This window comes from Syngnathus acus, chromosome 21, assembly GCF_901709675.1.
Source record: "Syngnathus acus chromosome 21, fSynAcu1.2, whole genome shotgun sequence".
NCBI lineage: Eukaryota > Metazoa > Chordata > Actinopteri > Syngnathiformes > Syngnathidae > Syngnathus > Syngnathus acus.
In genome coordinates this window covers 12375834-12447922 of record NC_051105.1, presented here as the reverse complement: position 1 = coordinate 12447922, position 72089 = coordinate 12375834, and the positions used below count along the sequence as shown (strand labels likewise).

Sequence of the window (72089 nt, the reverse complement as noted above, 5' to 3'; positions counted from 1 at the left end):
TCGCTGGGGATTTTAATCATGCAGACCTAAAGTCTGTTTTTCCAAAGCTACACCAGCATGTTGATTTTCCAACACGTGGTAACAGCTTCCTGGACCTGGTCTACACTACACATAAAGTAGCTTTCAAAGCCACCCCCCTCCCCCACATTGGACTTTCTGACCATATCACTGTTATGCTAATGCCAGCATACAGACAGAGTGAAAGCATCCAGGCCGGTTCGCAAGCGGGTAAGAGTGTGGCCTGAGGGAGCCTCTGATGCTCTTCGAGACTGCTTTGACACAACAGACTGGGAAATGTTTAAGCAGGCAGCCACTTACAACAATCAGACAGACATAGAGGAGTATACAGACTCTGTAACCTCTTACATCACGAAGTGCATTGATGATGTGACCCACACAAAATACATCATCACTCGGGCTAACTGGAAGCCATGGCTGACAGGGGCTGTCCTCAGGCTGCTGAGGGCCAGAGACTAAGCATGCAGAGCTGGGGATGAAGCTGGCATGAGAACAGCGAGGGCCAACCTGTCCCGTAGCATCAAGGATGCGAAAAAGGCATTCACTTGCAAGATTACCGCCCACTTCAAAGACAGCAGAAACGCACGAAGCCTATGGCAAGGCATTCAGACCATCACGGACTACAAGCCCGCGCCGCAGAGCTGAACCACTTCTTTGCTCGCTTTGACGCTCAGAACAGCACTTGCCTGCTGAAGACCCCTCCCCCTCCACACGAGCAGCCCCTGTGCCTCCCTGCCGATAGCGTGAGGAGGACACTTGCTGCATTCAACACCATTGTACCACAGCGACTTGTTAGGTTCGTTCCCAGTTCTTTATCTTTAATGCTCGATATGCTAACAGTAATTACCAAGAGGCAGCCTTCACAGTTTAACTATTTAATGTATGCCAGAATGGTCGATGCACAGCTGTGGAGCCCTTTCTGCGAGATGTGGAAGAAGGTCTAACTCCCAGCGCCAAGGTTCCTGCTCTTATACTACTTTGGGCTGCCTTCCTGCAAGGAGGCAACTCTGCCTAGCTTGTGTGATAATGTGTGACCTTGTAGTCTTAACTGAGAGCGACTTCTACATATGTGCAAAGAGTGTCATAGAGAAGAGAAAGCTAATAAAGCAAGAGAAGGGTTACAGCGGTATAACGGCATAGCTCAAGCTACCTAGCTAATCATATGTGCCAAAGAGGCCTATTCTAACAGACTCATCTGCAAACTCCATGAACTGGGACTCAGTACCTACCTCTGCAACTGGCTACTGGACTTCCTCTGTCAGAGGCCTCAAGTAGTACGTGTTGGCGACAATATCTCAAGCAGCATCACGCTGAGCACGGGGGCCCCCCAAAGCTGCGTGCTCAGTCCGCTGCTCTTCACCCTGCTGACGCATGACTGTACTGCAACCTACAGCAACAACCGCATAGTGAAATTGCTGACGACACGACTCTGGTGGGTCTCATCACCAAGGGCGACAAGACGATACAGGTCGGAGGTCGACCTTCTGACCACATGGTGCAGGGACAACAACCTCCTGCTGAGGAGATTGTTGTTGACTTCCGGAAGGGTCACACCCAACACCTGCCGCTGACCATCGACGGTGCTGTGGTGGAGAGAGTGAGCAGCACCAGGTTCTTGGGGGTGCACATCAGAGAGGATCTCTCCTGGTCCACCAACACCGCATCACTGGCGAAGAAAGCTCAGCGCCGCCTGTACTTCCTGCGGAAACTCAGGCGAGCATGTGCTCCTCCGGCCGTCATGACCACATTCTACCGTGGCACCATAGAGAGCGTCCTCTCCAGTTGTATCGCTGTTTGGGGTGGTAGCTGCACTGAATACAACATGAAGGCCCTGCAGCGCATAGTGAACACGGCTGGTAAGATTATTGGTGCTTCACTCCCCTCCCTGAAGGACATTTACACCTCCCATCTCAACCGCAAGGCGACCACGATTGTGAGTGATTTGAGTCACCCCGCTCACTCTTTGTTTGATCTTCTGCCCTCTGGGAAGAGGTACAGGAGCCTGCGCTCCCGCACCACCAGACTCACCAACAGCTTCATACTCCAGGCTGTTAGGATCCTGAACTCTCTCCCCCCTTCTGCGTAGCGTCCTGTACTTTTGTGCTATATTCTGACTGTCTGCTGTATGCACACTTGCTCCATTTTTGCTCCTCTTATTGATTGTTATTTGTTTATTTATTATTTATTCATCACTCTTACTTATTCAGTGTTTGTGCCTTCTTGTTTCTATTTTTGTGTGTTGTTTACTTGTATGTATATCGTGTACTGTCTTGTCACCGTGGGATAGTGGGAACGTAATTTCGATTTCTTTGTGTGTCTTGGCATGTGAAGAAATTGACAATAAAGCAGACTTTGACTTTGACTTTGACTTTGAAATTGACAATAAAGCAGACTTTGACCTTTGACTTTTGACTTTGACTACTGCACAGACGCATCACATGCCCTGTGTGCTGATGGAAAACACACACACACTCATATATATATATATATATATGAGTGATGACTTGCACTTTTCCAGTAGCCCATTTCTCACCAGTATGTAGATTCACCTATTTGCGGTTTCATTTTATTATTTTGGAAGGAACTAACATCTATTTTTGTGGAAAATGCTTATTGATAGCATATCCCTGCTTACTATGGGTTTAGAAATAAGTGCCATTCTAATGGCTGTCAATTATTTGAAGAATTATAGTTGGTCAGTTATCGATTTGTCAAGCTGGCAGCCGGGATATGGGCTCTTTGCTGGCACACTCAATTAGCTCCTAACTCACAACTTTATTACCTCTGACAACAGTGTCATATATTGAAATGATAACTTCCCTGAAAGATGCAGGTGGCAGACAGTTGTGCTGCTGTGCTCAAAGACAAGTATCCGGCCCACACAACTGCAGGGCACAAAACTGACCTTGCTGAGATGTTTAATGTGCGAGGAAAATACAGACTTTTCGGTCCATGTTTGCCAGACATTATCAACTGCGAGCTGACATGCCTTTCTAAGACGGATGTCAGTGCAATGCTATCAGTATGTACTGTCAGGAACCTAAAATGTTGATCTTGGCTCATTTTCATCCTTTTTTTCCAGCAAAAAAATAATGAGTTGGCCAAACCATGTTGTTATGAGGGAATTTTTATTAAAATGTATGAGCAAGTTAAGTACATGCAGCTGTCCAGAATCAAGTGAATGTGACAGGTACAACACTTTTGTCATAGAGCTTCTCTATACAGGACTGTCTCAGAAAATAAGAATATTGTGATAAAGTTCTTTAATTTCTGTAATGCAATTAAAAAAACAAAAATGTCATACATTCTGGATTCATTACAAATCAACTGAAATATTGCATGCCTTTTATTATTTTAATATTGGTGATTACAGCATACAGTTTAAGACAACTCAAATATCCTATCTCAAAATATTAGAATATAAGGAAAAAGTATACTAGTAGGGTATTCAACAAATCACTTGAATCGTCTAATTCAAGAAACACCTGCAAGGGTTTCCTGAGCCTTGAAAAACACTCAGCTTGGTTCAGTAAACTAAATGACAAGTATGGGGAAGACTGCTGATCTGACTGCTGTCCAGAGGACCATCTTTGACACCCTCCATTAGGAGGGTAAGACGCAAAAAGACATTTCTCAAAGAGCAAGCTGTTCACAGAGTGCAGTTTCAAAGCACATCCACAAAAAGTCTGTTAGAAGGGGGAAATGTGGCAGGAAACGCTGCACAACCAAGAGAGATGACTGCAGCCTTAACAGCATTGTGAAGAAGAGTCACGTTCAGAATTTGGGGGAGCTTCAAAGACAGTGGACTGAAGCTGGAGTCCAGGTATCAAAAGCCACTGTTCACAGACATGTCTGGTAAATGGGCTACAATAGCCGTATTCCCATGGTCAAGCCACTTCTGAACTCAAGACAACGGAAGAAGCGCCTGACTTGGGCTATGGAACAGAAGCACTGGACAGTTGCTGAGTCGTCCAAAGTCCTCTTTTCAGACGAAAGCAAGTTTTTTATTACATTTGGAAAACAAGGCGCCAGAATCTGGAGAAAGGCTGGAGAGGAGCAAAATCCAAGTTGCTTGAAATCCAGTGAGAAGTTCCCACAGTCAGGGATGGTTTGGGAAGCCATGTCAGCTGCTGGTGTTAGTTCACTGTGTCTCATCAAGTCCAGAGTAAATGCAGATTTTAGAGCACTACATGCTTCCGTCTGCTGAAGAGCTCTATGAAGATGATGATTTTCATTTTCCAGCATGATCTGGCACCTGCCCACAGTGCCAAAACCACCAGTAAATGGTGTTGGAAGAGGGAAATATGGCAAGAAACGCTGCACAATCAAGAGAGATGACCGCAGCCTTAACAGCATTGTGAAGAAGAGTCGCTTCCAGAATTTGGGGGAGCTTCAAAGACAGTGGACTGAAGCTGGAGTTTTTCTCAAATTTCTCAAAGAGCAAGCTGTTCACAGAGTGCAGTTTCAAAGCACATCCACAAAAAGTCTGTTGGAATGTCATGCTGTCGGGTTTTGTAGATTGTTTTGTTTTGTCCTGTCCGTCATGTTCTAACTTCCTGTTTTATTTTGTACATCACGTTCCAGATCACTGGTCCTTCCGCTGCACAGTCACCCACTTGACCTCCCCGTTGGTTAACCACGTACACCTGTGTCGTCCGCCCTGATTGTCTGCACCTGTGTCCTTTCCCTTCGGTGGGTGTATTTAGCCTGCGTCTTCCCCTTGTCCTGTGCCAGTGCGTCTTGCGAGCCATGACCACCAGCGATTCCATAGACCCAGCTAGTTCCCGTGCTTTGCCCGTGCGATCTTGCCGTTGTTTTTCCCTCCGTGAGAGGCGCTTTTTGTTTGCTGTTCTCAGCCCTTTTTTCCTCGTGTTGAGGCACTTTTTGTTTGTCTCCTTTTTTCCTCGTTGTGATGCGCCCTTTGTTTTTGGAGCGGTCATCCGCAGAAGAAATAAAACTCCTTGCACTGTCGAACTCTGCATTCGAGTCCTCTCCCTGCCTGAGCCTGACAGTACGCACTGGCCAGACATGGACTCGGCAGAGTCAGAACAGCTGGCCGCCGCAGTGCGCTCCCAGGCATCGACGCTAGCCCAACACCAGCAGCAGGTCAATGCCCTGGGAGTGGATGTCCACGAGATCCGGGCAACCCAAGAAGAATTCAGAGCGGCGGTGGCCGCCCAGGTGGGATCACTGAGCCGACAGATGCAGGACATTGTCACGCTGCTGACCGCTGGACCAACAGCGACCCCCAGTCCACCAGTGCCCTCCCCGATCGATCGGCAGATTCCCGCGCCCATGACAATGGGAGTCAGGCTGGCTCCCCCGGAACGATACGCTGGGGAACCCAGGGGCAGCAAAGCATTCGTCACCGGGTGTGAGATGCAATTCGAGCGGTCTCCAGGCGATTTCCCCACCGAACGCTCCCGGGTGGCCTACATGCTCTCGTACCTGACAGGAAGAGCCCGGGCGTGGGCAATGGCAGAATGGGCCCGGGATTCCGTCACCTGCCGCTCTCTCTCCGCGTTCGTCGAAGCCCTGCGCATGGTGTTCGATCCTGTCTCCTCGGACCGTGAAAAAGCGCGCGAGCTGTGCCAGCTGTCCCAGGGGCGAGAGCCAGTCAGCGACTACGCGATCCGCTTCCGCACTCTGGCCACAGAATGCGGGTGGAACCAGACGGCCCTGTACGATGTCTTCCTCAAGGGCCTTTCTGGAACCATCCAGGACCAGCTCGTTCCCCTCGATCTCCCCGCTGACCTCGACGCTCTCAGCGCGCTGGCTGTCCGCACCGACAATCGCCTGCAGGAAAGGAAGAAGCAGCGCGCAAGCCGGAGCGCGTCCGTCTTCCCCCCCGCGGCCGGGTTGGCATCGCCGCACCTCGAGACACACCGGCAACCATCGAACACGGCACTGTTACCGCCCAGGGCGGAACCCATGCAACTCGGCAGAGCCAAGTTGAGCGCCGAGGAGAAGCAGCGCCGACGCCAGGAAGGTCGATGCTATTACTGCGGCGCTCTGGGACATATCGTCGGCTCCTGCCCCGAGAAACGGACAATGAAGGTAAGCGCCTTCTCCGGTAGCCAGCAGAAGGGTTGGAGCCTACCCATCGGTACGCTTACCCGTTTCGGGAAAAGCACCCAACTAGAGGTGTTAATTGACTCCGGGGCCGACGAGAGCTTGATCGACTGGGCTTTTGCCCGGAAATTGGGAAGAAAGACCGAACCACTAGCCAAGACCGTGAATGCCAAGGCACTCAATGGGCAGGCACTCTTCGATATAACTCAAGTCACTGAACCCCTCTCACTGTCATTCGGGAACCATCATGAGGAAATCAGACTACATGTGGTCACCTCTCCCTTGAACCTGATTATCCTCGGGCGCCCGTGGCTATCGCGCCACAACCCCGCCGTGGACTGGGAGTCGGGCGAGATAAAGGGATGGGGACCCCGTTGCCAAGGGTCGTGTCTCACCTCTAACTCCCCGATCAACCTTATCCGCGACTCTAGTTCAGACCCCGAAACCCCGGTCCTGACAGGGGTACCGGCATGTTACCACCTACTCGCGGAGGTCTTTAGCAAAGCTAAGGCTAGCTCACTACCGCCCCACCGTCCACACGATTGCGCTATAGAGCTTCTGCCTGGGGCTACTATACCCAAGGGGAGGCTTTATTCCCTTTCAGAACCCGAAAAACAAGCTCTGAACGAGTACATAGACGCGTCGCTCAGACCCTCGTCCTCCCCTGCAGGGGCCGGGTTTTTCTTTGTGGGCAAAAAGGACGGTACCCTACGCCCCTGCATAGACTATAGCCCCCTCAACCAGATCACTATTAAAAATCGATACCCTCTTCCGCTCATGGCGACGGTCTTCGAACAGTTGCAGCAAGCTCGGGTCTTTACCAAACTGGATTTGCGTAATGCTTACCACCTTGTGCGCATCCGGGAGGGAGACGAATGGAAGACGGGATTCAACACCCCTCGAGGACACTTTGAGTACCTGGTGATGCCATTTGGTCTCACCAATGCCCCCGCAGTGTTTCAAGCAATGATTAACGATGTTCTGGGAGACTTTATAGATCGTTTTGTTTATGTCTATTTGGATGACATTCTTATCTATTCGCCTGATACGGAGACCCATGAGAACCATGTTAGATCGGTCCTGCAACGTCTCCTGGAACATCACCTTTACGTGAAGGCGGAGAAGAGCAAGTTCCACGTCGACACTATTTCCTTCCTTGGCTTCATCATAAACCCCGGTAAGGTACAAATGGACCCAGCAAAAGTAAGCGCCGTGACCCAATGGCCCAGACCCGATAACCGCAAAAAGGTGCAGCAATTTCTAGGCTTTGCTAATTTCTACAGACGTTTCATCCGAGGCTTCAGTGCCACAGCGGCCCCACTGCATGCTCTGACTTCTCCAGCAGCCCCCTTCTGTTGGACGGCGGAAGCAGAGGCTGCCTTCCAGGAACTAAAGAGGCGATTCAGCACCGCCCCGATCCTCACACTACCCGACCCCTCTCGTCAGTTCGTGGTGGAGGTTGACGCCTCCAGTCGGGGAATCGGCGCCGTCCTGTCCCAAAGGTCACCAGAGGACAACAAGCTTCATCCGTGCGCTTACCTGTCCCGGCGGATGACCCCCGCCGAACAGAACTACGACGTAGGTGATCGAGAGTTGTTGGCGGTGAAGCAGGCGCTCGAGGAGTGGAGACACTGGCTGGAGGGAGCCCAACAACCCTTCTTAGTATGGACGGATCATAAAAACCTGCAGTACCTCAAGAACGCAAAACGGCTGAACTCACGCCAGGCTCGTTGGTCGCTCTTTTTTAACCGTTTCAATTTCACCCTGTCCTACAGACCGGGAGCCAAGAACGTCAAACCTGATGCGCTGTCCCGCGTCTACAGTCCAGATCCGGAGGCCAAGGAGCCCGAACCCATTCTTCGTCCTCACTGTGTGGTGGGGGCCGTAACCTGGCCCATAGAAGACCAAGTGAAGCAGGCCAACGGCGACGCACCACCCCCTGGTAACTGCCCGACGAATCGACTGTTTGTGCCACCCAAGCTGCGTTCCCGAGTCGTCCACTGGGGACACACCTCCCGGCTCGCCTGTCATCCCGGCGTTCGACGAACCCTGTACGTCGTGCAGCAGCGATTCTGGTGGCCCTCCATGGAGGCCGACGTCAGGGAGTACGTGGCAGCCTGCTCCGTCTGTGCGCGCAACAAGAACACCCCCGGCGCCCGGGTGGGGTTGCTGCAACCTCTCCCCATTCCCTCCCATCCCTGGGCCAACCTCTCTGTAGACTTTGTCACGGGGCTTCCCGTATCCAAGGGGAAGACCACGATACTCACTGTGGTGGACCGGTTCTCCAAAATGGCCCATTTCATTGCCCTGCCCAAATTACCCTCAGCAAAGCGAACGGCCGAAGTCCTCATGGACCATGTTTTTAGAGTACACGGATTCCCGCGGAATGTCACGTCGGATAGGGGGCCCCAATTCGTGTCTCGCTTCTGGAAGGAGTTCTGCAGACACATAGGGGCCACCGTGAGCCTCACTTCGGGCTATCACCCGGAGGCAAACGGCCAGGCGGAGCGCGTCAATCAACAGCTGGAAACAGGCCTCCGCTGCCTGGTGGCCCAGAACCCCTCCACATGGAGTAAGAACCTGATATGGGTGGAATACGCCCATAACTCCCTCCCTACCACAGCTACTGGGATGTCCCCTTTCATGTGCGTCTTTGGCTATCAGCCCCCGGTCTTCCCTGACAATGAGCCAGAGGTGTCGGTAACCTCGGCGCGCGCCGTGGTAAGACGATGCCATCGCATCTGGGCGGCGGTGTGTGCCACGCTGGTCCGCCAGGGGGACCGAGTGAAGAGGATGGCCGACCGGAGACGAAGGCCGGCGCCCGCCTACCAGCGGGGCCAACGGGTCTGGCTGTCCGCTCGGGATCTTCCGCTCCAAGTGGACTCCAGAAAGCTGGCCCCCCGTTTTGTGGGGCCTTTCCCCATCTCCAAGGTCGTGAATCCAGCCGCTGTACGGCTTCGCCTGCCCGGTCCCTCGCTGTGCATCCCACCTTCCACGTCGGGAAGATCAAGCCGATCAGGGAGAGTGAGATGGTGCCGGCTCCCGAGCCGCCTCCGTCTCCGCGGACTGTGGGGGGTGGGCCTGCGTACACAGTCAAGGAACTACTGGACGTGCGCAGGAAGGGAAGGGGCTGGCAGTTCCTGGTCGACTGGGAGGGTTATGGGCCAGAGGAGCGGCAATGGGTGCCGCGCAGTTTCATCTTAGATCCCAGTCTGCTGGACGACTTCTACGCTGCTCACCCAGATGCTCCTGGTCCGTCTGGGATCCGGCCCTAGAGGGGGGGGGTTATGTCATGCTGTCGGGTTTTGTAGATTGTTTTGTTTTGTCCTGTCCGTCATGTTCTAACTTCCTGTTTTATTTTGTACATCACGTTCCAGATCACTGGTCCTTCCGCTGCACAGTCACCCACTTGACCTCCCCGTTGGTTAACCACATACACCTGTGTCCTTTCCCTTCGGTGGGTGTATTTAGCCTGCGTCTTCCCCTTGTCCTGTGCCAGTGCGTCTTGCGAGCCATGACCACCAGCGATTCCATAGCCCCAGCTAGTTCCCGTGCTTTGCCCGTGCGATCTTGCCGTTGTTTTTCCCTCCGTGAGAGGCGCTTTTTGTTTGCTGTTCTCAGCCCTTTTTTCCTCGTGTTGAGGCACTTTTTGTCTCCTTTTTTCCTCGTTGTGAGGCGCCCTTTGTTTTTGGAGCGGTCATCCGCAGAAGAAATAAAACTCCTTGCACTATCGAACTCTGCATTCGAGTCCTCTCCCTGCCTGAGCCTGACATGGAAGGGTGAAATGTGGCTGGAAACGCTTCACAACCAAAAGAGATGACCGCACCCTTAACAGCATTGTGAAGAAGAGTCGCTTCCAGAATTTCCAGAAAAAAGCAATGCCACAGGCAGATTGCCTCCATGCCACGCTGCATTGATGCAGTAATCCGTGCAAAAGGATTCCCAACCAAGTACTGAGTGCATTAATGGACATTTTCAAATGTTTGATTTTGTTTTGCTGTTATAAATCTTTTTTTTCTACTTGGTCTGAGGAAATATTCTAATATATTGAGATCGGATTTTTGAGTTTTCTTAAGCTGTAAGCCATAATCAGCAATATTAAAATAATAAAAGGCTTGCAATATTTCAGTTGACTTGTAATGAATCCAGAATGTATGACGTTTTTGTTTTTTTAATTGCATTACAAAAAATAAAGAACTTTATCACAATATTCTAATTTTCTGAGACAGTCCTGTATGTTCATTGTGTTGCAGGAAGACAGAATATTTACCCTGAGGTTAAAATATTGGCACCATGTCAATGGGAAGTAAGGAGAAGAAAAGGCTGTTGAATTATTGAAGGCACAGGGAACAACAATAAAGAGGCAAGTATAAAAGAGCGGCATAGATAAGTGCCACCTTGACCTCACTCCCTTGCGATTTATGTCAGTCATCTCTCTCTCCTGCAATCATCTGGATGTGCAAGCCATAATCAGAAGAGATGATCAAATATGTGAAAACATCATCATCATCGTTTTAAAGTCCGCTTTCCAGGCGCCGCTGGGTTGGACTGGGTTCTCGATATGGCCGTCTTCCACCGGGAACGGTCCATGGCCATCTCGTGGTTGATGCCGAGTGCCTTCATGTCGGCTGCCACGGTCATCTGCCAGGTCTTTTTAGGTCGGCCACTGGGTCTTGTTCCCTCTACGTTATACGACATAACTTTCTTCACCCAGTCGTTCTCGTCCTTCCTCACTACATGTCCGTACCATCGCAGTCTGCCTCTCCTCACCACATCCACTATGGACTCCACTCCGATCTTCTGTCTCAGCTCTGCACTGGTCTTTTCCTCCCTCATTGACACACCACACATCCATCTGATCATCCTCATTTCTGCTCTGTTTAGTTTGTCTTCATGTTCTGTTTTCAGGGCACATGCCTCACTTCCGTACGTCATACTACTTCTGACACAGGCTGAGTACACTTGGCCTCTCATCTTCAGGGATGGGGCCTTAGATGTTAAGAAGGGCATGAGGTCCCTGAATTTCTTCCACCCGCTTCTCACCCTTGTGGTCACTGCTAGGTCCACCCCCCCATCAGCGTTAAGCATGTCTCCAAGGTAGCAGAAGCTGTCCACCACCTCGTACATCTCCCCATCTACCACGAGCCCCTCTTGCTCAGCTGGGTCTGCTTGGGCGACTTCTCCCCTACACCGCTTGCATTGGAAGGTCTCACTTGCAGCTAGTAGGCTGCCTTTTACTCCGCTGCATCTTCGGTGCACCCATCTCTGGCAACCCTTGCACCGGATAGAGTTAGCTTGCACTCCCTTCCCGCAAACTCCACATGGCCATGCTCCTGACTGCGATATCACTCCCAGGCCAGCACCACCGACCATGACCTTTGATTTTGCCGATTATTGTGAAAACAATAATAATAATAAATAAATAATCAAATAAATAAGGTTCAATCCATAAATGTCAGCAATCTTCGAATATTACACATTTCCCTGTGTGATCGTGATATTTTATTTAACTTTAATGATATTATTAATTAATTATACTTTAGAAATCCAAACCTGAACACCTAGTGAAAAAAATTAAATTGATTGGAAAGTTCAAACTAATGTGACTTAGCTCCTTGATAGAAGATGAATGTGTCTTTCCATTCAATTTACATTGAAACAGATGATGCATGTGAAGAGCGATAGAATTTTCAAGCCTGCAGCAATTTTTAACTTTGCATACCTTCTGGATATTTAATGACTTCAATCACTGAAAAATATTATTCTGTGCAGTGCTCTGCAAGAAAAGGACTACGGACTTTCATTTGTTGTTCTATATATGCCCCACCTACTATTATGTCTTGCTTTGGCAAATCTTCACAAGCTATGATGGTGTTGGGGACCAGGTGGAGGTTTTGGTGGAGACCACAGGACCCTGTGGCCTGATTTTGCCTCCCGCAGTTTTTCTTTGCCCTTTCTTGAGGAAGGGATTCCCCCTCACTTCCTGTCTCCTCCCAGTGAGTATCCTGTGCTTAATTGTACCCAGGTGTTTCACTGGAGATAAATAGGGCCGTGGGGACAACCGTTTTGTAATTTTGGAGTGATGGTAAAATGGAGACAATTGTGACAATTGGTAGCAGGCTACATAAACTAGCATTCTTTGGCTTTAGGGAACATTCCATTTTAAATAGCTGCAAAGTCTACTTGGCATTAGGGTCTCTGAGATAAATTGTATGAGTTATGAGAAATTAAATATGTGACGCAAAATAGATAAGAGTATCAGAGGATTTATGCTTGGGCTGCAATTTTGCTTCAATACAAAAATTGTGTTCGATAGATCAGTAATTGTAATAAAATGAGTAGTAAATAACTGTTGTTTTCACAGGCAGGTTTATTATGCTCAATTTGAGCTAGGTCACAAGAACATAACGTGGATATAACAAAAGTTTATATATACACATACTATATATATATATATATACAGTATATATATATATATATATATATATATATATATATATATATACTCAGTAATCCCTCGTTCATCGCGGATAATTGGTTCCAAAAACCACCCGCGATAAGTGAAATCCGCGAAGTGCGGTCACCCTCTCATCTGTACATTTTGTGTGTCAATAAATGTATATGAAACCATTTAAGTACATATTTTATTATTAGAACATTACATAATTGTTTCAAACATGTAAATAATACATTAATAGTATATATAACGCAGAAAATTGTGTATAAATATTGAAAATAGTATTATACGTGTGTGCGTTAAGAAGTACTGGGCAGGCTAACGAGTTAGCGGAAAGACGCTAATTCGCGATCTTGTTAAAGTTAAAGTTAAAGTCCCAATGATCGTCACACACATCTGGGTGTGGTGAAATTTGTCCTCTGCATTTAACCCATCCCCATGTGATTTTAATCCATCCCCTGGGGGAGAGGGGAGCAGTGAGCAGCAGCGGTGCCGCGCTCGGGAATCAGTTGGTGATCTAACCCCCCAATTCCAACCCTTAATGCTGAGTGCCAAGCAGGGAGCCAATGGGTCCCATTAACATGCAAAAATGGACCTCTACAGGAATGTAAACGAACATTTGGAGCAATACTACATTGTCCTAAAGGATAGACACATGTGATCGTTCATTTTTCTTGTTAGGAGACCCACTTACATCGTCGATGACTCCTGTACCACTGTAACCGACATATGTACACGAACGTAAAACAGGAAGTGGTATCGTAAGCAAGCCATACGCAGAAAAGAGATGATCAAATATGTGAAAATAATAATAATAATAATAAATAATCAAATAAATAAGGTTAAATAAATAATCAAATAGATAAGGTTCAATCCATAAATGTTAGCAACCTCCGAATATTACACATTTCCCTGTGTGATATTTTATTTAACTTTAGTGATATTAATTAATTATACTTTAGAAATCCAAACCTGAAGACTTAGTGAAAACAATTAAATTGCCTGGAAAGTTTAAACTAATGTGACTTAGATCCTTGATAGAAGATGTGTCAGGCTTCGGGGTGGAGGAATGGAGCGAGGCGACCAAGTGCAGCTTGGACCAGGGTTTATTGAGGCAAACTCAAAAGACTCGGCAAACTGACGTGACTAAACAACATAACTAACAGGACTGACCGACCAAAACGTGAAACAAAAGACAGGAACCAAACAAACCGCGTGACAGTGAGACATGCATTGTCCATATCTCATGCAATGCTCCGACGGTGAGTGACACACAAACAGAACTTAAATACAACACAGGTAACGAGAGGCAGGTGAGTGTGATTACACTGATCATGGGTACACAGGAAGGGAGGGGCGAGCACACAGACACACTGACAAACTATGGACATGATCAGGGACACACAGCAAAAAGGGGGGACGAGACATGACAGAACCCGAACAGAAACCATGGCAACCTGAACACCTAACAAAACTGGGGACGAGACATGACAACAAATTTTCTATAACAAGGTACAACACTGTAAATATGTTTTTTGAACTATTATTATTATAAAAAAATTTTATAAAAAGGTACAAAAGTAGGCACTGCAATTGTGTGGGCACTTCTTGCCTTCTGCTGGCGTGTGAGCAAGTTTCGTGCCACAATTCTTCAATTTAAAAGTTTTATTTTGACTTTTACATTTTTTTTTAATTTGGAAAAAAAATCCGCGATGTAGTGAAACCGCAATAAACGAACCGCGATGTAGCGAAGGATTACTCAATATTATATACAGTGGAGCCTCGGTTTTCGAACACAATCCGTCCCAGAAGCTGTTCGAGAAGTGAATCGTTCGAATTCCGAATCATATTTTCCCATTACAAATAATTGGAAAAACATTAATCCATTTCAAGCCCAAAAAAACCCCCGCCTTTTTTAAGCATTTTTTCATTTGCACATTTTTGTCCAATCGCGCAACTGCAGCGCACCGCCGAACGCTCAACCGTAGCGCGTCGCCGACCGCGCAACTGCACCGCGCTGGTCGCATTATTGTGACAGAGCCGTCGCTGAAATTTAGAAAATATTTTTAAAGTCCTGCTGTACTTTCCAAAATTTAAGTGGACATCAGTGCGCAGGGAGCTTAATTTTGTCCGATCGCGCAACTGCAGCGCACTGCTGAACGCGCAACCGTTGCGCGCAGCCGACCGCGCAACTGCACCACGCTTGTGGCATTATTGTGACAGAGCAGTCGCTAAAATTTAGAAAATATTTTTAAAGTCCTAATGTACTTTCCAAAATTTAAGTTGACCTCAGTGCGCAGGGAGCTTAATTTGGTCTGATCACGCAACCGCAGCGCGCCGGGCGCTCAGTTTCGCATTGCTTTAGGAGCGTCTTTGTGTTTTAGGAGCTTTACTGCTCCAACTTGCTTCCTTTCGAGGCATGATTAGAGTTGATGCAATCCTCAGAGTAACAAAAACGTAATAACGAACGGAGTCAGTTGGCATGCGGGTCTTCTCGGCTCATCTCGCGAGGTTCGACAACCAAATTTCGTCCGACATCCGAAGCAAAAAAATCTCGTTTTTTTTGTTTGAATACCGATTTGTTCGAGAACCGGGACTTTCGAAAACCGAGGCTCCACTGTATATATATACAGGACTGTCTCAGAAAATTAGAATATTGTGATGAAGTTCTTTTTTTTCTGTAATGCAATTAAAAAAACAAAAATGTCATACATTCTGGATTCATTACAAATCAACTGAAATATTGCAAGCCTTTTATTATTTTAATATTGCTGATTATGGCTTACACCATAAGAAAACTAAAAAATCCAATCTAAAAAAATTTGAATATTTCCTCAGACCAAGTAAAAAAAAAAGATTTATAACAGCAAAACAAAATCAAACTTTTGAAAATTTCCATTAATGCACTCAGTACTTGGATGGGAATCCTTTTGCACGGATTACTGCATCAATGCAGCGTGGCATGGAGGCAATCAGCCTGTGGCATTGCTGAGGTGTTATGGATGCCCAGCATGCTTCAATAGCGGCCTTTAGCTGATTTGCATAGTTGGGTCTGGTGTCTTTAAGCTTTTTCTTCACAATACCCCATAAATTCTCTATAAGCTTCAGGTCAGGGGAATTGGCAGGCCAATCGAGGACAGTAATGCCATGGTCAGTACACCACTTACTGGTGGTTTTGGAACTGTGGGCAGGTGCCAGATCATGCTGGAAAATGAAATCATCATCTCCATAGAGCTTTTCAGCAGACGGAAGCATGTAGTGCTCTAAAATCTCTTGGTACACAGCTGCATTTACTCTGGACTTGATGAAACACAGTGGGCCAACACCAGCAGCTGACATGGCTCCCCAAACCATCGCTGACTGTGGGAACTTCACACTAGATTTCAAGCAAGTTGGATTTTGCTCCTCTCCAGCCTTTCTCCACACTCTGGCGCCTTCTTCCAAATGAAATACAAAACTTGCTTTCGTCTGAAAAGAGGACTTTGGACCACTCTGCAACTGTCCAGTGCTTCTTTTCCATAGCCCAAGTCAGACGCTTCAGAAGTGGCTTGACCATGGGACTACGGCTATTGTAGGCCATTTCCCGGACACGTCTGTGAACATTGGCTTTTGATACCTGGACTCCAGCTTCAGTCCACTGTCTTTGAAGCTCCCCCAAATTCTGGAAGCGACTTTTCTTCACAATGCTGTTAAGGCTGCGGTCATCTCTCTTGATTGTGCAGCGTTTCTTGCCATATTTCCCCCTTCCAACACCATTTACTGGTGGTTTTGGCACTGTGGGCAGGTGCCAGATCATGCTGGAAAATGAAAATAATCATCTTCATAGAGCTCTTCAGCAGACGGAAGCATGTAGTGCTCTAAAATCTGCATTTACTCTGGACTTGATGAGACACAGTGGACTAACACCAGCAGCTGACATGGCTTCCCAAACCATCCCTGACTGTGGGAACTTCTCACTGGATTTCAAGCAACTTGGATTTTGCTCCTCTCCAGCCTTTCTCCAGATTCTGGCGCCTTGTTTTCCAAATGTAATAAAAAACTTGCTTTCGTCTGAAAAGAGGACTTTGGACCACTCAGCAACTGTCCAGTGCTTCTTTTCCATAGCCAAGTCAGGCGCTTCTTCCGTTGTCTTGAGTTCAGAAGTGGCTTGACCATGGGAATACGGCTATTGTAGCCCATTTACCAGACATGTCTGTGAACAGTGGCTTTTGATACCTGGACTCCAGCTTCAGTCCACTGTCTTTGAAGCTCCCCCAAATTCTGAACGTGACTCTTTTGACCCCCACCAGTTTGCCTACAGGGCAAATAGATCCACAGAGGACGCAGTAGCTACAGCCCTCCACGCTGCACTGTCCCACCTGGAGCAGCCGGGGAGCTATGTGCGGATGCTCTTCGTGGACTTTAGCTCTGCTTTTAACACCATCCTCCCCCACAGACTGGTGGACATACTGGAGGGCCTGGGACTTCCACATAATACTTGCAGGTGGATTAAGAGCTTCCTGACGGGTCGCAGCCAGAGGGTGAAAGTGGGCCGTCATACATCCACACCTCTCAGTCTTGGTACCGGCTCCCCACAGGGCTGCGTACTGAGCCCACTGCTTTACACGCTCTACACACATGCATGCACCCCCGCCCACCGCAGCAACACCATCGTGAAATTTGCGGATGACACAACCGTGGTGGGGCTCATCTCAAAGGGGGATGAGTCTGCCTACAGGGACGAAGTGGTCCAGCTATCGGAGTGGTGCGGAGAGAACAATCTGCTCCTAAACACGGCTAAAACCCAAGAACTGGTCATTGATTTTAGGAGGAAAATTAAAATGGACATTCCACCACTTATCATCGACGGGGTCTGTGTGAAGAGGGTGTCCTCCTTCCGCTACCTGGGAGTCCACATCGAGGAGGACTTCACCTGGGGCGTGAACACCTCTGAGCTGCTTAAAAAGGCCCAGCAGAGACTCTACCTTTTAAGGGTGCTGAGGAGGCACAGCATTACACAGAGACTGCTGGTGTCCTTCTATCGCTGCTCCATAGAAAGCGCTTTAACGTACTGTATATGTGTTTGGTACTCCAGCTGCACTGCTGCTCAGAGGAAAAAGCTCCAAGGGGTCATCAACACAGCACAGATGATCATTGGCTGCCCTCTCCCCACACTGGAAGACCTACACAGAACCCGCTGTCTCAAAAAAACACAGAACATTCTGAAGGACACTTCCCACCCTGGCCACTCCCTTTTCGAACTGTTGCCATCAGGCAGACGCTACAGATTAATTAGGTCGAGGACTAGCAGATTCGCCAACAGTTTTTACCCTACAGCGGTAGTCACATTGAATGCAGCTAAACGTAAATGATTATGTCTGTGTATGTTCTTCTGTGGGTTTTTAGCTTGTTTTTTGTTATCTTTTTATTCTATTTATTCTATTTATTTTTTATCGCATGCGCGGCTCGGTTGGCACTTTTTAAATTTCGTTGTACATGTGACAATGACAAATAAAGATCTATTCTATTCTATTCTTCTTCATAATGCTGCAGTCATCTCTTGGTTGTGCAGCATTTCCTGCCACATTTCCCCCTTCCAACAGACTTTTTGTGGATGTGCTTTGAAACTGCACTCTGTGAACAGCTTGCTCTTTGAGAAATTTCTTTTGTGGTCTTACCCTCCTAATGGAGGGTGTCAAAGATGATCCTCTGGACAGCAGTCAGATCAGCAGTCTTCCCCATACTTGTCATTTAGTTTACTGAACCAAGCTGAGTGTTTTTCAAGGCTCAGGAAACCCTTGCAGGTGTTTCGAGTTAATTAGACTATTCAAGTGATTAGTTGAATACCCTACTACAGGAGTGGGCAATTCCGGTCCTCGAGGGCCGGTGTCCTGCATGTTTTATAGGTCTCCCTGCTGCAACACACCTGATTCAAATGATCAGGATTGTTATCCAGCTTCTGCAGACCTTGCCAATTATCTGACCATTCAAATCAGGTGTGTTGCAACAGGGTGACATAGAAAACATGCAGGACACCGGCCCTCGAGGACCAGAATTGCCCACCCCTGCCCTACTCGTATACTTTTTCACGATATTCTAATATTTTGAGATAGGATATTTGAGTTTTCTTAAGCTGTACGCCATAATCAGCAATATTAAAATAAGAAAAGGCTTGCAATATTCCAGTTGATTTGTAATGAATCCAGAATGTATGACATTTTTGTTTATTTAATTGCATTACAGAAAATAAAGAGCTTTATCACAATACTTAATTTTCTGAGACGGTCCTGTATATATATATACATATATATATACCGTATTTTTCGGACTAAAAGTCGCTCCGGAATATATGTCACTTTAGCCATAAAATAATAATAATAATAATAATAATAAACTTTATTTGTATAGCCCCTTTCATACAAGAAATGCAGCTCAAAGCGCTTTACAACAATGAAAGAAAAACATGAATACATAAAAACAAAACATTAATGTATGCATACACAATTAATAAGTGAGTTTAAAATAGGAGCACGCTTTAATAAAATAAAGAATATATCTTTAAGAAAAGGTAAAAAATAAAATAAAGATAAAGATAAAATTAGGCTTAAAATGAAATTTATAAAACGTAATTAGTTAAATGCTCGGGTAAAGAAATGAGTTTTAAGTTTTGTTTTGAAAATATCTAGCGACCTGGCCTCCCTGATACCTATTGGCAGTGTGTTCCATAGTTTGGGGGCGTAATTAACAAAGGCTGCATCACCGATCTTCTTTCTGCTGTTGCTGGGAGCCTCCAATAAACCAGCAGCAGATGATCGCAGGGTTCTTGGAGGTATATAGCTAACAAGAGAATTTGCAATGTAGCTTGGTCCCTGCCCATTGAGGGCTTTGTATAGAAGGAGAAGGATTTTAAAATCAATTCTAAATGTTGCAGGAAGCCAGTGCAGAGCAGCTAGAACTGGTCTAATGTGCTCTCTCTTCTTGGTCCTGGTTAATAGGCGAGCTGCAGCGTTTTGGATGAGCTGAAGTCTATCAGTGGTTTTTTTCGGGAGACCAGTAAAGAGTGCATTACAGTAGTCAAGCCGGCTTGAAATAAAGGCATGAATCAGTTTCTCAGCATCATTTTGATTTATGAACGCTCTTACTTTGGCTATATTTCTAAGGTAGTGCCAAAATGCACAATAACGCGAAAAAAAACATATATAAGTCGCTCCGGAGTATAAGTCGCATTTTGGGGGAAATTTATTAGACAAAATCCAACACCAAGAACAGACATGAACGAGCAACAACAGGCTAAACGATAGGTATGCTAACATGACATAAACAGAAATAAAGAGCTGAGAACGGGCCTGACGTAACGTTCAGAGTTATTCAAAAAACGATTACATAAATAACACGTTTATAAAACCATCTGTGTCACTCCAATTCATTAAATCCATCGATCGTCCTTTATGTCAACAAACCACTGACGGCGCTTGCACTTCAAAATATTCCACAGGCCCATATAACGATATATAAATTATATATCAAATAACTATTATATAAGCAATATTATCAAACCATCTGTGTCACTCCAAATCATTAAATCCATCGATCAAATTCCTCGTCCTTTGTCAACAACGCCGCGCGTGCGCCCTGACGTCAGCCTCGTCGTTATTACACAGATCTAGTATATAACTATATTGTAGCGTTAACAAAGTACAAGGACCGGCATCGACTTCCATCCCCGGAGGTGGCACTTCCAGCCACGGAGGTGGAAGAGAGCTCCATAGAATAGGACCGAGCGTGCGTAAAAGCCATGTCCGAGCCCCATCCACCGTCCCCGGACAGCCACCCGGCCGAGCATCGGCCCCCGACTTCCATCCACGGAGGTGAAGGAGAGCTCCGTAGAATAAGACCGGGCGTGCGTAAAAGCCATGTCCGAGCCCCATCCACCGTCCCCGGACAGCCACCCGGCCGAGCACCGGCCCCTGACTTCCAGCCACGGAGGTGAAAGAGAGCTCTGTAGAGTAGGACCGGGCGTGCGTAAAAGCCATGTCCGAGCCCCATCCACCGTCCCCGGGTAGCCACCCGGCCGAGCGCCGGCCCCCGACTTCCATCCACGGAGATGAAAGAGAGCTCCGTAGAGTAGGACCGAGCGTGCGTAAAAGCCATAATAGTTTTTCAAACCTTCTGTGTCACTCCAAATCATTAAATCCTTCAAACTCTTCGTCCTCCGTGTCACTTACAAACAAAGCCGCTAATGATGCCGGTAGTACGTGGGGCCCTTCGTCATCTTCGTCATCCCGTGATCGAATCTTTGTCCTTTATGTAAATAACCGCCGCAGCGCAGCGCAGCTGCTGACGTCACTTGAAATTCAAATTACAGTAATCCCTTGCTACATCGCGGTTTGTTTATATTAATTTTTGAAAATTTATGAAAAAATTCACATATAAGTCGCTCCTCAGTATAAGTCGCCCCCCCCCCCCACCTAAACTATGAAAAAAAAACGCGACTTATAGTCCGAAAAATACGGTATATATATATTCATATATATATATATATATATATATATACGTATATATATACGTATATATGTATATAATGTAAGCCATGGAGCATAAGTGACTTCTCAGTTTCATGGTATTAAATAATAAATTAAAAGATAAAGTTAAAAAGATTAAAAATAAATTAAAAGATAATATGCAGGGAAATTTAGCAATATTTATATTAATTTATATATACGTATATGTAATTGTACATATTTTTTTGCAAATTTAGCAATAAACCCATATCGCTTCTCAATTAAAGTAACTCAATGAGCTTATATGACTTTTTTAAGTATAATATAATATTATAATACTTGTATCATACCACATTCAGTTCAATGCTTATTTTCTCTGAATATAAATTTGCTCTTTTGTCTAAAACCACTGAGAAGCCCTTGGGGCATGAAGGGAGGTTGAAAAAATTGCCTCACTGCTCCACTACTCACAGCCTATTCCCACACAATACTGTAAGGCTTTTCCAGAGACTCTCGTACTGTTATAATTCATCACAGCTTTCTTCTGTGTCACAGAGATGTTTTTTTTCCTGTGAAACAATGAAAATTTGCCTTGCCAAAAGAGCAGTTACCTGGTCTAACAAATATTCTGTTGACTGAAAACATCGGTCAACAACAAAATATCAAAACATGTTGAAACACTGTCCATCCGTCCGTCCGTCCGTTCGTTCATTCATTCATTCATTCATTCATTCATTCATTCATTCATTCATTCATTCATTCATTCATCCATTCATTCATTCATTCATTCATTCTCTATTCTTCTTGATATACAGTACATATATATTTGTCTGGTCATTTCTGTCTAATGGATGTTTACTGTTTAATTATTTGGGGAGTTCAGAAGGAAGCCTGAGCAGCCATAATTCAAATCCAAAGCACAGAAACTGTGAGGCAGGCATGCTAACCAGTTGCTTCCAAACAGAAAGAAGAAGCAGGTAAACCAGGGGTCCCCAAACTTTTTCCTGTGAGGGCCACATAACTTTTCCCTTCTCTGATGGGGGGCCGGTGTCAGTTTGTAACAGAAAAAGTGTGACGATCGTAGGGGAGCTTAAAAAATTAATTGTTTTCCAGAAAGCCACACATAACCAAATAACGGTTATTTAATAACCCTTTCCAGGTTCTTTACAGAAAAAAAGTCAGGAAACAAATAATAACACTATTAATGAAATAAATAATAACTAAATAACCCTCTCTGAGGCCTTCACAGAAAAAACAGGAAATAAATAATAACTAAATAACTCTCTCTGGGTTCTTCATAGAAAAAAAAGCCATGGAACATTAACTTTCTGTTGTGCCATGCACAATCTTAACAGATAAAAGTTCAGCTCAGTTGTCAGAGCAGAATCTCTCTGACACATATGAGCAGTCTCTTAAAGTTCTTGTGTGCCTTCCTTATAATCCTTTTGTAGAATAGAATAGAATAGAATAGAACAGAATATATCTTTATTTGTCATTGTCACATGTACAACGGATTTTAAATCCAGTAGGCTTGTAGACACCGCTGTTTGCAGCTCTCTCTCATCAACTTCCCTGTGAAAACCACAAAGGAAGCAGGTTGAGAAACTGAACTAAGTGATACAGCACCTACACAGCACAATACATTTCACTACCAGTATGGTTGTAAAGATGGATTTTATCCCAGTAGATTTTATTATGATTATATTTGTTTATGCTCAGAATGACTCATTCAAGTCAGAAAAGTGAGCTTACCTATGTATGTTCATCAGTGTGAACTGTGGGCCTGCATCTGGCTGGTGAGAAGTTGAATATCAGGTTCCATTCTAGTTACAGCCAGTCTCAAGCACTGATGCAAATGTTCATCTGTCAATCTTGATCTCATCGGAGTTTTCAGCAGTTTCATGCGAGAAAAGGTTTTCTCGCAGATATACGTGCTGCCAAAAACTGTGGACATTTTCATTGCGTGTTTTTTGATGTTTGGGTATGTGTCGTTTGGGAGGGCGGCATAGAAGTCAATGAGACTGTTGGGCTTGAATGCGTCTTTCAGAACATCACAGTTCTGTAACTCAGCCAACTCAAACTGATATGAAGGCTGGGCTTCATAAATGTCGGCAACAAAGGGGTTCTGAAAAAGACGGATTTCTTTTGCATGAACATGTAGTTCACTGAATCGCACACCGAACTCCGCCTTCAGCATTTCCAGTGCTTCCACGCACTTTTCAGCTGGGAACGGGACCGCTGGGTTCTCTGTCGACAGGTTTTGGGTAGCAGGAAGATGGACGAAGTTGCGCTTTTTCACTTGTTCCAAAAGCAGCGCTAATTTCACCTCAAATGCTTTTATGTGTGTATACATGTCGCAAATGAGTTTCCCCTCGCCTTGTAGCTGCAAGTTAAGGCTGTTAAGTATTTCTGTCACGTCTGTTAGAAATGCGAGGTGCCATTTCCATTCTGGGTCGATCAGCTCTGGGACCGTTTTGTCTTTTAAATGAAGAAATGTGTTAATTTCGGGTAGCAGCTCGTAAAAACGCCTCAAAACTCTGCCCCGGCTCAGCCATCGGACCTCTGTGTAGTACAGCACATCTCCGTGCGCAGACTCCAGTTCAGACAGGAATTCTTGGAACTGCCTGTGTTTAAGTCCCTTTGCTCTGATGAAGTTTATGCACGACACCACAACCTTCATTACAGAATCCCACGTCAACACTTTTTCAGCACAGTGCTTGCTGGTGAATTAGGCAGTGGACTCGTAGCGGGGCGGTGAGACCCCTTTTTTCCAACTCCCGGTTCATGCGTCCTATTAGACCGCGAGTTTCGCCCACCATGCTAGGAGCCCCGTCAGTCGTGATGCTAGCTAGCTTTGACCAGTCCAGGTCCAACTTCTCCATGGTTTGGCACACTTTGTCAAAAATATCCTCTCCCGTTGTAGTCCCTTTGAGACTTTGGAGGGCTGCCAGCTCCTCGCATATCTCAAAGTTTGCGCGAACTCCACGAATAAAAATGAGCAGTTGCGCTGTGTCTTGCACGTCCGTGCTCTCATCCAGTGCTAATGAAAAAAAGTCAAATTCTTTCGTCTTCTGCTGCAGCTGGGCATATACATTACTCCCGATTTCTTCAACGCGTCTGGTGATTGTACTCGCCGACAGACTTACGGCATTAAATGCATCTTTCTTCTCGGGACACACCTCCTCCACGACAGCATCCATACATTTCTTAACAAAATCTCCGTCAGTGAAAGGCTTACCGCTGCTTGCTATCAGTTTAGCAACCCGAAAGCTGGCCCGAACGGATGCCTGGTTCAGCTGAGCTTGGCGCACAAATGTATTCTGCTGAGATAGTAGTCCACTTTTTAGCTTTGAGAGTTTGTCTGCTCGTATTTGGCCTTGCAAGCTACCGTACTTGTCTTTGTGACGAGATTCATAGTGTCGGCGAAGATTGTATTCTTTGAATACCGCCACCGCCTCTTGACAGATGAGACAAACAGCTTTTTCTTTGCATTGAACAAAAAAATAATCGTTTGTCCACTGCAGGTTAAATACCCTGCATTCTGAATAAATTTTTCTTTTACCTAACCTTTTCGCCATTATTCCGTCTGGTATTGTTCAGAGGGCCGGGCCAAATGTGATGACGGGCCGTATCCGGCCCGCGGGCCGTAGTTTGGGGACCCCTGCTCTACACTAACGATTGCTCCTCAGGTGACTCTTCTGTGAAGCTCCTGAAGTATGCGGACGACACCACTCTCATCGGACTGAACCGGGACGGTGACGAGACTGCGTACAGACAGGAGGTGGAGCGGCTGGTCCACTGGTGCAGCCAAAACCACCTGGAGCTGAATCCGCTTCAGACCGTGGAGATGACAGTGGACTTCAGGCGAGACCCTTCACCACTTTCACCCCTCACTATCCTCAGTAATACTATTCTCTCCACAGACATCTTCAAGTTCCTGGGATCCACAATCTCTCGGTACCTGAAATGGACCAGCCACATAGACTCTGTCCGGAAGAATGCCCAGCAGAGGCTGTACTTTCTGAGACAGCTCAGGAAGTTCAACCTATCACACGAGCTGCTGAAGACCTTCTATACTGCCATCATCCAGTCTATCCTCTGCACCTCCATTACTGTCTGGTTTAGATCGGCCACCAAACAAGACAAGCACAGACTACAACGGACAATCGACAGCAGAAAAGATATATCGGAACCAACCTGCCATCTATCCAGGACTTGTACCTGTCCAGGACCAGGAAATGCGCAAGTAACATCTCTACAGACCCTTCTCACTCAGGTTGCAGTCTGTTCGAACTACTCCCCTCCGGACGGCATTACAGAGCACTGTACGCCAAAACCAGCAGACACAGAGACAGCTTCTTCCCCCAGGCTGTCGCTCTGATGAACTCACACCACTCTTAGAGTCTCAGAGACATTGCTGTGCAATAACATCCTGCTCTCGACGCTTTATCTTTGAATTGTCTATATTATGTGTACTATGTGTCCGCTCTGCATCCATTGCAGCCTCTTCATCCTGGAAGAGGGATCCTCCCATCTGTGGTCTCTTCTCAAGGTTTCTCATTTCCCCTAGAAGGAGTTTTGAGTTTTCCCTTTCCCTCCTGGGAGTTTGAGATCAGGGTATGTTAGAGAATATTTGTCAATTTTCGCACATGTCCTGAGTGTTGTTAGTCACCTAAATTTTGAACAGAGGCTGAGATGTTTGGCATGCTCAAACATGGCCAATAAAATTCTTGAAAATTCTTGAATCTTGAATCAGAGCTGCTACCTCGGTGGACGCATTCAAGACACGATTAAAGACACATTTCTATGCTCTTGCCTTTAATTAAACTACGCTGGCCAATTTGGCTGCAGTTTCTACTCTCCTGCCCCCTCCTCCCCATCTTAAGGAGGAGGCTAGGTGACACACAAGCTGAAAGTTGCTGTCTGGATTCTACACCAACTAACCAGGACAAGAACTGGGTTGCATCATCTCCTCGCAGGTGCTCCCACGATGACTGAACGCGTCTTCCTAGAGCTCTTTGACTATGGACATTTAGAATACCTTATTTCATAGTTTCATATTATGTGTTAAATGTTGCCCACTCTGTATTCATAGCAGCCTGGTCGTCCTGGAAGGGGGATCCTCCCATCTGCGGTCCCTTCTCAAGGTGTCTAATTTTTCTCCAGTTGGGGTTTTGTGAGTTTTTTCTTTGCCCTCCTGGGGTTAAGATCAAGGGAGGTCAAGAATAATTGTTAACTGTGGGCATGTGAAGTCCTTTGAGACATTCTGTGATTAAGGGCTATATAAATAAACTTGACTTGATGTACGTATTTTTTGATGAGCTTCCGTGTTCATTGGGTTATTTTGAGGAAAAAAGCTGGCTCTTTTTTCTTGTGGACATGGCCAAGCAACTGACAAGGCAATGAGAAACACATGGACAAGACAAAAGAAGCTGAGGAAACTGACTGAAAGACACAAGGAACTAGGATGACAAGCACAGGTGGACACAATAACCTAACGAGACCGGCATACATGGATACAAGGAAAACAAAAGTAAAATCTAACCAAAACTAAATCAACAAAAGACAAATCATGACATGAGTACAAATACAGAGCATGCACAATTTTCTTTTCATTCCAGGTGCAGATTAGCTCGCTATATGGTTTATGGTTATCTTAACCCTTATGCATTGCTGCATCCCCATTCACGCTTGCTAAATTAAGGATGAGCAGTCAGTGAGCATACCCATTCATATTTGGATTTAGCCCTATCTTTTCGATCTTTCATTACATATGTATGAGGGTAGGCGTTTCCACTCACGTCAGTGTGCCTTTTGAATTACTTTGCTGTTATCGCTATGGATTACAACACTGCTCATGCTGTGCTACAAAATGGATTAAATGCTCCTGTGCTCAATGTATTATCTACCTATTACAAACAGATGTGAGTATGCCGGGGGGTTCCAAGAGGCTTGGTCTTCAAAAATAAATAGAGACAGACATTTGCTTACAGTCTCTACACATAAAGCCTTAAGGTAAGATCCTGAACAATTACTGAATATATGTACAAGTATAATGTAAGCAATTAAAACTGTCATGCCTCGTCCCCAGTTTTGCTGTGTATAGGTTGTCATCGTTTCTGTGTGTCTGTGTGCTCGCCCCTCCCCTCCTGTGTGCCCATGATCAGTGTGATCATACTCACCTGCCTCTTGTTAACTGTGCTGCATTTAAGTTCTGTTTGTGTGCCACTCGATGTCGGAGCATTGTGGACAATGCATGTGTCACTGCCACGAGGTTGTTTGGTTCCTGTCTTTTGAGGTTGCTGCAATAAACCCTGGTCCAAGCTGCATTTGGTCGTCCTGCTCCATTTCTACACTCCGTTCGTGACAAAAACATGTATTTTGTCACTGTCAGATGGATTCGTCGCGCTTCCCAAATGACAACTTTTCAGGAAAGTCTCAAAGACCACTTTGTTCAGTTTGGTATTATTCCTTATATTGTTATCATACAGAAATACCACCCCAAAATCATGGTCAATCACAAATCTAACATGCAAAAAAAAAAAAAGGCCACAACATTATTGTGTTATTGATTAAAATGGGAGAATAGGTCACCGGGTGCCAGGTGTCCTCATCAGAATCTGCGCTCATGACTTGCCCCCGATGATACAAAACTATGTCAATATAACTTTGGTCCAAAGATGGCAGCAATTTGAAATTAGAGATTACATGAGATTTCTTTCATCCTGTTGCAAATAATACAAGTGTAGTTCATTGATAAGGTTATAAATACACATATGCAGTATGAGGTGTTTGTTTGTTTTCTTTCTTTTATACAGCATGCTTATTTGAGTTTTTGGAGCCACACTGAGACTTGTGGTAAGAGGAGTTTGGAGGAGTCATTTAGTGTGTTTTTACTTTTGGATCCCTTTCAGTTCATGAATAATTTAATAGTGTAACAAATTGATATTCGTAATACACATACAAAAAAAGGGGTAGGACTAGATACAGTATGTTTTGTACTTCTTCCTACTTCCTTTGACTAGTTCAACAAGCCATAGCTGTAATAACACCTATTGATGATTTTTCCATCCATCCATCCATCCATTTTCTATACCGCTTGTCCCCAAGGGGGTCGCGGGCGTGCTGGAGCCTATCCCAGCATTCATTGGGCAGTAGGCGGGGGACACCCTGAACTGGTTGCCAGCCAATTGCAGGGCACACAGAGACGAACAACCATCTCATACCTAGGGACAATTTGGAGTGCACAATCGGCCTACCATGCATGTTTTTGGGATGTGGGAAGAAACTGGGGAGAACATGCAAACTCCACACAGGGCGGGCCGGAGTTGGAATTGAACCCACACCCTCCTAACTGTGAGGCGGACATGCTAACCAGTGGGCCACAGAGCCTGATGGTTTTTCTATTTTATATAATTTTAATTTAATCTTGTAATGTGTTTTTCAGTTTAATCAAAAGTGTGTGTGTGTGTGTGTGTGTGTGTGTGTGTGTGTGTGTGTGTGTGTGTGTGTGTGTGTGTGTGTGTGTGTGTGCTTGTACCTGCATTGTGAGGACCGGCATGAGTAAATAGACCAACACTGTGAGGACATTTTAGCAAAGTGAGGACATTGTGGCCGGTCCTCACTTTGTCATGCTCTAAATTAACTCCAAAAGGTATAGAAAAGCTCTCTACTGCTGTCATGTTCGAGATCCGGTACTGCACCTATTTATATTTTTACTTTTCGCTCTCTTGCTCCACCTCTGGTCAAAGTCGGTACTGCACCAGATTATTCCAAAATGGTTAGGCATAGGGCTAATCCCCTCTTGCTGGACTGAAAGCCATTATTGAAAAATACTATTTATATTAATTTACGTACACAATTAATTTTTTAAATAAAATAATAATAATAATAAATTCAAATATTATTGATATATCATTGATTTGGTTCAAAATACAATGGAGCCTCGGTTTTCGAACGACCCGGTTCTCGAACAAATCGGTATTCGAACAAAAAATTTGAGATTTTTTTGCTCCGGATGTCGGACGAAATTCGGTTGTCAAACCTCGCGAGATGAGCCGAGAGGACCCGCATGCCAACTGACTCCGTTCGTTATTACGTTCTCGATACTCTGAGGATTGTATCAACTCTCATCATGCCTCCAAAGGAAGCAAGTGGGAGCAGTTAAGCCATCCTAAAAAACAAAGACGCTCCTAAAGCAATGCGACACTGAGGGCCCGGCGCGCTCCGGTTGCGCGATCGGACCAAATTAAGCTCCCTGCGCACTGAGGTCCACTTAAATTTTGGAAAGTACATCAGGACTTTAAAAATATTTTCTAAATTTTAGTGACCGCTCTGTCACAATAATGCGACCAGCACGGTGCAGTTGCGCGTTCGGCGGCGCGCAACGGTTGCGCGTTCGGCGGTGCGCTGCAGTTGCGCGATCGGACAAAATTAAGCTCCCTGCGCACTGATGTCCACTTAAATTTTGAAATGTACATCAGGACTTTAAAATATTTTTTAAATTTCAGCGACGGCTCTGTCACAATAATGCAACCAGTGCGGTGCAGTTGCGCGGTCGGCGACGCGCTACGGTTGCGCGTTCGGCGGTGCGCTGCAGTTGCGCGATTGGACAAAAATTCGCAAATGAAAAAATGCTTAAAAAAGGCGGGGTTTTTTTGGCTTGGAAGGGATTAATTTTTTTTCCATTATTTGTAATGGGAAAATATGATTCGGACTTCGAACGATTCACTTCTCGAACAGCCTTCTGGAACGGATTGTGTTCGAAAACCGAGGCTCAACTGTACAAGGTTTTGGTGGTTATTTTAATACGTTTCACCACCCTTACTACTATGTCTTAGGCTACAAAGTATTTACTGTTCTAAATCAAAGTCAAAGTCTGCTTTATTGTCAATTTCTTCACATGTCAAGACACACAAAGAGATCAAAATTACAATTTTGCAATTGGAGGCTCTGGGTCTTGGAGTCCAAGGGCTCACAAAGAGCCAGGAAGAATTCCGAGGGGTGGTGGCCGCCCAGGTGGGACTGCTGAGCAAGCAGATGCAGGAAGTTCTCTCACTTCTGACCGCGGGATCAGCGGCGACGCCCAGTCCACCAGCTGCCTCCCCTGTGGCCCGTCCTGCTGTGCTCCCATTGCCGTGGGCGCCCCAACTGCTGTGGGCGCCAGACTGGCTCCTCCGGAATGCTACTCCGGAGAACCCGGGCTTAGTAGAGCCTTCATCACCGAGTGTGAAATGCAGTTTGAGCGGTCCCCAGGCGAATTCCCCACGGAACGCTCCCGGGTGGCCTTTATGGTCTCTTACCTAACGGGAAGGGCCCGGGCGTGGGCGACCGCCGAATGGGCTAGGGATTCTGCCACTTGTCATTCCCTCCCCACCTTCATCGAGGCCCTCCGTATGGTGTTCGACCCAATCTCCTCAGCCCGAAAGAAGGCTCGGGAGCTATGCCGGCTGACCCAGCGTCGGGAGACTGTCGGGGACTACGCGATCCGCTTCCGCACTCTGGCCGCGGAATGCGGGTGGAACTCGACGGCCCTGTATGAGGTCTTTCTCAGGGGCCTTTCAGGACCCATACAGGACCAGCTCATCCCCCTCGACCTCCCCACAGACCTCGACGCTCTCATCGTGCTGGCTATTCGCACGGACAATCGACTGCAGAAATGGAAGAGGCAGCGCGCATGCAGGAACACATCCGCCTTCTCCCCCACATCAGTGGCCGGGTCTTCGCCCCTCAAGGCACACCGCCTCACGCCGAACATGGCTCCGCTGCCTCCTGGGATCGAACCCATGCAGTTGGGCAGAGCTACGTTGACCGAGGAGGAAAGGCAGCGCCGACGCCAGGAGGGTAGATGCTATTATTGCGGTGCGCAAGGACATATCCTCCCCTCCTGTCCGGTGAGGAAAGGCCTGATGGTGAGTACCTTTTCTGTTGCCCATCAGAAGGTTCGGCCTACCCATCGGCACAATTACCTCTTTAGGAAAAGACACTAAACTTGGGGTGCTAATAGACTCCGGGGCCGATGAGAGTTTGGTCGACTGGGCGTTTGCTCGAAGATTAGGGGTCAAGACTGAACTGCTAGACACGACAGTGAAAGCCAAGGCGCTCAATGGAAAAGCGCTTTTTGATATTACTCACGTAACCGAACCCGTCTCTCTGTCTTTTGGCAACCATCATGAGAAAGTAAGATCGCATGTCGTAACCTCCCCCATGAAGACCTCTTATCCTCGGGTATCCATGGCTAAAACGCCACAACCCAACCATAGACTGGGAATCCGGGGAGATAAGGGGATGGGGACCCCATTGCCAAGTTTCATGCCTCGAATCTAACCCCCAGATTGACCCTAAACGTGGTTCTGACCCTGTCTCTGTTTCTCCTGCCCTAGACCCAGAAACCCCAGGTCTGACCGGGGTTCCCGTGTGCTATCACCAACTCGCAGAGGTATTCAGTAAAGTAAAGGCTACCTCTCTACCGCCCCACCGTCCGTATGATTGCGCCATTGAGCTCCTGCCCGGCTCTACCATACCCAAGGGGAGGCTTTATTCCCTTTCGGCACCCAAAAAGCAGGCCCTGACTGATTATATTGACGCGTCTCTTAAAGCGGGTTTGATTAGACCGTCATCGTCTCCTGCGGGGGCCGGATTCTTTTTCGTGGGCAAGACGCCCCTGCATAGACTACAGTCCCCTCAATCAGATCACGATTAAGAACCGGTATCCCCTTCCACTCATGTCAACCGTATTTGATCAACTGCAACAAGCTCGGGTGTTCACCAAGCTAGATCTGCGCAACGCGTACCACCTAGTGCGCATCCGGGAGGGGGATGAATGGAAAACGGGATTTAACACTCCCAGAGGACACTTCGAATACTTAGTAATGCCGTTTGGCCTCACCAATGCACCCGCTGTATTCCAGGCCATGATTAATGATATACTGAGAGACTTTTTGGATTGTTTTGTTTATGTATATTTGGATGACATTCTGATCTATTCACCGGATTTGGAGACCCATGAGTCTCATGTTAAGACAGTATATTGCAACGCCTCCTTGATCACCAACTTTATGTCAAAGCCGAAAAGAGCGAGTTCCACGCCAATACTGTATCTTTCCTTGGCTTCATCATAGCCCCTGGCAAAGTGCAGATGGACCCGGGAAAAGTAAGCGCGGTGACTAAATGGCCTACACCTGATAGCCGCAAAAAAGTGCAGCAATTCCTCGGCTTTGCTAACTTTTATAGGCGGTTCATCAGAGGCTTCAGCGCCACAGCGGCTCCACTGCATGCTCTAACATCCCCTAAGGTTCCGTTCTGTTGGACGGCGAAGGCGGAGGCGGCCTTCCAGGAGCTGAAGAGGCCTGCCCCGATCCTCACGCTGCCCGACCCATCCCGCCAGTTCGTGGTGGAGGTTGACGCCTCCAACCGGGGAATCTGTCTTTTTGTCCATTCGGAAACAGATACTAGTGGAAATTTTGAGACAACTAACTAAGCAACAATTTTTCCACATCATTTGGAAAGTTTCAACAACTGCAGAGAAGTGGAAAGTTTTGAGTCAAGGTAAGGTGGAAGGTTTTAACAAAGTTAATGATTCTAGCCAAAATTCCAACATAATCATACGATCAAAATAAGTTGTCAACCCTAACAACATTCATCTTAGAAAACAAACCTCAAGTCTATCTTACATATAGCCTTCAGTTTAGCAAGATCACTTGATCCATTTATAGCACACTTGTGATGAAACGACAAAGAAAAAGTACCCTTGTAGGAAGTCTATAGGCGAAATGTAATTGCTGCTTTGAAGTGCTGAAAATACTATTCAAATGTCATGCTGCACACAATGATTGTCTTCCCTCCCCTCCTACCATTTGCCCTCTTTCAGTGCTTTCCCCGTCATTCAAAACACAAGGAGGCCTTTTTAGAAGCTTGGAATAGTTTGTATGGCAGAATAGCAAGCTAATTAGAGCTCCTCAAGTGATAGATGACAGTGAGGGTACGAAATGTGAGCATAAGGCCAATATGACACACCAATCGCATCACAACCATCTGCCGAACCAAGATGGCTGAATTGAAAGAGCGATGGGGATGATTTGGGATTCAGCCTAATGACCCAGTGTAGATGGGCTAATTTCATTTTGTTCAGAATTGCAGACCATGAATCCGACCCAACCTTTGTTTTAGTCCTCTGGGTGTGATTGGATTGTTGAGGTCAACAGGGGTCAATTGTTTGCCAAAGGCAATCACCTTGGTGTCTGTCTTAAAAGCAGGGTAAGGTGAGTTTCAAGTTGTCACTGAATTCACACTTTAAAACTCAAATACCAAGTTAATCAGTTGATGTCCTTGAGTAAATGCAATCTTATTTTTCTTTCCTTTACAGAGGATCGTGAATAAAAAACAAAAATTAAATAACTATAGTGCCTTATACTGGAAAATCAACGTAAATATGGCTCAAATTCTACCATAGACTGTTTAAATGCAGTCAATAACGCGTTTTTAAAAAATTGGTAATCTTCTGTTTTTCAAAGTCCATGTAAACGCGCTCATGAACGCAAAATATGCTCTTAATCAGGTTCTTTAAATTCTAAATAAGACCCCTGGGTTTTTCATATTATTTTCTATCACTACAGCAAAGATGTGTATAGACAGCATATACGTATGTGCGTACATCTGGTGCAGAAACTCAAACGCGCAGATGTAAACAATCATGAGACCCAGCAGAAAAGCACACTTTTGGAGTGAGGGGGAAAAGACTGCTTTATTCCTGTGGTGAGTGATATGAAAATAATGTGCGGAAATAACTCATATTTGCACCATTAATTCGATCTGCATTGCCATTTTAGTTGGGATATTTAAACACACAAGTTGCTCTGTCCAGTGAAGGTTATTCTGATTGTTTCAGATCCCAAATTCAAACCTTAATCTCAATATTGACTATATGTACCGTATTTTCCGCACTATTAGGCGCACTTAAAAACTTAAATTTTATTCCAAAACCCACAGTGCACCTTATAATGCAGAGCGCCTTATATATGGATCAATTGATGAATTTGTTGATCCATACTGGTTGTACACAGCGCTCTGCCAAAATGTTTCAGTACGTTTTAGTACGACTAGTAAATTACAAGGTTGCATCGCTTCCCAGCATTACGTCAACCGTGGTCAGGGGGTGTCACTGAATAGCTATTGTACCCGCGAGTCTATTTCATTTCATAATAGGCTGTTCCGTTAATGCTTTCGAGTCTGCAAGCTGAGGCTCATGGGAGTTTGCGGGTGGCTAATGCTATAATGATAGCTGCTATGCGCACGAGGCTATTTGATTTCAAAGCAGGCTGCTCCGTTAATGTTTCGAGTAAATTTACGGATTGATATGGAAGGGAAACATAGATAAGCAGTACCAATGTGTTAGATCGACCTTTAGTCAGTTCCGATCATTTTATAGGAGATAGTTTGAGAAAGGCGATTGTTTACAGGGGGCTGCCATGACACTTTGCTGAGGCTCATGGGAGTCTGCGAGCTGAGGCTCATGGGAGTTTACGGGTGGCTAATGCTATAATGATAGCTGCTATACACACGAGGCTATTTCATTTAAAAATAGGCTGCTCTGTTACTGTTGCGATTAAATTTACGGATCGATATGGAAGGGAAACATAGGTAAGCAGTACCAATGTGTTAGATCGAACTTTAGTCAGTTCCGATCATTTTATAGGATATAGTTTGAGAAACGCGATTGTTTACAGAGGGCTCATTGGTTATTGGCTAGTGGATGCGTACCGCAACCTTAGTCAACCTCAGTTTGTTGCAGTATAGCTTCTATTTTATGCGCCTTTTAATCCGGTGCGCCCTATATATGAAATCATTTCTAAAATAAAAAAATCAATGAGGGAGCACTTTATAATCCAGTGCGCCTTTTGGTGCGAAAAATACGGTAAACATAGTCATAGACTGATAAATATGTAACCTATTGAATTCTGTAATATATATATTATATATACATATGTACATTATACATGATTATTCTCTTCATGAAATTTGCTGTAGTAGATGATGTTTCAGGAGCATTGTGATAGACACATCCATCTACCTACATTTATTAATTTTTTTAAGAAATGCCAAAATAAACCTGAAATAAAATGCTACAAAATAAAAAAGGCCTAACGCTTGAAGGGGTTGGATTTCAAAGCGAAAAAAAGAAAATGCGTATTTTGGCCATGGAAACAGATTTGGGGAATAAATTTGGTTTTGCAAATAAATGATAAGACTGGATACCACGTCTGTTTTGCATAAATATTGCGCCACACGAACATATTGCAGTCACAAAAATGGAAGCTGACGAGAAATAAGGTATTTTTGAGGGGATGAATAAATTGAAATATCTCTAAAGTCAAAACGTCTGTGGTTGTGCGCAGTTGGGAGGCAGTGAGGAGACAAATTTAAAAATAAACTATTGCGTACCAAAGAGTACGTTGATGCCTTGGTTTGCTTTTTTTTTTTTAAGCTTTTCTCGGCAGCGCGTGCTAATGTGGCGGCTGTCTTGACTTGAAGTTCGAGCTAGTTTATATCGTCGCCATCGATCATCACAACGCCATCCCCAAATCATGTTCATTGCTAAATAACAATGCCAAAATAATAATTTATAAAAAAACAACAACAACAAATTAGGCTGACAGGCAGCTGACAGTTTTGTGGCAGAGAGATGCTGTCGTATGATGTCATCTCATGGCGCTGTCTCCTCTCCTCCCAACATTTGTAAAATAATTACGTACGGAAATGGGGATGTTTTGCATATTTTCAACGTTTCTCTGTGTCACGCTCACGCCTGCCCGTCAATCAGCCGGTAACTTCCACCTGTCACGCACGAATGTAAAACATAACAAATGGACGACTGCTCCTCAGTTGTTCACTGTTAATTTGAACCGGAGCTCTCTTATTCTACAGGTAGGCGCATGAAGCATCCCGGGATCACTAGATATTATATACACCAGCTTAACTACGGAAATTAATTAATTTAGCTACAGTGTTTGAACACTTAAACAGCGACATAAAGACAGGGCGTGGTTCAGACTAACTGCATAGCCTGTCAACATAGGCAGCCGTGTGATTACGCAATCCTCAGCGGAGGCTAGACAGGATGTTGGCTCCTCCGAGCGAATCGTCTTCGGTTTTAAAATAACTATAAAAATTCTGCGATTTTGGTTCAAAATGATACAAAATTGAGATTAAAAGGAAAATGATTTTATAAAATAAAAAAAAAAGAATTTGTTTTTCCCCTTTTCATGATGGCAGGGGAAGCGTAGCCTCCCTTGCTTCCTCTGACCGCACGTCCCTGGGCTTCACTGCAAGAGAGGTCTTGTATATACCGTATTTTTCGAACTAAAAGTCGCTCCGGAATATAGGTCGCATTAGCCATCAAATGCACAATAATGTGAAAAAAACATATATAAGTTCCTCCGGAGTATAAGTCGCATTTTGGGGGAAATTTATTTGACAAAATCCAACACCAAGAACAGACATGAACGAGCAACAACAGGCTAAACGATAGGTATGCTAACGTGACATAAACAGAAACGAAGAGCTGAGAACGGGCCTGACGTAACATTCAGAGTTATTCAAATAACTATTACATAGATATCACGTTTATAAAACCATCTGTGTCACTCCAATTCATTAAATCCATCGATCGTCCTTTATTCAACAATGGGTGCGCGCCGCTGACGGCGCTTGCACTTCAAAATATTCCACAGGCCCATATAACGATATATAAATTATATATCAAATAACTATTATATAAGCAATAATATTATCAAACCATCCGTGTCACTCCTAATCATTAAATCCATCGATCAAATTCCTCGTCCTTTGTCAACAATGCCGCGCGTGCGCCCTGACGTCAGCCTCGTCGTTATTCCACAGATCTAGTATATAACTATATTGTAGCGTTAACAAAGTACAAGGAAAGACGTGGGTTTGGTAAACGGCTCTTTATTTAACAAAACAAGAGTTCAATGAGCCAACAACTACTGAACCGTAACGATAAAAACATATACAAGTTGCTACACGAAATAAAATATATCAAATAACTATAACATAAATAGTTTACCGCCACATGGCCCCAAGCACCGGCGTCGACTTCCAGGCGTGTGGCAGCGTGGACTTGCATCCCCCGGAGGTGGCACTTCCAGCCACGGAGGTGGAAGAGAACTCCATAGAATAGGACCGGGCGTGCGGATAAGCCATGTCCGAGCCCCATCCATCGTCCCCGGACAGCCACCCGGCCGAGCACCGGCTCCCGACTTCCATCCACGAAGGTGAAAGAGAGCTCCGTAGAGTAGGACCGGGCGTGCGTAAAAGGCATGTCCGAGCCCCATCCACCGTCCCCGGACAGCCACCCGGCCGAGTGCCGGCCCCCGACTTCCATCCACGGAGGTGAAAGAGAGCTCCGTAGAGTAGGACCGGGCGTGCGTAAAAGGCATGTCCGAGCCCCATCCACCGTCCCCGGACAGCCACCCGGCCGAGTGCCGGCCCCCGACTTCCATCCACGGAGGTGAAAGAGAGCTCCGTAGAGTAGGACCGGGCGTGCGTAAAAGGCATGTCCGAGCCCCATCCACCGTCCCCGGACAGCCACCCGGCCGAGTGCCGGCCCCCGACTTCCATCCACGGAGGTGAAAGAGAGCTCCGTAGAGTAGGACCGGGCGTGCGTAAAAGGCATGTCTGAGCCCCATCCACCGTCCCCGGACAGCCACCCGGCCGAGTGCCGGCCCCCGACTTCCATCCACGGAGGTGAAAGAGAGCTCCGTAGAGTAGGACCGGGCGTGCGTAAAAGCCATAATAGTTTTTCAAACCTTCTGTGTCACTCCAAATCATTAAATCCTTCAAACTCTTCGTCCTCCGTGTCACTTACAAACAAAGCCGCTAATAATGCCGGTAGTGCGTGGGGCCCTTCGTCAACTTCGTCATCCCGTTGTCGTGTCTCGTCCCCAGTTTTGTGATGTGTATAGGTTGTCATCGTTTCTGTGTGTCTGTGTGCTCGCCCCTCCCTTCCTGTGTGCCCTTGATTAGTGTAATCACACCCACCTGCCTCTTGTTGCCTGTGTTGTATTTGAGTTCTGTTTGTGTGCCACTCGATGTCGGAGCATTGTGGACAATGCATGTGTCACTGCCACGAGGTTGTTTGGTTCCTGTCTTTTGTTCCACGTTTTTGTCGGTCAGTCCGGTTAGTTTTGATGTTAAGTCACGTCGGTTTGCCGGGTCTGTCTTTTGAGTTTGCTGCAATAAACCCTGGTCCAAGCTGCACTTGGTCGCCTTGCTCCATTTCCACACTCCGTTCGTGACACCCGTGATCAAATCTTTGTCCTTTATGTAAACAACCGCCGCGCCGCTGACGTCACTTGAAATTCAAATTACAGTAATCCCTTGCCACATCGCGGTTCGTTTATCGTGGTTTCACTTTTTTTTTTTTTGGAAAATTTATGAAAAAATCACATAAGTCGCTCCTCAGTATAAGTCGCCCCCCCACCCAAACTATGAAATAACTGCAACTTATAGTCCGAAAAATACGGTAAAAGATATTCATCATTGTGATTTGGGAGCCAACAGAGGATTTGGCCTCTAAAAATAATTCATCATGCTCTGATGGATTAAGAGCAGATATATCCATCCATCCATCCATCCATCCATCCATCCATCCATTTTCTGACCTGCTTATCCTCACAAGGGTCACGGGTGTGCTGCAGCAGCAGTCTCTGGGCAGTAGGCGGGGAACACAGCTGCCAGCCAATTGCATGGCCCATTTAGACAAACAACCATTAACACTCAAAAATACACCTAAGGAAAAATTAGAGCGCTCAATTCACCTACCATGCATGACTTTTGGAATGTGGGAAAAAAACGGAGTACCTGGAGAAAAAACACGCAACAAGCAATGTTTCTGAAAACCTTGTAAAGCTTTTATAAGCAGTCTTAGCTAATAACATTATCAGAGTCAGAGTCAGCTTTATTCTCAATTCCTTCATGCTAAGACACACAAAGAAACCGAAATTTCGTTTCCCCTATCCCACGGTGACGAGACACAGTACACGATTAACATACAAGTAAAGCAACTTGGGAGAGAGTTCAGGACCCCAACAGCCTGGAGATCACAAACTTCGCCAGTGGCGAGCAGTGCTAGCATCCCACAACAGAGTCCCGGCACCATTCGTCACGGATGTAGACGCACAGCCCACCTCCTCGCGATGTTCCCCCTCGTACAATGGCCCGGTCCGCCCGATAGCACGCCATCCGCTCCAGATGCACAGCAGTTACGCACTGTCCGGTCCGTAGAACTCAGCAGGCATGTTGATGTCCAGCGATCGAACGTTCGTTTTATGTTAATATATGCGTTACTGACTGATTTCGTCACCTTTAAGTAAGGTAGTGCAATCAATAGGATTGATATGAATTAACTATTAATAAATCAAAAATTACAAGGGATTCTTTCAGGATTGCGAAAAGTCAGAAGAAAAAGAAACGAGGGCTGCCCAAGCCAAAAGGCCATTTCTTCAATCTGAGAGACAATGTCTCATCTCAACTGGAGCAGTATTCTTGTAGAGGCTGGTCTTCATTAGTGCATGTTTGGCTTCAGGTAAACGTCAGACCCATAACCATTGTTTCAGGGTATCATATGGCCTGTGTAAATAACTTTAATTAAAGTATGTCTGTTCAGCACTGCTTGCAAACGCAAAGTGGCATCCAAGGTCTGTTTTATAGTAACCACTGGCCCACCATAACATTCCCTTAATGTAGCCGTCATATGCACTTGACTCAAGATCTAACATTAAACCAATCCAAAGCAGGATCATGAAAAGGCAACTGTATATCGTAATGCATAAGGTTGTTCATTACGCTGAGGTTAGATGGAACAATGTCAGCCACCCACTGATGACAGGTTGCCTTTGAATAGATATGCAGACATCCAACAGAAAAGAGATTTTTTTTTTTTTGGTCAAATGACAATGCAACCTTTCTATGTGACACTACATGGACTGCAAACAAAGAAAAAAGCAAAGTGCTTGTTGCAGGGGGTGAAATGAACTGCAGATGATTGGAATAGATTAGAGCCAGAAAACAGTTATTTCGACTGCGCTGTCGTAATTTGGGTTGATAAGTGGACAGAGGGTTTTAGTTTTTGTTGTGACCCAGTGTCTGAAATGGTAAAATTTGCCACCAATATTCATATGCACATTCCTACTTTTCAACTCACATTCAACCTGTGAAAATATGTAGGAATGATGTCTGCTGGTCAGTTGGTCGGATGGTTTCTTATTGGTTGAGCAGGATGGATGGACGGATGGATGGATACTTTATTGATCCCGGGGGGAAATTCAGAAGCCAGCAGTTAGATACAAAACACACAGATAAACAGACAATATTAACATTGATAATACAAGATAGCTTAATATTAATAAATGATAAATAGATCAAATAAATAAAATAACTTTAAATTAAACCATGATTATCGGTGCGGGGTGGATACAAAAAAGATAACAATAAATAATATGTGATAAATCTGATGTATATTACAGAATAAATACAACAGTCTAAAACTCATAGACAAAATTACACACTGATGAGCCTGTGGAACCCGGTAACGACGCTGAGTAATGCAGCTAAATATGCGCTACAAGTCAATTGGCCCGTGTGTGTCGTCACATCAGCAGAACCCGGTAACAACGCTGAGCAACACATCTAAATCCCACTTGTCTGATTTAGCTCCTTCAACCTTGCAACCACAATTCATTGTTTGGTCGAATTGGTCAAAGGAGCTTGCAGAACAACATTTGTTTTTGACGAATACAGCCCAAAATATACAAAAAAACAGATTAGCAGAAGAATTTCAGCCTTTTGCCAATTGGACATGGGGCTCTGTTTTGCAGACAGTTGCCAGTCGGCCACGCGGCGAGGAGGGTCTCTGCTCGCTGCGGACTGCGTCAGCCGGCCAGACCTGCAGCGAGGAGGTTCTCGGGTAAATAATTCTGAGACAACCCTGGGAGGTTGGCTTGGTTGTTGATTGGGATCGCCAGACTTCCAGCGAGGAGGCTGACCCTTCAGCTGAGTTGCTCCCTCAAGTATGTAACTCCTACCAAAACATCAAGGGAGGGAAGGGCATAGCCATATTCCTCATTAAGTTAGTGCAAAATGCTGCTGCTTTCCTCCTAACTAGAGCTCATAAAAGGGAGCACATAATCCCAATTCTGGCCTCTCTTCAATGGCTCCCAGTACATTTTGTGTGCATTTTAAGATACTTATATTTGGTTTTGTCAAATCCCTTACCTCTCTGAGATCCTATGCACCTGCCTGGTGCCTCAGGTCTGCAGAGCAGACGCTATTGGAAGTGCTGAGGACTAAGAGGAGTCTCAGAGGTGATCAAGCATTTTCTGTTGCTGGTCCTTCACTCTGGAAGCGGCCGAAATGCGTTTCCTCCGCAGGGTGTCCGGGTCTCCCTTAGAGATAGGGTGAGAAGCTCGGTCATCCGGGAGAGACTCTGAGTAGAGCCGCTGCTCCTCCATGTTGAGATGAGCCAGATGAGGTGGCTCGGGCATCTCACTAGGATGCCTCCTGGACGCCTACGTGGGGAGGTGTTCCGGGCATGTCCCACCGGCAGGAGACCCGTGGACGACCCAGGATGCGCTGGAGAGACAATTTCTCTCAGCTAGCCTGGGAACGCCTTGGGATCCCCCGGGATGAGCTGGACGAAATGGCTGAGGAGAGGGAAGTCTGGGAGTCCCTCCTAAAGCTGCTGCCCCCGTGACCCGACCCCGGATAAGCGGAAGAAGATGGATGGATGGATGGATGGATGTTTAAATTCTCGCGTTATCACTTGTTCTGCTCCAGAAGATTTGCATCTTACAAAATAATGCAAATAGAACTGCCAAGAAGGACAAAGAGAATATCGATGTCTATTATATAATCTCAATTTTCAGAATATTTTGGTTTTACAAAGAATTTCCCCAAGAGAATTCTTCATTATTAATTTGCGTCATAACTGGTCATTTTAGGTTGTATTTAAGGCCCGTGGAAAATCAACTTTCAAGCCGCAAAATTGCTCTCTGGATTGTTTTCCGCGGAATGAACACTTTTTCTCTTGCGGGGACTACATAGTGCCCCTACATGGTGTTTTACAATAGGTCATTTTAAGGTTGTCTTAATTTTAAAGAGGTGAATTTGTCTTCCAAACAGTGTCACCAATATTCACAGATCACATCCATCCATCCATCCATCCATCCATCCATCCATCCATTTTCTGTACCACTTGTCATCGGGCAGTCGCCAGGGGACACCCTAAACCGGTTGCCAGCCAATCGCAGGGCACACAGAGACGAACAACCATCTGCACTCACATCTATGGGCAATTTGGCGTGCTCAATCAGCCTACCACGCATGTTTTGGGGAAGTGGGAGGAAACCGGATTTCTCGGAGAAAACCCACGCAGGCACGGGGAGAACATCCAAACTCCACACAAGGAGGGCCGGAGGTGGAATCTAACCCGGACCCTCTCAACTGTGAGGCAGACGTGCTAACCAGTATGCCACCGTGCTGCGACTGCTCATATATCAATAGTAATTAGTTTCCACATCGATGGTAAGAAAACCATGTTTGAACAAGAAACTTTTATTCGTTTATTTGTCATGGCGACGACGGCGGCGCGGAAAACGAGCCGGAGCACTCGTAATGCTGAGGCAGAGAGGGTTCCGTTCTGCCCTACCGGCAATTCATCTGGCGAATGTCCGCTCCCTGGCGAACAAGATGGACGAACTGCTGCTCCTCACTCAGTGGCCTACTGGTAGAGTGTCCGCCCTGAGACTGGAAGGTTGTGGGTTCAAACCCCGGCCGGGTCATACCAAAGACTATAAAAATGGGACCCATTGCCTCCCTGCTTGGCACTCAGCATTAAGGGTTGGAATTGGGGGGTTAGATCACCAACTGATTCCCGAGCGCGGCACCGCTGCTGCTCACTGCTCCCCTCTCCCCCAGGGGATGGATTAAAATCACACGGGGATGGGTTAAATGCAGAGGACAAATTTCACCACACCCAGGTGTGTGTGTGACGATCATTGGGACTTTAATCTTTAATCTTTAATCACTTCAAGGAACACGGACTTCAGCAGATCCGCCGCGCTGTGCTTTGTTGAAACGTGGCTCAGCGAACAAACCCCCCACCACGCCGTGGAGCTAGCGGGGTTTCAGCTAACTCGTGCAGATCGCAGCGCGGAGCTCTCCGGAAAATCAAAGGGAGGTGGTCTCTGTTTCTACATTAATGACCGTTGGTGTACTGATGTCACGGTGTTGAAAGAGTTTTGCAGCCCTCTCCTAGAAACACTTTTCATGAACTGCCGGCCGTTCTATTCACCAAGGGAGTTCTCCTCAATCGTCATGGCGGCTGTTTACATTCCACCACACGCACGTGCGAGTGAAGCCACGCAGATGCTGGCTGACCAGGTAACAGACATGGAGAAACTTCTACCAAATTCACTAATCATTGTTCTGGGTGATCTTAACAGGGCGAACCTCGCACACGAACTCCCCAGATACAGACAGCACGTAACGTGTCCCACCAGAGGGGCACAGACTCTGGACCACTGCTACACCGTGATCAAGGATGCATACCACTCTGCGACTGGTGCAGCTTTAGGACTCTCGGACCACTGTCTAGTTCATCTGATCCCGGCCTACAGGCAGAAACTAAAAACTTCTAAGCCTGTGGTGAGGACTGTGAGGAAGTGGACAGTGGAGTCAAGGCAGGACCTCCAAGCCTGCTTTGACTGCACCGATTGGGGAGTTTTCGAAGCTGCAACTTCAGACTTGCATGAACTCACTGACACTGTCACATCATACATCAGTTTTTGTGAGGATCTGTGTGTGCAGACTAAGACCTTCTGCACGTACAACAACGACAAACCTTGGTTTACACCGAACCTCAGGAGGCTGCGCAAAGTCAAGGAGGAGGCCTACAGGAGCGGCGACCGCGACCTGTTCAAGCAGACCAGAAACACACTGAACCGAGAGGTCAGGAAAGCCAGGAGGTGTTACGGGGAGAACTGAAGAGACACCTCTCTGCCAATCCTGATCCCTCGACAGTGTGGAAAGGTCTGCAGAGCATCACGGGCTACAAGAAACGAACGTCCTGTGGAGAGCCCAAGGCTTGCTAACCAGCTAAACAGGTTCTACTGCAGGTTTGATCAGTCCTCCCACACAACGGGACTTCCTGCAGCACAATCTACATACTCACCTCTCCCCACAACTGCTCTGTCCACACCTCTATCATCGTTGTCACCCACGCTCTCTCTTGCAGAGGCCGCGCCCGCACTCCAGATCCGCGAGGAGGAAGTGCGCCAGATGTTCCGGAGACAAAAGACCAGGAAGGCACCGGGCCCAGACGACGTGTCACCTTCCTGCTTGAAAGTCTGCGCTGAGCAGCTGGCGCCCACCTTTGCACGGATCTTCAACCGTTCTCTGGAGCTGTGTGAGGTGCCCTCGTGCTTCAAGAGCTCCACCATCGTTCCAGTGGCCAAGAAGCCCGCCATCACAGGTTTGAATGACTATAGACCTGTCGCACTGACATCTGTGGTCATGAAATCTTTCGAGAGGTTAGTGCTGAACCACCTGAAGGATGTCACGGGCCCCCTGCTTGACCCCCTCCAGTTTGCCTACCGGGCAAACAGGTCAGTGGATGATGCGGTCAACATGGGACTGCACTACATCCTGCACCACCTGGACACCCCAGGAACGTACGCCAGGATCCTGTTCGTGGACTTCAGCTCGGCATTCAACACCATCGCTCCTGACACCCTCCAACAGAAGCTCATCCAGCTTGCGGGGCCTGCCTCCACCTGTCAGTGGATCACCAGCTTCCTGACCAACAGGAGACAGCGTGTGAGGCTGGGGGGCATCACATCTGACACCCGGACCACCAATACTGGAGCCCCTCAGGGGTGCGTCCTCTCCCCACTGCTCTTCTCTCTCTACACCAATGATTTCTCCTCAGGTGACTCTCCTGTGGAGCTCCTGAAGTATGCAGACGACACCACTCTCATCGGACTGATCCAGGACGGTGATGAGACTGCGTACAGACAGGAGGTGGAGCGGCTGGTCCACTGGTGCAGCCAAAACCACCTGGAGCTGAACCCGCTCAAGACCGTGGGGATGACAGTGGACTTCAGGTGTGACCCTTCACCACTTTTACCCCTCACTATCCGCAGTAATACTATTCTCTCCACAGACACCTTCAAGTTCCTGGGAACCACAATCTCTCGGGACCTGAAATGGACCGGCCACATAGACTCTGTCCGGAAGAAGGCCCAGCAGAGGCTGTACTTCCTGAGACAGCTCAAGAAGTTCAACCTGCCGCGAGAGCTTCTGAAGACCTTCTACACTGCGATCATCCAGTCTGTCCTCTGCACCTCCATCACTGTCTGGTTTGGATCGGCCTCCAAACAAGACAAGCACAGACTGCAACGGACAATCAGGACTGCAGAAAAGATCATTGGAATCAACCTCCCACCTATCCAAGACTTGTACCTGTCCAGGACCAGGAAACGTGCAAGGAACATCTCTACAGACCCTTCTCACCCAGGTTGCAGTCTGTTTGAACTACTCCCCTCTGGACGGCGTTATAGAGCTCGGTACGCCAAAACCAGCAGACACAGAGACAGCTTCTTCCCCCAGGCTGTTGCTCTGATGAACTCACACCACTCTTAGAGTCTCAGAGTCATTACTGTGCAATAACATCCTGCTCTCCACACCTTTTTTGAATTTGTCTACACTGTTTGTACTATGTGTCCTCTCTGCATCCATTGCAGCCTGGTCATCCTGGAAGAGGGACCTTCCCATCTGTGGTCTCTTCTCAAGGTTTCTCATTTCCCCTAGCTGGAGTTTTGAGTTTTTCCTTGCTCTTTTGGGAGTTTAAGATCAGGGGATGTTTGAAAATATTTGCCATTTTTCACATGTCCTGAGTGTTGTTAGTCACCTAAATGTTGAACAGAGGGTGTGATTTACCGAAGTCAAATTCCTTGTTTGGCACGCCCAAACATGGCGAATAAAAAACTCTTGAATCTTGAATGTCAAGGGGGAACACCTGCTGTTCTTATACAGCAGTGCAATTGATAATTTCTCAAATTTTCGGGACAAAAACATTATCCATCTGCTTTTCACAAGTCCATCTGCTTCCCATGGGCTCACCACCTGTGGGAGGGGCCAAAGGGGTCGGGTGCATTGCAAGCTGGGCGGCGGCCAAAGGCAGGGACCTTGGCGGTCTGATCCCCGGCTGCAGAAGCTGGCTCTTGGGACATGGAATGTCACCTCTCTGGCTGGAAAGGAGCCCGAGCTGGTGTGCGAGGCAGAAAAGTTCCGACTAGATATAGTCAGACTTGCCTCCACGCACAGTTTGGGTTCCGGTACAAGCCCTCTCGAGAGGGGCTGGACTCTCTTCCACTCTGGAGTTGCCCACGGTGAGAGGCGTCGAGCAGGTGTGGGTATACTTATTGCCCCCCGGCTGGGCGCCTGTACATTGGGGTTCACCCCGGTGAACGAGAGGGTAGCCTCCCTCCGCCTTCGGGTGGGGGGACGGGTCCTGACTGTTGTTTGTGTCTATGCACCAAACGGCAGCGCAGAGTACCCACCCTTCTTGGAGTCCCTGGAGGAAGTGCTGGAGAGCGCTCCTTCTGGGGACTCCATCGTTCTACTGGGTGACTTCAATGCTCACGTGGGCAATGACAGTGAGACCTGGAAGGGCGTGATTGGGAGGAACGGCCCCCCCGATCTGAACCCGAGCGGTGTTCTATTATTGGACTTCTGTGCTCGACACGGATTTTCTATAATGAACACCATGTTCAAACATAAGGGTGTCCATGTGTGCACTTGGCACCAGGACACCCTAGGCCGCAGTTCGATGATCGACTTTGTAGTCGTGTCATCGGATTTGCGGCCGCATGTTTTGGACACTCGGGCGAAGAGAGGGGCGGAGCTGTCAACTGATCACCACCTGGTGGTGGGTTGGCTCCGATGGTGGGGGAAGATGCCGGTCCGACCTGGCAGACCCAAACGTTCTGTGAGGGTCTGCTGGGAACGTCTGGCGGAATCCCCTGTCAGGAAGAGCTTCAACTCCCACCTCCGGCAGAGCTTTTCCCACGTCCCGGGGGAGGCGGGGGGCATTGAGTCCGAGTGGACCTTGTTCCGCGCCTCCATTGTTGAGGCGGCCGACCGGAGCTGTGGCCGTAAGGTCATTGATGCCTGTCGTGGCGGCAATCCCCGAACCCGCTGGTGGACACCGGCGGTAAGGGATGCCGTCAAGCTGAAGAAGGAGTCCTATCGGGCCGTTTTGGCCTGCGGGACTCCGGAGGCAGCTGACAGGTACCGGGTGGCCAAGCGGAACGCGGCTTCGGCGGTTGCTGAGGCAAAAACCCGGGCGTGGGAGGAGTTTGGCGAGGCCATGGAGAATGACTTCCGGACGGCTTCGAGGAAATTCTGGTCCACCATCCGGCGTCTCAGGAGGGGGAAGCAGTGCAACGTCAACACTGTTTACAGTGCAGATGGCGTGCTGCTGACCTCGACTCGGGACGTCGTGTGTCGGTGGGGAGAATACTTCGAAGACCTCCTCAATTCCAGGAAGCAGGGCCTGGGGACTCTGAGGCGGACTCTCCAATCTCTGGGGTTGAAGTCACTGAGGTAGTTAAAAAACTCCTCGGTGGCAAGGCCCCGGGGGTGGATGAGATCCGCCCGGATTTCTTAAGGGCTCTGGACGTTGTGGGGCTGTCACGTCTCTACAGCATCGCGTGGACATCGGGGACAGTGCCTCTGGATTGGCAGACTGGGGTGGTGGTTCCCCTCTTTAAGAAGGGGGACCGGAGAGTGTGTTCCAATTACAGGGGAATTACACTCCTCAGCCTCCCTGGTAAGGTCTATTCAGGGGTGCTGGAGAGGAGGGTCCGTCGGGAGGTCGAACCTCGGATTCAGGAGGAACAGTGTGGCTTTCGTCCTGGCCGTGGAACAGTGGACCAGCTCTTCACCCTCAACAGGATCCTCGAGGGTGCATGGGAGTTCGCCCAACCAGTCCACATGTGTTTTGTGGACTTGGAGAAGGCGTTCGACCGTGTCCCTCGGGAGGTTCTGTGGGGGGTGCTTCGGGAGTACGGGGTACCGAGCCAACTGATAAGGGCGGTTCGGTCCCTGTATCACCGTTGCCAGAGTTTGGTCCGCATTTCCGGCAGTAAGTCGGATTCGTTCCCGGTGAGGGTTGGACTCCGCCAAGGCTGCCCTTTGTCACCGATTCTGTTCATAATTTTTATGGACAGAATTTCTAGGTGCAGCCGAGGCGTTGAGGGTGTCCGGTTTGGGGACCTCAGCATCGCGTCTCTGCTTTTTGCAGACGACGTTGTGCTGTTGGCTTCTTCAGGCCGTGATCTCCAGCTCTCACTGGAGCGGTTCGCAGCCGAGTGTGAAGCGGTCGGGATGAGGGTCAGCACCTCCAAATCCGAGTCCATGGTCCTCGATCGGAAAAGGGTGGAATGCCCTCTCCGGATCGGGGATGAGATCCTGCCCCAAGTGGAGGAGTTTAAGTATCTTGGGGTCTTGTTCACGAGTGAGGGGAGGATGGAGCGCGAGATCGACAGGCGGATCGGTGCAGCTTCGGCAGTAATGCGGACTCTGTACCGGTCCGTCGTGGTAAAGAGAGAGCTGAGCCAAAAGGCAAAGCTCTCAATTTACCGGTCGATTTACGCTCCTACCCTCACCTATGGTCACGAGCTATGGGTCGTGACCGAAAGAACGAGATCCCGGATACAAGCGGCCGAAATGAGTTTTCTCCGCAGGATGTCCGGGCTCTCCCTTAGAGATAGGGTGAGAGGTTCGGTCATCCGGGAGAGACTCGGAGTAGAGTCGCTACTCCTCCACGTTGAGAGGAGCCAGATGACGCCTCCCTGGGGAGGTGTTCCGGGCATGTCCCACCGGTAGGAGACCCCGGGGACGACCCAGGACGCGCTGGAGAGACTATGTCTCTCGGCTGGCCTGGGAACGCCTTGGGATCCCCCGGGATGAGCTAGATGAAGTGGCTGGGGAGAGGGAAGTCTGGGAGTCCCTCCTGAAGCTGCTGCCCCCGCGACCCGACCCCGGATAAGCGGAAGAAGATGGATGGATGGATGAAATTCCTTGTTTGGCACGCCCAAACATGGCGAATAAAAAACTCTTGAATCTTGAATGTCAAGGGGGAACACCTGCTGTTCTTATACAGTAGTGCAATTGATAATTTCTCAAATTTTCGGGACAAAAACATTATCCATCTGCTTTTCACAAGTTAGATACGCCGCAGGGTTCAAATCTTGTGCAAAGTAGTGGCGTATAGTCCAGAAAATAGGGTAAACATTTCTTCTAAGATTTCACAGTCACAATGGCCCTCTAAGGGCAATCATAACTACATTGTGGCCAGTGCCAAATATTTGTATGACACCCCTGCCCATAGGGGTACTGTAAACTTTGGGGTAGATATTGATGATATGATCTTAGGGCTATCAGTACATTAAAATATTTTTGAGATAACCGGATAGAGACTGTGACCTTGAGTGTGTGCCAGATTTTTCACAAGATTTGCTGCCTCATTAAGAATACTGCTACAGCTACATTCAGTCACTCATGATTCACTGGTAAGATCACAGGTCATTATGATGTTATTAATCAACAGTGATTTGTGAACTAGTTGACGTAGAATCAGTGAAAGGCAAATCTGGAATGCTTTTGGCTGCCCAAGATGCTCAACTCGTTTTTCAACATCGACAAACAGCACACATATTTATGCTTTTCATCAATTTTGATGAAGACAATAGCCAACAAATTGAAAGATTCACATACTACTGTGCATTTTATATATACACTTTCCTATAGGGATTTTTTTCATCACTTCTATGACTCAAAAATATATTGTAAAAGTTTTGCAATGTTGCTAAACAACTACACTTAACCAAATCAAAACACATTTTGCTCTCTTGCCTCATCAATACTTGCTCAAGTCAAAATAGTTTTAAAAAGTGCTCGCACAGGACTCCAGTCGATGAAAAAGCTATCATGACGGAATGTAAAGCCAACCTACAGATAATAACAAGCAGTAGTTGGCTGTTACACATGTACACTGAATGTGTTTTTAATCACATCACATGCACGCACACACACGCACGCTCACTCAAACACACCATGCCTCCTTGACATATGTGCAGTAGGTGGTAAAAGCGAATCAGCCATGTGACCCATTTTTCATGTTAAATCAATTAAAATTTTTCTTTCTTTCTTTCTTTCTTTCTTTTTTTCTTTCTCTCTCTGTCTGTCTGTCTGTCTGTCTGTCTGTCTGTCTGTCTGTCTGTCTGTCTGTCTGTCTGTCTGTCTGTCTGTCTTTCTAATGTGTTGCAAAATCAGGCTACAATGAGCTGATTGCATCCATTATTTATGGTGATGACGGTTACAAGTGTGGCAATAGAGTAGATGGAGGAAGGAACCAGCTGTGAATAGCAGGAAGGGACTCTGCAGTTAGAAAAATATGCTGGGCTCAACACACTGGCAGCAGAGACCCTGGGAAAGCTCCATACACCGAACAGAGTATTATACATAAACAATACAGCTGAGAGGTTAACAATGACAAAGACCCTCCCAACAAGCAACAGATCCACGTAACTCACACAAATGCAGAGTGCCAGGCTGGTCTTGTTCACTCTCGGGCTCACACCCTCCTCTATCTTAGTGTGTGAGCACATTTTTCAAAAGCCACATCAGTCAAAACTCACCACATAGTATTCTTTTGGCTTATGATACTATAGTGCCCCCATGGGAAGTATTTGAACATTTTAGTTCAGATGTAACTTGATAAAGTTCACTTATGTACCTCTAGTACTATAATGCACACAGATGCTCACACAATGAAGTCATTACGCTTCTCTGATTTGATACTTATTACTACTAATAATACTCACACAAGCATGACAGGGGCGGTTCTAGGATCAGAAGTTTCAGGATTCTGAGGTCTAAGTAAGCTGTTTTGTGGACTCTAAAGCAATCACCCCTCATATTTATAAAAAGGGAATAAAACATTTGGGGAAGGTCTGTGACTAAACCACCAAATCAGATCAAGTTATTTAAAGAGGAATGGATTTGGATTCATAAGACCAACATTGTAACCCTTCTAATCAACAGTGCACTTCAGATTTATTTTATATCAATGTATTTTTTTAACTAATATGTGTGTTATTGTATGTGTCTGTGACAAAATAATTTTATACTTGTGTGTGCATTTGTGTTGTGTCCTTGTGGTAGTTGTAGGGGTTGATTTTATCTCATATATAGCACGTTGAGTTGCATGTTTGAAAAGTGCAATACAAATAAAGTTTGATCGTTTGATCATTTCTGGAGAAAGACAACTGATATTAATACAGCAGCATTAAAAGCATTTTTCAGGGGTAAAACCAGCCCAGTGATTTGAGAATTCTAGTTCTTTCACTGTGTTTAGGCTTGAAGTGTCATCATTGGGAATGGCAACTGCCAAACTGTTGCAAATAAAAGCAAGAGACTTGTAGTGGAGTTGAATGCTTCTCAAATGTCACATATCTGAATGTCCAAGAAAAGCATGTACCGTATTTTTCGGACTAAAAGTTGTGCCGGAGTACAAGTCGCATCAACAATAAAATGCACAATAAAGGGAAAGAAAAACCATATAGTTTAAGTCGCGCCGGAGTATAAGTCGCATTTTGGGGGAAATTTATTTGACAAAATCCAACACCAAAAACAGATATGAACCAGCAACAACAGGCTAAACGATACGGTATGCTAACGTGACATAAACACAAATAAGGAGCTGAGAACTGGCCTGACGCAACATAACAGTTATTCAAATCACGATAACATAAATAAGACGTTTATCAAACCATCTGTCACTCCAAATCAATAAATACATCGATCGAATCCTTCGTCCATTCTGTAAACAACGCCGCGTGTGTGGCGGCCCGCTGACGTCGGACTCGTTGTCGTCAGTTGCAGTTTAAATTATTCCACAGGCTCATATAACAATATATAAATTATATGTCAAATAACAATAATATAAACAACAATTTTATCGAACCATCCGTGTCACTCCAAATCAATAAATCCATCGGAACCTTCGTCTTCCGTGTCACTTAAAAAAAGAAAAAAAAACACAGCTGTTGACTCCGGGACTACGTGCGCCGCTGACGTCAGCCTCGTCGTCAGTCTCGTGGTCAGCCTCGTGGTCAGCCTCGTCGTCAGCCTTGTCGTCAGCCTCGTCGTCAGCCTTGTCATCAGCCTCGTCGTCAGTTGTGGCTCCAATTATTCCACAGATCTACGTATATATTATAGTCACTCCCCGTATGCCGCGGATTGCGGCTGGGAATCCCCGTATGCCGCGGATTGCGGCGGGGACTCCCCGAATGCCGCGGATTGCGGCTGGGACTCCCCGTATGCTGCTGATTGCGGCGCGGACTCCCCGTACGCCGCCGATTGCAGCGCGGACTCCCCGAATGCCGCCGATTTCGGCGCGGACTCCCAGAATGCCGCCGATTGCGGCGCGGACTCCCCAAATGCCGCCGATTGCGGCTGGGACTCCCCGAATGCCGTCGATTGCGGTGCCGACTCCCTATATGCCGCCGGTTGTGACTTGGAAACCCCGTATGCCGGCGATTGCGGCGGGGACTCCCTGAATGCCGCTGATTGTGGCGCAGACTCCCGGAATTCCGCCGATTGCGGCGAGGACTCCCCCCGAATGCCGCCGATTGCGGCGCAAACTCCCCGAATGCCGGCAATTACGGCGCGGACTCCCCGAATGCTGCCGATTGCGGCTGGGACTCCCAGGGAGTACAATATAGTTATATACTATATAACTATATTGTAGCGTTACCAAAGTACCAGGCTAGACGTGGGTTTGGTAACCGGCTCTTTATTTCACAAAACAAGACCTCAACATATGAGTGTGTGCTCGAAGCAAGCACCCTGGATGGCGCTTCCGGTCCCCCCCCCGCTACCTAATTCACACCTTCTCCACGTCCCGAAAACCAAGTTGCGCACCATGGGCAACCGGGCCTTCTGCCATGCAGCCCCCACACTGTGGAACCCCCTACTCGACCACCTAAGAGACCCCAATCCACTGACTCTTTTGAAAACCGGACTTAAAACTCACCTCTTTACTCTAGCATTTCCGTAATTCCTGTTCTCATATCCTGGTTGTCGTCCTGTTGTTTTATACTTGTCCTTGCTTTGTTTTCTTGTTTTTACTTGCCATGTAGTACTTTGAGATTCCCCCGAACGTAAAGTGCGTTATAAATATAATTTAATATTATTATTATTATTATTACCTTCACGGCCTTGCTAGACAATCGGAAACAACTGAAGTCTAACAACACGTTGCTACTATATACAGTGGAGCCTCGGTTTTCGAATGTCCCGGTTCTCAAACAAATCGGTATTCGAACAAAAAATTCGAGATTTTTTTGCTTCGGATGTCGGACGAAATTCGGTTGTCGAACCTCGCGAGATGAGCCGAGAGGACCCGCATGCCAACTGACTCCGTTCGTTATTACGTTCTCGTTACTCTGAGGATTGCATCAACTCTAATCATACCTCCAAAGGAAGCAAGTGGGAGCAGTAAAGCCATCCTAAAACACAAAGACGCTCCTAAAGCAATGCGACACTGAGCGCCCGGCGCGCTGCGGTTGCGCGATCTGACCAAATTAAGCTCCCTGCGCACTGAGGTCCATTTAAATTTTGGAAAGTACATTAGGACTTTAAAAATATTTTCTAAATTTTAGCAACCGCTCTGTCACAATAATGCGACCAGCGCGGTGCAGTTGCGCGGTGGGCGGCGCGCAACGGTTGCGCGTTCGGTGGTGCGCTGCAGTTGCGCGATCGGACAAAATTAAGCTCCCTGCGCAATGATGTCCACTTAAATTTTGGAAAGTACAGCAGGACTTTAAAAATATTTTCTAAATTTCAGCGACGGCTCTGTCACAATAATGCGACCAGCGCGGTGCAGTTGCGCGGTGGGCGGCGCGCAACGGTTGCGCGTTCGGCGGTGCGCTGCAGTTGCGCGATCAGACAAAAATGCGCAAATGAAAAAATGCTAAAAAAAGGCGGGTTTTTTTTTGGTTTGGAACGGATTAATTTTTTTTCCATTATTTGTAATGGGAAAATATGATACGGAATTCGAACGATTCACTTCTCGAACTGCCTTCTGGAACAGATTGTGTTCGAAAACCGAGGCTCCACTGTATCAAATACCTATAACATAAATAAGTAGTTTATTGAACCATCTGTCACTCCAAATCTAATAATCTCCTGAATCCGGAAGTCAGTGAATGGAACTCATTGTCAGTGAGGCTCAAATTATTCCACAGCCATAGTGCGCCCTCATGCAGTTTAAAGTGAAAATAACATGTGAAGTGATCAACTATACTAGTAAGTAATGTGTTAATGATCAAGGAATAATTTGTGAAAAATTTCACATATAAGTCGCTCCTGAGTATAAGTCGCCCCCCACCCAAACTATGAAATAAAAATGCGATTTATAGTCCGAAAAATACGGTAAATAAGGACTTTTGTGGTAACAAGAATGGACAGAAGGCTATTTAAGTTATGACTATGAAAACATGAAAATAACAACAACCCAAAAATCCAGGGGGAGGGGGGGACTTTCATACAACCACATCTGTCTCATACAAGTACATTTCGTTGTATCTAACATTAGAATTAGTATTGTGGACAGCCCTTACTGCAATTCAAATTATGTGGATTATGTTGTAGTATGTACGATTTGCGAATGGTTGATCTTCAATTGGTGAGATTATACATTTATTAAAATATTTTTTTGTGGAGTTTTTAATTCCATAATATTTATATGCCTTATTTTTTAAATGTCACAAAAATGGGCCTAAACAATGGAATGCTGAAAGTCGGGTGCCCCATTCCACCAGTAACTAGACCATACAAATTTCCGTCCAACAAGACTTACAATTCCCACACACATTTACAGTATGTAAATGCAACTGTCCTGAGAAGAATCGAGTACACAATCTCTCTGTAACCAGGTAATTTAGGATAACCGTCAAAGCACAACCCCTTTCATCCTCTTTCAACATACAAGAGACTACATTGTTTCATAATCATAGCTCTCTAAATACTGTACACTTAGGTTGGCTTGTCAGTCTCTTTTTATAACTCCCTGGATAGATTCAAAATGTAGTAACCTGTACAGAACTTGTTGTCCTTCTGAAGTTTATTTAGAGCTGTAACAACATCCAGACATGTCGTCCTGCCTATCATTCTCCATAGTGCGCTGACAGATTTACAAGAGAGCAACCTGCTCTTGAACCAGGTCTGTGCTTTAAATCGTATCGCTGTTTCAAAAGATTTATTGGTTTAAAATCTTTGGGGGGGGTTGATGTCAGAACAAGTGAGGAGAAATAAGTTTGAAACTGTGGAATGGTATTGTAGTTAGTTTTATTGAATTTATTTCAATTAGTAAACGACTGATGTTTCTTGAGGTTTTTAATCACAAACAGTACTTTAGGAAAGATTGCTATTTAGCAGTCAGTGGAAAAATAAATCATTGACATTAAAATAATGTGCTAATTTTGAGCAGTGGCTCGATCATGCACATTTTTTTAGTTTTTAAAGGGAAATGTACTTTCGGCAGTTTGCAAACATATTTGATTAAGGCTGCATTAGACATATATAATCATATCAATATAATTTCTAGTGTGCTCGTGTGGTGATTAATAAGTGGAAAGGAATGTGCAGGCTACAATGAATTTGTTCTCTACAAAGTATTGTGGAACAGGATGTCCAGACAGGGAGGATATCTCAAGGCCAGTGAGGAACAACTCGTCTTTGTGGTCCAGACACCTGTGCTGAGCAGGGGAAAAACCCAAACGAGGAGGAGACGACCATCGACCATCGACCAATCACCACACAATATTTTGCATGCTTGAATATTCATATTGTGTTTCTTTAAAACTGGGCAACCCGGAAGAATGTGTTGTCTCTTGATGGTCACAAGAACACACGAATCTTAGTGTGAGGGACCCGGGGGACCCAGGCGCCTGTATTAGCTTGCTTTGTCAGGATTAAACAATTGGAAAATTCGGTCTAATTGATTTATTGGTCTTCTCTTTGACAGAACGAACTCGCAAAATTGTTAGGTGTACCAGTGTGTGGATTAGGACGTAACGATTCATGTGTTAAGTGTTGATCATAATTTGGAGTCAGATCAATAGCTAAAATCCGTAGCCTAACATTTTTAATGAATAATGAAACTACATCATGAGAAATGAGGATTTTGTCTTTCTGTACTGTTATATTGTTGAGTTCTTGTTCCAGTTGTTTTGAATTCTTGCAGTGGTGTTAGGTTGTGCCAATGAGGGGTTTGAGTATTTCAACTTGTGCTTTTGATAAATTGTAGGTGACAGATCCGATGGTGTCGACTATTGGGCGTAGTGGGATGTCATCCTTATGTATTTTTGGAGTACGATATATTCGGGGGGGTGACATTAGCGGTGGGTGTGAGGTGGTCGTATGCATCCCGTGTTGTTTTATTGCTTTCTAATAGGGGTTTCAAGGATGTTTTAAATGTTCTTTTCTTTTCGTATGTGGGATCTTTTTTCAGTATTTGGTATGTCTCCGTCATTCAACATGTGATTGTTGTGTCCCGTTTGAATGTGTTTATTGCCTTTTTTTCTTCCTTTCTGATGTTGCTGTATGGAAGTTTGGATGATTTAAGAATGCCTGTGACTAACCAGGCTACGGAAGCGGCCGTTCAAACCACCGCTCCCTAGCCTGTTTCTTACTAAGGCTACAGATGTCTGCGAACCAGACCGCGAAGGACTGCTGCATGGTGCTGATCACCGAAACCTGGCTTCATCCACTCATACCGGACTCTGCTATCGAGCTAGCAGGCTACACCACACAGCGTCATGACAGGACTGAGAACTCCGGCAAGAGCAAGGGGGGGGGGGGCTCTGTATGTACGTCAATAACAACTGGTGTACTAATATGGTGACTGTAGACAGTCACTGCTGCCCGGACCTGGAGTATGTGACTATTAAATGCAGGCCCTTTTACCTCCCTCGTGAATTTACCGTAGTCATGACGTCATATGATGGCGCCGCAGATGGCAGCCACGGTGAGTCGCTCTCTGTTTATTTGTCTTATTTTGTGTGTTTTCTGTGTCCTCTGCTGTCCATCCCGGATCACTTTTACCAGAGAAGCGCTGTTAAACATCGGACAGTCTTCTGGTATTTTCTCTCCTGTTCTCTCCGATTCAGACTGTTTGTCGGAGATTCTAGCCGGAGCGGCGGTGCTGTACAAGCTAGCACGACGACGGCGGCGCGGAAAACGAGCCGGAGCACTCGTAAGGCTGAGGCAGAGAGGGTTCCGTTCTGCTCTACCGTCAATTCATCTGGCGAATGTCCGCTCCCTGGCGAACAAGATGGACGAACTGCTGCTCCTCACTTCAAGGAACACGGACTTCAGCAGATCCGCCGTGCTGTGCTTTGTGGAAACGTGGCTCAGCGAACGAACCCCCCACCACGCCGTGGAGCTAGCGGGGTTCCGGCTAACGCGAGCAGATCGCAGCGCGGAGCTCTCCGGAAAATCAAAGGGAGGTGGTCTCTGTTTCTACATTAATGAACGTTGGTGTACTGATGTCACGGTGTTGAAAGAGTTTTGCAGCCCTCTCCTAGAAACACTTCATAAACTGCCGGCCGTTCTATTCACCACGGGAGTTCTCCTCGATCGTCATGGCGGCTGTTTACATTCCACCACACGCACGTGCGAGTGAAGCCACGCAGATGCTGGCTGACCAGGTAACAGACATGGAGAAACTTCTACCAAACTCACTAATCATTGTTCTGGGTGATCTTAACAGGGCGAACCTCGCACACGAACTCCCCAGATACAGACAGCACGCAACGTGTCCCACCAGAGGGGCACAGACTCTGGATCACTGCTACACCGTGATCAAGGATGCATACCACTCTGCGGCTCGTGCAGCTTTAGGACTCTCGGACCACTGTCTAGTTCAGGGATGGGCAAACTACGGCCCGCGGGCCACATCCGGCCCACGGGACCGTTTAATCCGGCCCGCCAACCCTGAATTAATTGTATTATTAAACTTTTTTTTTTGTCATTTTGCCTGCAATGACTGCGTTTCCCCAGTAGATGGGGAACCGCTCGCCTGCGCATTTACTACCGGAAGCCGTGTCAGAAAGCTCGGTGCACACTCACAAGTGCGTGTACGTACTCAGTAGTACGGACATGGCGCACTCGCGCTCTATTTGTATCAGTCCCGAATTTAGAGCGTGGGCTGTGACGACAGCATTCTTGTAATTCGCGCGCTGAGCTTTCAGATACAGTTTTACGCTAAAGCCACCCACAAACCTTCCCCTGGAATCCTTCTATTAAAATGAGTCGCCCAAGGAAAAGCAAGGTGGACACAGTACCGAGTGTTTAAAAAAGAGTGGCCAATTTGGCTCGACGTACGCGACGTGACGTTCAGCCACATGAACGTCAACATCAACCCGTCACAGATCGAGGTAAACGGACCAACACCTCGGATCTCTCCTAAGAATTGCCACAACAAATTTTACTCCAGACTATGACGCACTAGCAAAAAAGGGAGACCAACAACACTGTTCCCACTGAAAATGAAGGGGAGGCTCTCAAGTTTGTTGTAAAAAAATGCATTTTGAATATGATTTGTATACATAGCACTGCTATGATAGCAGGGATTGAAACTAGCGACCATTCTCATTTTCAAACAATGCAGGATGCTCAAGGACATTGATGCACCACCTGTTTGCTACTAATCTTAACCTGTAAAGTTCTTAAGGCTTACTTTAAGGAAGTGTTTCCCGTTTCCTCACCTCTGTTATCAGGTGTTTGTGAGTTAAAACTGCTCTGATTTTCAGATACCCCTCCCCGTGTTGCCGTTTTGATTACTTTATTTGGATGTATGCTTTCACCGATTCTTCAAGATGATATATTTGGTCAGAATGTTTACCGTTTGATGTGATCTCATAAGATAAACATCTTTCATTAATCTGACCTGCAGGCACTGAAGTGATGGAGACTGTTATTCATAATAACAGTGTCGTATTTTATGAAAATCACTGATAACAGTTTTTTAGTGAATTTTTTTTTTTTTTAATGCTGTTAATAAATGCATTTGTTTTCAAAAAACTTGTTTGGAATATCCATGCTTTACTACCTAATAAAGGCCAAAATCTTTTATGCAATGACCTTTACAGGTCGCTTATATTACTTCACACAAACATTACGTCCATCTGCTCCTGGTTCGGCCCTCCAGTCCAAATTTAGAACCCAGTTCGGCCCGCGAGTCAAAAAGTTTGCCCACCCCTGGTCTAGTTCATCTGATCCCGGCCTACAGGCAGAAACTAAAAACTTCTAAGCCTGTGGTGAGGACTGTGAGGAAGTGGACAGTGGAGTCAAGGCAGGACCTCCAAGCCTGCTTTGACTGCACCGATTGGGGAGCTTTTGAAGCTGCAACTTCAGACTTGCATGAACTCACTGACACTGTCACATCATACATCAGTTTTTGTGAGGATCTGTGTGTGCAGACTAAGACCTTCTGCACGTACAACAACGACAAACCTTGGTTTACACCGAACCTCAGGAGGCTGCGTAAAGTCAAGGAGGAGGCCTACAGGAGCGGCGACCGCGACCTGTTCAGGCAGACCAGAAACACACTGAACCGAGAGGTCAGGAAAGTCAGGAGGTGTTACGGGGAGAACCTGAAGAGACATATCTCTGCCAATCCTGATCCCTCAACAGTGTGGAAAGGTCTGCAGAGCATCACGGGCTACAAGAAACGAACCCCCCGTCCTGTGGAGAGCCCAAGGCTTGCTTACCAGCTAAACAAGTTCTACTGCAGGTTTGATCGGTCCTCCCACACAACGGGACTTCCTGCAGCACAATCTACATACTCACCTCTCCCCACAACTGCTCTGTCCACACCTCTATCATCGTTGTCACCCACTCTCTCTCTTGCAGAGGCCGCGCCCGCACTCCAGGTCCACGAGGAGGAAGTGCGCCAGATGTTCGGGAGACAAAAGACCAGGAAGGCACCGGGCCCAGACGGCGTGTCACCTTCCTGCTTGAAAGTCTGCGCTGAGCAGCTGGCGCCCACCTTTGCACGGATCTTCAACCGTTCTCTGGAGCTGTGTGAGGTGCCCTCGTGCTTCAAGAGCTCCACCATCGTTCCAGTGGCCAAGAAGCCCGCCATCACAGGTTTGAATGACTATAGACCCGTCGCACTGACATCTGTGGTCATGAAATCTTTCGAGAGGTTAGTGCTGAACCACCTGAAGGAGGTCACGGGCCCCCTGCTTGACCCCCTCCAGTTTGCCTACCGGGCCAACAGGTCAGTGGATGATGCGGTCAACATGGGACTGCACTACATCCTGCACCACCTGGACACCCCAGGAACGTACGCCAGGATCCTGTTTGTGGACTTCAGCTCGGCGTTCAACACCATCACTCCTGACATCCTCCAACAGAAGCTCATCCAGCTTGCGGTGCCTGCCTCCACCTGTCAGTGGATCACCAGCTTCCTGACCAACAGGAGACAGCGTGTGAGGCTGGGGGGCATCACATCTGACACCCGAACCACCAATACTGGAGCCCCTCAGGGGTGCGTCCTCTCCCCACTGCTCTTCTCTCTCTACACCAATGATTTCTCCTCAGGTGACTCTCCTGTGAAGCTCCCGAAGTATGCAGACGACACCACTCTCATCGGACTGATCCAGGATGGTGATGAGACTGCGTACAGACAGGAGGTGGAGCGACTGGTCCATTGGTGCAGCCAAAACCACCTGGAGCTGAACCCGCTTAAGACCGTGGAGATGACAGTGGATTTCAGGCGAGTCCCTTCACCACTTTTACCCCTCACTATCCGCAGTAATACTATTCTCTCCACAGACACCTTCAAGTTCCTGAGAACCACAATCTCTCGGAACCTGAAATGGACCGGCCACATAGACTCTGTCCGGAAGAAGGCCCAGCAGAGGCTGTACTTCCTGAGACAGCTCAAGAAGTTCAACCTGCCGCGAGAGCTTCTGAAGACCTTCTACACTGCCATGATCCAGTCTGTCCTCTGCACCTCCATCACTGTCTGGTTTGGATCGGCCCCCAAACAAGACAAGCACAGACTGCAACGGACAATCAGGACTGCAGAAAAGATCATTGGAATCAACCTCCCATCTATCCAAGACTTGTACCTGTCCAGGACCAGGAAACGTGCAAGGAACATCTCTACAGACCCTTCTCACCCAGGTTGCAGTCTGTTTGAACTACTCCCCTCCGGACGGCGTTACAGAGCTCGGTACGCCAAAACCAGCAGACACAGAGACAGCTTTTTCCCCCAGGCTGTTGCTCTGATGAACTCACACCACTCTTAGAGTCTCAGAGTCATTACTGTGCAATAACATCCTGCTCTCCACACCTTGTTTGAATTTGTCTACACTGTTTGTACTATGTGTCCTCTCTGCATCCATTGCAGCCTGGTCATCCTGGAAGAGGGACCTTCAGATCTGTGGTCTCTTCTCAAGGTTCTCATTTCCCCTAGCGGGAGTTTTGAGTTCTTCCTTGCCCTTTTGGGAGTTTAAGATCAGGGGATGTTTGAGAATATTTGCCATTTTTCACATGTCCTGTGTTGTTAGTCACCTAAATGTTGAACAGAGTGTGATTTACCGAAGTCAAATTCCTTGTTTGGCACGCTCAAACATGGCGAATAAAAACTCTTGAATCTTGACTGTTGTTTACATACCTCCGGAGGCTAATGCTAAGCTAGCTATTGGACTATTACATGGCAGTATTAGCAGCCAGCTGAGCAGATATCCTGACGCAGTCCACATCATGGCAGGGGACTTTAATCATGTAGATTTGAAAGCAGCACTCCCTAGTTTCCACCAGCATGTTAAATGTGCCACTAGAGGAGTTAACACTCTGGACAAGGTCTACTCCAACATCAAGCTAGGCTACAGGGCAAAACAGCTACCTCACCTGGGCCAGTCTGACCACGTCACTGCTATTAATCCCGGCATATACCACCATCAGGAAATCAGCTCCTGTCATCACTAAAACATCACTAAAACTGTTAAAACCTGGCCTGATGACGCCTCTCAGCAGTTGCAGGACTGCTTCGACAGGACTAACTGGGACATCTTCGAACACCGGGACTTGAACGTGTTCACAGACAGTGTTCTGTGTTATATCAAGCACTGCACAGACACTGTCACAGTGGACAAACCTATACGGATATACCCCAACCAGAAGCCCTGGAGGACCCGGCCGGTCCTTCGGCTGCTGGAGGAGAGGGACACCGCCCTGTCCCTCAGGTCTGAGGACGGGGCTCTCTACAGCACAGCCAGAGCCAACTTGAGGAGAGGCATCAGAGAGGCCCAGCTTGCCTACAAGAAGAGGACTGAGGATCACCTGGACAGCAACAACAGCAAGCAGGTGTGGCAGGGTGTCCAACATCTCACCAACTACAGAACCACCATCGGAGCTGCTGAAGGGGACGCCTCACTAGCAGAGGTCCTCAATACCTTCTTTGCCCGGTTCGAGTCCGAGCCACCTGAAGCGGCCACATCACATCCCACAGTCCGCAGCAGCTTCACCCTCACAGTGAAGGAGCACGAGGTGAGGCGCACGCTGCGGATCATCAACTCGAGGAAGGCTGCGGGTCCTGACGGCGTCACTGGGCGTGTCCTGAAGGACTGCGCAGATCAGCTGGCTGGAGTCTTCACAAAGATTTTCAACCAGTCCCTTACCGAGTCCACCGTCCCATCCTGTTTAAAATACTCCACTATAGTCCCCCTGCCCAAGAAACGCCATATCACCAGCCTTAATGACTACCGGCCAGTCGCACTCACCCCGGTGGTGATGAAGTGCTTTGAAAAGCTGCCAGAGGGTGAGAGTGGGCTGTCATACATCCATACCTCTCAGTCTTGGTACCGGCTCCCCACAGGGCTGCGTACTGAGCCCACTGCTTTACACGCTCTACACACATACATGCACCCCCGCCCACCGCAGCAACACCATCGTGAAATTTGCGGATGACACAACCGTGGTGGGGCTCATCTCAAAGGGGGATGAGTCTGCCTACAGGGACGAAGTGGTGCAGCTATCGGAGTGGTGCGGAGAGAACAATCTGCTCCTAAACACGGCTAAAACCCAAGAACTGGTCATTGATTTTAGGAGGAAAAATAAAACGGACACTCCACCAGTTATCATCAACGGGGTCTGTGTGGAGAGGGTGTCCTCCTTCCGCTACCTGGGAGTCCACATCGAGGAGGACTTCACCTGGGGCGTGAACACCTCTGAGATGCTTAAAAAGGCCCAGCAGAGACTCTACTTCCTAAGGGTGCTGAGGAGGCACAGCATTACACAAAGACTGCTGGTGTCCTTCTATCGCTGCTCCATAGAAAGCACTTTAACGTACTGTATATGTGTTTGGTACTCCAGCTGCACTGCTGCTTAGAGGAAAAAGCTCCAAGGGGTCATCAACACAGCACAGAAGATCATTGGCTGCCCTCTCCCCACACTGGAAGACCTACACAGAACCCGCTGTCTCAAAAAAAACACAGAACATTCTGAAGGACACTTCCCACCCTGGCCACTCCCTTTTCGAACTGTTGCCATCAGGCAGACGCTACAGATCAATTAGGTCAAGGACTACCAGATTCGCCAACAGTTTTTACCCTACAGCGGTAGTCACATTGAATGCCGCTAAAAGGAAATGATTATGTCTGTGTATGTTCTTCTGCGGGTTTTTAGCTTGTATTTTTTTATCTTTTTATTCTATTTATTCTATTTTTTTTTTAATTTCATGCACTGATCGGTTGGCACTTTTTAAATTTCGTTGTACATGTGTGACAATGACAATAAAGATCTATTCTATATTATATTATATTATATTCTGCCTTCTGTTCCTGGTCTTGGATTTTATGACATGCTAGTTCTGTGGCGAGTATGTATTCTTCTTTGGGTACTTTTTTGGGTGTAATGGTAAAGTTTAGACCTTTCGTTAGCACAGTTTTTTTCTGCTTCCATGAGGGTGTGCGTTGATAAGTTTCGCAGCCATCTTTTGTTGGTTTTGAAGGGTGTTTGTCTGCTTTTTTTATGTTTGTTTCTATGAGGTTGTTTAATTTTTTGATCTGATGTTTTGTTATGCCAAACTCCTGCTCAAAGGTGGTCTTCAAGTATTCTTTTGCTTCCTCCTCTATATTCTTCTCCCCGGTGTAGTATAGTTTTTGAATCTGTCCATTTCCTCTTTTATTTGCACGTTGATTTTGTTTATCCTATTCGCCGTCATTCTTACTCTCTGAGGAGCCCTTTCCTTGCCTTTTGGATTTCTGCATTCCTCGTCGGGATGGAGTTTTTTATGTTGAGGCTGGCCGGTGTTATGTCCTCGTTCCTGCATCGCAGGTTGAAAATCAGGTGATTTATATGACGAGCTCGCTTCAGCTTCTCCAAACGGCGTGTCGCTTTGACTCCGTCATGTCCAAAACTTTCTCGAATTATTTGGATAAGGTTCATAGTCTTTGTATACTATACAGGACTGTCTCAGAAAATTAGAATATTGTGATAAAGTTCTTTATTTTCTGAAATGCAATTAAAAAAAGACAAATGTCATACATTCTGGACTCTTTACAAATCAACTGAAATATCGCAAGCCTTTTATTATTTTAATATTGCTGATTATGGCTTACAGCTTAAGAAAACTCAAAACTCCTATCTCAAAATATTAAAATATTTCCTCAGACCAAGTGAAAAAAAAGATTTATAACAGCAAAACAAAATAAAACATTTGAAAATGTCCCTTAATGCACTCAGTACTTGGTTGGGAATCCTTTGCACGGATTACTGCATCAATGCGGCGTGGCATGGAGGCAATCAGCCTGTGGCATTGCTGAGGTGTTATGGAGGCCCAGGATGCTTCAATAGCGGCCTTTAGCTCATTTGCATTGTTGGTTCTGGTGTCTTTCAGCTTCTTCTTCACAATACCCCACAAATTCTCTAAGGGGTTCAGGTCAGGGAAATTAGCAGGCCAATCGAGGACAGTAATGCCATGGTCAGTCCACCATTTACTGGTGGTTTTGGAACTGTGGGCAGGTGCCAGATCATGCTGAAAAATGAAATCATCATCTCCATAGAGCTTTTCAGCAGACGGAAGCATGTAGTGCTCTAAAATCTCTTGGTACACAGCTGCATTTACTCTGGACTGTAAACACAGTGGACCAACACCAGCAGCTGACGTGGCTCCCCAAACCATCGCTGACTGTGGGAACTTCTCACTGGATTTCAAGCAACTTGGATTTTGCTCCTCTCCAGCCTTTCTCCAGATTCTGGCGCCTTGACTTCCAAATGAAATACAAAACTTGCTTTCGTCTGAAAAGAGGACTTTGGACCACTCTGCAACTGTCCAGTGCTTCTTTTCCATAGTCCAAGTCAAACGCTTCTTCCGTTGTCTTGAGTTCAGAAGTGGCTTGACCATGGGAATACGGCTATTGTAGCCCATTTCCCAGATACGTCTGTGAACAGTGGCTTTTGATACCTGGACTCCAGCTTCAGTCCACTGTCTTTGAAGCTCCCCCGAATTCTGGAAGCGACTCTTCTTCACAATGCTGTTAAGGCTGCAGTCATCTCTCTTGGTTGTGCGGCGTTTCCTGCCACATTTCCCCCTTCCAACAGACTTTTTGTGGATGTGCTTTGAAACTGCACTCTGTGAACAGCTTGCTCTTTGAGAAATTTCTTTTTGTGTCTTACCCTCCTGATGGAGAGTGTCAATGATGGTCCTCTGGACAGCAGTCAGATCAGCAGTCTTCCCCATACTTGTGATTTAGTTTACTGAACCAAGCTGAGTGTTTTTCAAGGCTCAGGAGTTAATTAGATGATTCAAGTGATTAGTTGAATACCCTAGTAGTGTACTTTTTCATGATATTCTAATATTTTGAGATAGGATATTTGAGTTTTCTTAAGATGTATGCCATAATCAGCAATATTAAAATAATAAAAGGCTTGCAATATTTCAGTTGAGTTGTAATGAATCCAGAATGTATGACATTTGTCTTTTTTTGATTGCATTTCAGAAAATAAAGAACTTTATTACAATATTCTAATTTTCTGAGACAGTCCTGTATGTGGGCCCTGAGATTTGCTGACAACCAGTTCAGGGTGTCCCCCGCCTACAAAGTCAACTGGAATAGGCCCCCTTGCACTCGCATCCCTCGTGAGTATGAGGTTAAGATAATGGTTGGATATTTCTTTGCCTCAATATTTGTTACCCCCGGGCTGTTGTGTAATGTTTTGAGTTCCCAAATTATGGTTTAAGGCTTTATTTATTTATTAAGGCTTTATCACTAAATTCTAATTTTCTGAGACAGTCCTGTATAGCAGTGGTCCCCAACCTTTTTTGCGCCACGGACCGGTTACATGTCAGAAATATTTTTGCGGACCGGCATTTATATAAATAAATAATACATTTATATAAATAAATAAATAATACATTTATAATAAATATATAAATACGATGAAATAAAATGATACGACTGACATAAAAACAAGTACAAATGACAAAAATAAAACTCACCATTACGTTGAATTAGTGGGAGCACTGAGTTTGTTTCTCAGAAACGAGCCGGTCCCATCTAGACGTAATCGGAGACAATGACACCCGAAGTGATTAAGGTTTGTCTTTTATTGCAGGATGCTTGGTCTCCATGTGTTGAAGCAGTTTTGAATGCTTCATTGCCTGGTTAGTTAGCCTGTCGCCACATATTAGCTTTGCGGGCTCGACTGGGGAAACATGTCACGTGACCGGGACGAGTGTCTTGATCTGAATTAATTGATCGTCGATAATTTTTTTTTTTTTCTGTGCGGCTTGGCGGCCCGGTACCAAGTGACCCACGGACCGGTACCGGTCCGCGGCCCGGTGGTTGGGGACCACTGCTGTATAGGGTAGACTCTGACAGGTCTGCCGAGCCGGCCAGCTGATAAACGACACGCCAGTAGCACGTCGGAGGATGCATCTGAAGAAGACTGGAGACACAGCTAAAAAAAATTTGTTTGTCTGAACAAAATAACTACCCTATATAGTATATGAAGACATTTTGAATCTTATCCAAATAAGTCCTTCCATTCACTTGTATTGCGTTTCTTTCCCATTTTGACACATTTTGTTTTGTTACATACCTCAAATATGTACTTATGATCGCAAACACAAGAGAAATTTTAAGGCTATTACAGCATGAAATTAAAAGATCCGACTAAATGTATTTTTAATTTTAAGAAAAAAAGATCAGCAAAATACAACAATAAACTATATTTTATTATATTACATATAGTACATCTTTTCTTGCTATCACATTGTTGAACAGCTTGGATATGATTTAAGCAAAATTTGGTTTTTCTTTTACCTTCATCAGAAAATACATTTGGTTTGTGTTCATAGAGCAAGAATAGGTGGCCTTGTGAGGACTTCAACTGAGCTAACTAAGTGCTGTCTTTTGTGTGTGAGTGGAAACATTCAAGGACAGCGTGAGATACCAATGGAGAAGCGTATATTCAGGAGGGGAGGTGTAAGGAGTTGGCCACAATTCAGAGGTCATTCATGACTTTGAACTAAATAGGTTTTGTACTCTAAATGCCCACACTTGCTCCAGACAAACTCAGAATCAAAATCTTTTATTATACCATTAAAAATTTCAGTAATCTGCCGCCACCTGGTAGCACCATCTTGATTTAAAAAAAGGATTGTGACTCTTATTTCAATATGCATTGTGGTGGCAAAAATCCTTTCTCACTGTATACTATATACTCCTGTTCCTTAATATATGCAGTAATCATTTTAACTTCCTACAATAAATACATGGCACACTCATTCATCTCCAGGTATCGCACACCACATTCGATCAAACTATACTCTGGCCTTCTCATGTCTTAAACACATGCTATCCTCATCTGTATGTGTGATTTAAACCACAGAAACCCTGTATCTCTGTGTGCTTTTTCACCTTTTCAATTTCCTGGTAACCTAATCCCTTCTGTTTTTCCATTCGTCATCATGGCCTAGGGGACAACAAGGTTGCAAGACTGTATAAGAAGAGAATAAATGGGTAATAAATTGTGCCTTTTGATATAAATTGGATTATGGAAATGGCACACCCATGTACGTATATGCTAGTGGGTGCAAATGTATACAACACATGATGCCATTTAAGATATCATGATACAGCAGCATGTTGCTTTGAAAAGTACTTGAATTTATATTAAACGTCTACGTATGTGTAGTTGTAGACATGTTCACAGTGACCATGGACCATTGTTTCTTAACTGGGCATTTTCTGGGGCAAAATGGAATAAAAAAAAAATGCTGTCAGTAGACTTTTGGCTTGGACCTTTCTTCTTGTATTCCACCTTCCACCCATATTCCAAAGACCTGTATACAGTTTTGGAAATGTTACTTTATAAAATAAATTGGTTATATTTACTGATTATTTTCTCTCTCTCTCTAGTATATATAAGGATACGTTACTTTATGAAATAAATTGGGTATAGTTACTCCTTCTATCTATCTATCTATCTATCTATCTATCTATCTATCTATCTATCTATCTATCTATCTATCTATCTATCTATCTATCTATCTATCTATCTATCTATCTATCTATCTATCTATCTATTCCAAGGGTGGCCAACCAGTCAGAGACTAAGAGCCACATTTTTTACTGTCATCGCAAAGAGCCACATCATACACATGAGCACAGATGAACACCCCCCCCCCCCACACACACACACACACGCACACAAACGCGCACGCACACGCACACACACACGCACACACACTCCTCTGCTCAGCCAAATTTATTGTGTGACATTATTATGTCACGCACCAACATGATGACAAATTGACTCCTACAGTACTAAAACCACAGACCAAAGACCACATTTTCAACAATGAACATTGTGTGCATTGTCTCACACAGACAAACTCTCAGTTCAACAAATTCCACAAACAAAAACATAATAAGTTTTTTCACTTACTATGTGTGGCGGGACAGACCATTCGTTTGAGTTCGTCGTTTTCAGGAGACAAGATTTCAATAACGTCACTGAGGCATATTTTAACGAACTCCACTTCATTGTATGGCTTTTTAGCCGTGCAATGTTCCAAGCCAGTTGAAACAATGCAAGTGTGACAGTCTCTGAGTGCTTCGTAATTTTTTTGAAAAACTGTACCTATTTTTCAAAGTCTCCAAACTTGTGCTTGCGAAATTCAGTCCCTTTTGCAAAGTCCTTATCGATATTGGCATGAAGTGAGCTGAAGTGGCGCTGACCATTTGAAGCTTTTAAATGCGCCAATGACGTCCGACATATGAGGCAGAAAGGCTTGCCATAGCGTTCAACAAAAAACAACTTTAACTCTGTTAAAAACGTCCTGTGTTCATCGTCATATATTCGTTTAGCTGTGCATTTTTTCCTTGCCATTTTGGCAAGCGTCTTGTCAGCTTTTCTGGACCTAATGGGCCCCCGTAGTCACAGTCGCCAGCCATTAAAAAGCCAGCAAAACCAATCGCTCTGTTTGTCCCTCCTCCTTTGCGGGATTTCACCTCACGCGCCTGCGCGTTTGACCAAAATACCATATTGAACTCAAGCGAAGCAAATACGCACGAAAAATAAACACAAATGTTGATATGAACGTAAAAGAGCCGCATGAAACTAGCCAAAGAGCCGCATGCGGCTCGCGAGCCGCGGGTTGGCCACCGCTGATCTATTCACTTCGTGCTTTGTGGCACATAAGCCTTCACAGAGCGCTTCCACTTGTCACGGTCAGCTGCTGCAGTCCTCGCTTCAGACGATCACTTCCATCCTGCTTCTATCCTTTCTTTCTCGACAGTACGCCTCCAGGCGGTCTTCGGTCTTCCTTTCTTTTTCCTTCTCAAAGTCAAAGTCAAAGTCTTCTTCTTCTTCTGATACCCAGATCATGGCTGTGTTGCAGTCGTTGTTGTGGTCTTGCCGTAGCATGTGTCCAATCATTTTCCATCTAGCGCATCCTAACTTCTTCACTCAATGGCTCCATTTCAGCTCTCTCTAATAGGTCTTTAGTGCTGATGTGATCTTGCCAATGTATGCGGAGTATTCTTCGTAGGCATTGGTTGTGGAACACATCAATTGCCTTGCTGTCCCCTTTATTCATTTTCCACGTTTCGCATCCATACAGCAGTACTGGCACTACTAGCGTCTTATAAAGCTTTAGCTTGGTTCTTCTTAAGATGTCATTGGAGCTCCAGATCTTTTTACCGTATTTTTCGGACTAAAACTCCGGAATATCGGTCGCATTAGCCATAAAATGCACAATAACGTGAAAAGAAAACCATATATAAGTCGCTACGGAGTATAAGTCGCATTTTGGGGGAAATTCATTGGACAAAATCCAACACCAAGAACAGACATGAACGAGCAACAAGAGGCTAAACGATAGGTATGCTAACGTGACATAAACAGAAACAAAGAGCTGAGAACGGGCCTGACGTAACATTCAGAGTTATTCAAATAACTATTACATAAATAACATGTTTATAAAACCATCTGTCACTCCAATTCATTAAATCCATCGATCGTCCTTTATGTCAACAATGTCATAAACGCGGGCGCGCGGGTGCGCGCAGCTGACGGCGCTTGCACTTCAAAATATTCCACAGGCCCATATAACAATATATAAATTATATATCAAATAACTATTATATATGTAAGCAATAATATTATCAAACATCTGTGTCCCTCCAAATCATTAAATCCATCGATCAAATTCCTCGTCCTTTGTCAACAACGCCGCGCGTGCGCCATGACGTCAGCCTCGTCGTTATTCCACAGATCTAGTATATAGTAACTATATTGTAGCGTTAACAAAGTACAAGGAAAGACGTGGGTTTGGTAACTACACTGGTGACTACACTGCAGTGCTAAATTGGATCTATTCTAAATGGTTTAGTACTCTGCATGGAATAATGAAGGTGCTTAAAAGGGCAATTCTTATGCTTTTCACTTTTGGCACTCAGTGAATGGAATACTTAAAAATGCTTGTAAAAGTGCAAGCAATGATGGATCTGGAGTCTATTAAAAACACACTGTCCCGTAGTCTATGGCTCTCTATATTATGATGGGACACCAGATAACTTTGAAGGTCAAACACAAATGAAAACAAAGTGTACAATTTTTCTGCCGTGATTTCATGCATAGACCTTATCATGCGTAGCTTCTTACAGACAAACACCTTCATTCAGTCAAGGAAGGAATGATGGTCATAAATCAAATTATCCTATCATAGATCTTGCAATATATCTGCACAACCAATTGGTTCATTTTCATTTTTGGAACATTAACATTTTGTTATGGACTGGGTAGGACAACCAGGTCAACACGAACCTTGTTTATTGAAATAGAAGGAGGGAAAAAAAGAAGAGAGAAAATGGGGTTCCGGGCAGGGCATCAGCAGTAGGGAAGCTGGGTCGAGGAGGAAGGAGAGAGTGGGCGGGGCAGTGACAGAGGAACAGCCGAGGACGGGTGACGACAGGCTCCGGGACACGGCTGGGCGTTTTTAAAGCCGAGTGCAGGGAGGTAGGGAAGACAGACCAGTGGGCAGGCAGGTGGATAGGTAGGTGTGTGTGTGTATGTGGGGGGGCAGGTAGATAGATAGATAGATAGGCAGGCTAGGAATGCAGACAGATGGCCCGGGAGGTCGGTACACAGGCAGGCGTCGGATCAGGTAGAGCACAGCAAGCTGTAGTCAGCGACAGGTGGTCAAGCCAGGCGTGTTACTGATCATTTGTGGTTGGTTCAGGCAAGGTTCGGTGTCAGGAATCAGAGCAAAGAGATCCAGCGAGGAGGAACAGGTAGCAAGGAGGGCGTGTAGCAATGCAGATGACCCGGCCAGGAGTGATGGGAGAACGGTGTCTAAATACATACTATGATGAGCGGGTAACAAGGAA

At 46.2% G+C, this 72089-nt stretch overlaps 1 protein-coding gene and 3 long non-coding RNA genes across 4 annotated transcripts; 1 reads left to right on the top strand and 3 right to left on the bottom strand.

Annotated features, from left to right (window-relative positions):
- Window positions 1–22441: 22441 nt before the first annotated feature.
- LOC119115115 (general transcription factor II-I repeat domain-containing protein 2-like) lies at window positions 22442–23725 on the bottom strand. Its single transcript, XM_037239347.1, has 3 exons — window positions 22780–23725; window positions 22550–22599; window positions 22442–22481 (listed from the first exon to the last, which is right to left on the bottom strand). Exon 1 carries the CDS (start codon window positions 23705–23707, stop codon window positions 22793–22795), a length of 915 nt encoding a protein of 304 aa, XP_037095242.1. The 5' UTR covers window positions 23708–23725; the 3' UTR covers window positions 22442–22481; window positions 22550–22599; window positions 22780–22792.
- Window positions 23726–28899: 5174 nt separating this feature from the next.
- On the bottom strand, window positions 28900–29886 carry LOC119115123. Its single transcript, XR_005096099.1, has 2 exons — window positions 29814–29886; window positions 28900–28971 (listed from the first exon to the last, which is right to left on the bottom strand). It is a non-coding gene; the product is annotated as an uncharacterized LOC119115123 (long non-coding RNA).
- A 6633-nt stretch (window positions 29887–36519) lies between these two features.
- Window positions 36520–51905, top strand: LOC119115125. Its single transcript, XR_005096100.1, has 2 exons — window positions 36520–36553; window positions 51817–51905. It is a non-coding gene; the product is annotated as an uncharacterized LOC119115125 (long non-coding RNA).
- LOC119115121 lies at window positions 41703–56005 on the bottom strand. Its single transcript, XR_005096097.1, has 3 exons — window positions 55903–56005; window positions 43939–43945; window positions 41703–41713 (listed from the first exon to the last, which is right to left on the bottom strand). It is a non-coding gene; the product is annotated as an uncharacterized LOC119115121 (long non-coding RNA).
- Between the last annotated feature and the right edge of the window lie 16084 nt (window positions 56006–72089).

Excerpts from the sequence above, each read along its gene's own strand:
- LOC119115115 (XM_037239347.1), bottom strand. The coding sequence starts at position 23,707 with ATGAAGGTTGTGGTGTCGTGCATAAACTTCATCAGAGCAAAGGGACTT.